This window comes from Hippocampus bargibanti, linkage group LG19 (assembly GCF_051943395.1).
Source record: "Hippocampus bargibanti isolate YZ-2025 linkage group LG19, ASM5194339v1, whole genome shotgun sequence".
Lineage (NCBI taxonomy): Eukaryota > Metazoa > Chordata > Actinopteri > Syngnathiformes > Syngnathidae > Hippocampus > Hippocampus bargibanti.
The window spans coordinates 12057680-12117841 of record NC_142752.1 but is presented as its reverse complement, the minus strand read 5'-3'; the positions used below and the strand labels follow the sequence as shown (position 1 = coordinate 12117841).

The window sequence follows — 60162 nt, the reverse complement described above, 5'->3', positions numbered from 1 at the left end:
TTATTATTATTAATTATTTTAGAGCGCCTTTCAAAATATAAATAAAAATATTTGTTTTCAACTTTTTATGCTGAAATCGATTCCTTTGCATTGCATTCGTGGGATTTTCCTTATTGCATTGGATTGCGATTTATTTATTTATTTATTTATATTTTTCAATTATTTGTTTAAAGTATGCTGTAATCAAAGTCAGTAAAACCAAAACAGATGTCCGCAGCAGTTGTGACAGAGTGCATCAGTATCTTTTTCATAGTGCAAAGACTTGTTACGCCTCACACCTCGGAACTGACCATTCGGAGAGCAAAGATGGAACGCTATGCCCCTTTATCCCGCCCTTCATTGTTGGATCGACCAATGGGAAGCCAGCCAGCAACACCGGCGAAGAGCGACTTGGCAACAGTCTGCAGTGAGCTGCATCGTTGCTTCTCCTCCGCCGGCGGTTTCCTTATGCGAGAAACTGGCGAGGAGGCAATACAACCAATATGACGCCGAATTTGCGAAGGAGATAGCCGAGAGGGAGGTGTCGGGTAGGCCGCTGATGTCGAGAAAGGCTGACAAGAGGTAATGTATTTCCCCTATTGAGAGGTAATTGTGGCCCGCGGTAAAACAAGATAAGTATAACCGAGGGAGTCAAACCAAGAATGTCCGCCAGGGATTTTCAAAGCTCAATTACTCACTGCTAGGTTTTGATGCCTCGAGTTCATTGATAGTTCAATATTATTGAATCATTGATTTTTATTGATTTTGTTCTTTAGCAATTTGGTTTGCCCGATAATCATCCCATCGCATATTTTTAGTCTATGAAAGACTTTACTCTGAAATCATGTGTACGCTATTGCCGGTTTGTGGAAGTCATGTAAGCGCGATTTTGACAACAGTTGGAAGTAAAGGGATGAAGTTACAAAGGCTCACATCACCAAAACAAGACAAAGCAAAACGGGAAAGCGCCTGAGGTTATTTAATGTATTTTAATTGGATTTAATTTTGCATTTTTGCATCTCTTAAAAGCAGTTTTGATTATCACGTCTTTTCCGACGTGTTTTTCGTGACGCCGGTGCACGATTTGTTTTTTGAATTGATGACGTTTAGGAGGGGGGGACACAACAAAATCAGTCATTTTTCGATTATGCTACAAAAATGCGACACGTTTACTGAATGTCTGCTGTTGATCAGACTACTTAAAACGAAAGACAGAACCAACTATGTATCAGAGTTCGAGTGACCAGACGTCGCTTTCTGGGGAGACCTTTGACGTCATCGTCACAGTTGGAGTGTTGGGCCATTTGTCAAGCCCCATTTCTATTTTTAAACAGTTTAGGTCAGGGGGGCTCATAGTTATAAAAACTACCAAGTCAAAATGATCTACCCACGACAAAAATGCAAAACATAATTATTTTCAAATGTTTTAAGGATTCTTTGTATGTACAATACGTTTGTGGTGGTTCTTAATTTGGTTCTCAAATTTGTACAGATGACGGCTGAAGAAACCTTATCGTTGTATGTACAATGTATGTTGATGTACCTTGCATAACTGAATAAGCCAATATTGCACAACACACATAATAACTAAATATACATAACATAATAAACTATATAGACTATTAACATTTTTTGTAATTACCTGAGTTTACTTTGATGACTTGCACTGAATTGAATCAGCCAGGGATGCAGAGTCCGTACAGTAGCTGCTGACAGCCAGCCTCAAGCACATTTCCAAATGTTCATCATTCATGGTGGAACGGTATTTGGACTTAATGATCTTCATGGAGGAAAAGGCTGACTCACATAAATCAGTGGAGCCGTATAATGCAGTCAAGGAGGTAGCACATTTCCTCATGTTGGAGTACTTTTCCTGTGTGAGTAAGTTACAGAACTGTCCATGAGCCCTGGACTTCAGCAGTGAGAACACTCACAATCTCCGATGTCTTTCCACATTTGCTGGGTTAAATCCTCTGCCATGGCTTCACAGCGCAGACACCTGCAGAGCTTTGATTGAAGATAATATCTCTGCCTTATTTTTAAGTCTCTGAACAAGGAGTCAGCTGCTTCAACGAATGCTTCTTTTACCATCTCTCCGTCTTGGAAGGACTTATTGTTTTTAACGATGGCGTGACTCACCCGGAACAATGCTTCGGTTGGCGGCTTTCGCTTTTGAAGTATGTTGAGTGAAAAATGACTGCTGTCCGGACAACTGGGATTTTAGTTCGTCCACCGTTCTCTTTCTCAGCTGGCTTTTCGGCGGGAAGTCAATGTCGTATTTTCCATGAACAGTCCGAAAATGCCACTCCACATTTTCCCATTACGTATGAAAGTAATATGTTTTACCCCCTTACTTTATCCAGGTTTCTCACTCATTTTGATCACCATATGTTTTAGCAAGGGCTTAAAATTTGAGGTAATTCGCTGACTAGCTTGTAAATTTTGCTGCGTTTAGCGCCGTTGTTTACGCATGCACGGCGACCTAAAGGTAAAAATTCAGTTGTCATCTGAATGGTTGCCCTGTATGTCAATCAAGTGACAGGACGTTTGATAGGCTGACAAATGTTTTTTTTACTGTCACGCTGCGATCGACCAGTACTACCTCCGCGATCGACCGGTAGATCGCGATCAACGTAATGAGCACCCCTGGTTTAGGTCTTTTGACAGTCAGTTCTCAAGCTATTTGACGAGTTTACTTCTTTTTCTATAGATTAGAGCTCCTAGTAAGTGCGCCATCTGAAATGTGTTTGTTATGTTTTGGATATTTACCTTTACCTTTGCTTTTGCTGGGTTTCTCAGCATGTTCTCAGCAAAGCAAGGCACATCCAGGAGAATGTTCCCGTAGCGGGACTCGTCCGTCATCCTCTTCCTTGTCCTCCCCATGACCGGTCCTGACCCCCCGAACCGGGTGGCAGCCCAGTCGGCCAAGCTGAGCCGGCACGGACGCTCCAAGAGCTCCAGTTCCCACTGCCTGTTGCGTCGGGCTGCCCATGAGGATTCAAGTGAAGGCAGCAGCCCCAACCGTGAGGAAGAGGAGAAGGATGGAGGACTACTCTTCCACGTCAACCGCGCCGGCTTCCCCATTGAGGGGACCACCTGGGAGAGAATGTGGGCCCACGTGATCGCCGTACACCCCGAGGGCCAAGAGATGGTGGATGCCATACGCAATGCTGCTTACCTGCCTAAGGTAAGATTGTCCGTCAACCCTATTTTTTTTTACATACAATACAAAAAATATCCACTATACTCAGACTGCAAATACAACACGTTCTGTGAGTTCTCACTGTGATTTGCGATCACCTTGCCTCGCCAATGAAAAGCGGATTTGACCAATATATATATATATATATATATATATATACATACACACAGTGAGACCTCAACTTACGAACTTAATTGGTTCCCAGACAGAGTGTGTAAGACGAAAAGTGTGTATCTCAAATAAAAAAATCCCATAGAAAACCACTAAAATGGGAATAATCCATTCCTGGGTTTCCATAAAACTAAATAAACCTTAAAACTACACACAACATACCTTATTCTATGTATAATAAATGTGCTATTGTATTGTAATGAATGAAATACACTGCATTGTATCATAAAGTCACTTTATTTACATTTGTGATGGTCATTTATGGCTTGATGGAATGGCGTTGGAGGTCAAAGGGAATTGCTGTTTAGAAAGAGAGGCGCATTACACGAGGACTGTAATTAAAGAAATAAACTGTGCTGTAAAATAAAGTTTTATTTACCTTTTTGATGTTGATGGTCGTTGATGGCTTATGGAAGGAGAGTCACCTTCCATAAGGACTGTTGGTAACTTAACCTCTGGTGGTGTTCGATCGTGTGCTTCCGCCGAAGATCACTCCGCCAGCCGTGGTGGGTGTGTATTATGAAAATAGTGCTTATTATAAGGTTTAATTTTCATAAATTTGACGTTTGTAAGACGAAAAGTTTGTAAGATAAGGTGTTTGTAAGTTGAGGTCTCACTGTATATATATATATGGCGGCTTGACATCCTCTTTGCAACCCCAAGAGGAGGGGGGGGCTTAAACATTAAAGAGAGACAGACGACAGTTAGAGAGTTTCAACTTTGATAGTTCAAAGGCAGAGTGTAGACTGCAAGGTTAAAATATCCCATCAATCAGGCTCCACAAACAACCCGCACAAGCCATCTGTACACTTGATTCAAAAAGCAATTCAGCGGAACAGAACACAATTGATGAGGAACTAGATAAAATTATCACAGAGAAAGCACCTACAAGGCATCATTCCTCAAGATGATGAAAGAAGAAGGCTACGTTCCTCATCAAGTGTTTAATGCTGAGGAAACCGGCCATATAACAGCTACAGACCGGTGGCGCTGACGTCTCACCTGATGAAGACGCTGGAGAGACTCGTCCTCGCCCACCTGCGACCGCTGGCAAGCTCATCGCTGGACCCGCTGCAGTTTGCCTACCAGCCCAGCATCGGTGTGGAGGATGCCATCATCTACCTCCTCCATACGGTGTTGCTGCACCTGGAGAATGCTGGGAGCACGGTGAGGATCACATTCTTCGATTTCTCCAGTGCCTTCAACACCATCCAGCCAAGTCTACTGGGGGACAAGCTGTAGCATGCCGGAGTCGACCATCACCTCACATCCTGGATTACAGATTACCTCACAAACAGGCCACAGTACGTGAGAGTAAAGAACTGTGAGTCGGGCAGGCTTCTCTGCAGCACCGGAGCGCCGCAGGGAACAGTCCTGGCTCCATTCCTCTTCACCCTCTACACCTCGGACTTCAATTACAACACCCCAACCTGCCACCTTCAGAAGTTCTCTGACGATTCAGCTATTGTCGGCCTCATTACAGAGGGAGACGATAGGGAGTACAGGGGACTGACAAAGGACTTTGTGGACTGGTGCCAGCAGAATCACCTCCAGATCAACACCGGCAAAACCAAGGAGCTGGTGGTGGACTTCTGCAGGAAACAATCCTCACCTGCACCATTGAACATCCAGGGTTCGGACATTGAGAGGGTGACCTCCTACAAGTACCTGGGTGTTACTCTCAGCAATAAACTGGACTGGACAACAAACACGGATGCCCTAATCAAAAAGGGACAGAGTCGCCTCTTCCTCCTCAGGAAACTGAGGTCTTTGGAGTTCAGGGGTCACTCCTAAAGACTTTCTATGACTCTGTGGTGGCATCAGCCATCCACTATGGCATTGTCTGCTGGTCAGGCAGCATCACCACCCGGGACAGAAAAAGACTGGAGCGCTTTGTCAAGCGGGCCAGTTCTGTCGTGGGCTGCTCGCTGGACTCTCTAGAGGAGGTGGGCAACAGACGGACGCTAGCTAAACTAAAAGCTATGACGGACAGCCCCTCCCACCCCCTCCTGCCCATCCTGACAGCTCTGGGTAGCTCCTTTAGCCAGAGACTATTACACCCGCGCTGCAAGAAGGAGAGGTACCGCCGCTCGTTCCTACCGACTGCTGTCAGGCTTCACAATTCCCAATGATCACATGTGAAAAAAAAACGAAAAAAAAAACTGGACACTTGTAAATATGGGTTGTTGCAATATATCTAAATGCATTTCTTGATTCTGCACTATGTACAGTCTTGTTTATAGAACGGTTTTTGCGCATCTACATTTGCACGGTATACAGTTGACATTTTTATTTTGTTATGCTTAGAATATCTTGTTTTCTATCCTTTCACTCCCACCCCAACCCCATCCTTCTTCAATTGCTGCTGTGGACTGCAAATTTCCCCATTGCGGGACGAATAAAGGTATTCTGATTCTGATTCATTCCATTCCGTCAAGCCATCAACGACCATCACAAAGATAAATAAAACAATTTTTTTATACAGTACAGTTTATTTCTTTAGTTATAATACCATAGCACATTTATTATACATAAACTAAGGTATATTTTGTATAGTTTTAAGGCTTAAAAAATTAGAAAGTAGAAAATTATGTTTTATGGGGACCTGGGAACAGATTATTCTCATTTTAATGGTTTACTATGGGAAATTAATTTTTGGGATTCACACTTTTCGCCGGGCACACTCTGTCTGGGAACCAATTAAATTCGTAATCCTGGATGTGCCTTGCTTCGCTCCTGTGCCCGCTTTCAAACCTTCGCGGTGGTGATGGTTTTCTCCCGCTCGCGTCGCCTGCCTGGCCTGAATTACACAAAGAAAATAATCCCTCAAATACAATCTGGCCATCAGATAATCTCCAAACACCAGCAGGACTTTGAATGGATGTGGCACGGACACCGGGCCCGCTTGATACAGTGTGATCCTCGTCCCGCTTTCTGTTTTCCGTTCAGAGAGGCGGGATTAAGAGGAGGAAAACGGCGGTCAAAACAGGAAGGGAGACAATTTAATTGTGGGACTGATACAGCTGGCCTGGCAGGATGCGTGACTCAACACCCGCGGCGTCATTTACTGCAGGTTTTCACGTGCAAAAGAGAAAAAAAAAGGGAAATGAGAGGCCAGGGGAAAAATGCATCTCTCTGTTTGTGTAAACACTTTCTGAATTGCCAGAAATAAAAACCACGGGATTTGGAGCTTCTCGTTGGATCGATCATGTGACATGAGACGACATGAAACAATAACTAACGGCTCTCGTTTCTCTCCCTTGGCAGCATCACGTCCCCCCGCTGCCCACCTTCAAGCCGGCAATGTCGGTGCCAGACTGGCTTGTGGCGGTCCAGAATTTCATGAAGGCTCTTCAGTATCCTTATTTGCTGTGTGTGTGTGTGTTTGTATGACTTGTGAGGACCACTAACATTTTATACCATATGTAGTGAGGACCTTTTGGCCGGTCCTCACAAGTTTTTCATTCTAAAGGCTCATATATATATATATATATATATATATATATATATATATATATATATATATATATATATATATATATATATATTTTTTATGTGTATTTTCATTTCACTTGGATACACCCACTTTTTTCTCACTGTGTGTGTTTATGTGTGTGTGTGCGTGGTTAATGAGAGGAAAAGGTTCATGCCACAAAAAGTAAAATGATATTTTAATCAAATTCACCACAGGGATGAGGATTATGAATGCCCATTCAGAAACCTCACTCCTGCTGTTATTTCTCTTTCAAGTCCACTTTTTATTGCTTTGTTTTTGAAGAAGTTGAAGTGGGAAATGGGGTGACATTTAGTGTTCAAATGTAACACTAGTTCTTCTCTAAATTTATCAGCAACGGTGGTTTCACTCCTAATCTGGAGTTATCCGGACCTCACAAAGCCATTGAAACAGGAATCTGTGTGTGTGTGTGTTAGGAGGATGGAGGGGAGTGCCAGAAGGTCCAATCGGTCCCACGTTCCACTCTTTCACATCAGGCGAACGCTTCTTAACTGCTTCCGCCAGATATAACCACACGGGTACGCAGTTCTTCGAGATCAAGAAGAACCGGCCTCTCTGCGGGTTAGTCACATTTCCCATTGTCGGTGGCGAGGGATGCGGGGGTGGTGTTAAACATATCAACATGTCATATGGTGCAAGGTTAAAAAGTTAAAAGTCAAGTTTCCTGACTGCTATGATGCATTCAAAGTGCATCGGGAACTTGAAGAATCCACCTGGGAAAAGGAGATTCAGATAAAAGAATTTCACATGAAATAAAATGTGTTAATTTGTTTGTTTTGTTTCTTTTAATAAAAAGATTTGAATTGTTATCATATTGTCAAAGATGGTAATACATTTGTTTATTTTTTATTTTTGATAACGTTTTGCAGATTAATGGAGACTGCGCGGGAGATGGTCCGAGAATCTCTGCCAATCAAATGTCTGGAAGCCGTCATCCTAGGAATGTATCCTTTTTGACGGCTTTGGCGCTTTTGCCTCACCCTAATTGGACACCTGACTCCCAAATGAACCCAGATTCCCCTTTCTTCATCAAAACAAGCTGCCCCCTAATTAACACAAACACCCATGCACACAAATGCAGAAATGGGTCGGAGGTCACATGTTTTATGTGCATGTGAAATCTATCTGAGAAGTTGCTGCACTTGAACACGCCATGTCAATCCCGCCATCCTCTGCTGTTCTTACCCAACCTTGTTGCTAAGCAACAAGAGCTCACTTCAAAGTTCCCCACTATAATCCCCCCACTCCCCTATACTGGCACACGTAACTTTGTTGTCTTATATTTGCAAAGGTTGAGTTGTAATTACCCCGCTTTAGAAGGAAGCAGAGCTGAGAATGGATTCTTAATAATAATAATAATAATAATAATAATAATAATCAGAATCATCTTTATTGCCAAGTATGTAGAACACACAAGGAATTTGTTTCCGGTCGAACACGCTGCACTAGTATCGTCAGCAAAAAAATTGCAATAATAATAATAATAATAATAATAATAATAATACATTTCATTTATAAGCGCCTTTCAAAACTCAAGGTCACTTTACAGTCACAGGATAAGTTTTTCTGTGGGTGAGCAGCGGTAGCCACACGCGCCAGCGTTCTCTCAACCCGGAAGTAACTCAAATAGATAGAAAGCTAGCTAGATAGCTAATAGACAGCTAGCAAGCGAATAGGTAACTAGCTAACTAGTATGTTTCCTGACTCAAATAGCTAGCTAGCTATATTGCTAATAGAGACATTGGAGCTTTCACTATGATTAATTTATTTGCATGGCTGTAGACACCAGTTAAAAACTAATAATAATAATAATAATTAGACAGATAGACAAATAGATAAAATACATTCAGTAAGTAAACAAATTAATACATAAATAAATAAACACGAGAAAGGGATAAAAATTGTACTATAATACTGTCAGAGATGTTCGATTGGACACTGTGGACAAAGACTCGAACCCAGAAAGATTGTCTTTACTGGCGGCAGGAGACGCAGCCATTCATGACAGACGCCTGAATTCTGCAGCCTTCTGCCAAGCTATTTGTTGACAGTATATGCAAATTTAAAGCACAACCGACACCATTTTTTTGTTTCCTAACTGACATCAGAAAAAACCTTTTATAGCATCTAAAATACCCAAAAATGTGACGCAGGCTGATATTTTTAGTCAAATGCAAAACACCAATAAAAATGAGTTAGTGTCCCAAAACTACTTCAAAATGACCCCGGAAATGGTGAGTGTCAGAAGGTCCCGCCCCCTTGTTCGTGACGTCACGCCAGGACGTCTTTGCCTTGCTGTAGAATCAAAATAATGGCGTCAGATTCGGAGAAGATGCTTTCTTGTTACTCATCCAGTTATGAATATGATTCAAATAGTTCTGAAGAGGAAAGCATAAATGTTTGCAATTGATTAAAGAAGTCCTTCCAGATCAATTCGAGCCATCAGGACTCCAATGTAGCGTCCCAGAAAATGCACAAGATGGCAAGCTCACAGCCCATTAGAAATGGGCTGATTTGTCTGTTGGGAATTTGTGTCAACTAGTATCAAATAGTAGTCTCGGTGCAACACACAACGATTCACCACTGCGTTATTTATGTGTTTTCATTCTAATTTTGCCATCAACACGGATCAACACGATGTTTTCAGACCAAACAAAGTACCCAAAATGCATTGTGTGTCGCTTTCTCGGTCAGGGGCGTTCCAGACGCGACGTCACATCTGGAATTGTCACCAACTCGAAAACAAGACTTCCTGAATATTCAGTGCGGGTCTTAAAACGTAAAATATAGCTATATGTGCTGGAATCTTTGTAAAATACGCTCAGTAGAAGTTATTCCAAGTGATTTTACAAATTATGGACACAACTTGTCCGGAGGCATCAGTTGTCCTTTAAGTGATACATTAGTAAAACATAACAGCATGAAACTTTTAAATATGATAACTTCTTATTCTGTCTAATCTCTATCAAGTACAGACAATACTAACTGAACAAAATCTTCTCCAACGGCATCCTTCAACCAATCAAGGATGGTGTGAGCTTTCCCATATTTTACACTGATTGCTAAAGTACGCGACAGGAAGTATCCTAGTTGCCTTTTCCTGCTGGTAAGGATGGAAGAGAACCCGACTGAAAATCCCTATGAGGAGGACAAGATGTGATCCATGTGAGTTGCGGTTTTGAGGTGGAACGGTCCAGATAAGGTCTCCATTTTCAGGCCATGACGGGGTACATTTACAGTACAAAATACTCACTTCATGACTTCCAATACATCTCTTTTTAATAGTAAACTGATTTTTCTTTTGCTACTCCTTGATAACTTATAGACGTGTGATTTTACAGTAGCATCAAATATATCTAACTAATTAGAACATACAAACACTGTTGGATAGCGCGTGGGTCGCTTTGCTTGATCTGCACCGCACTCTGCAGGCATGACAAATAACACACAATGGACTGTTGTTTGAGTTCTTTCATTATGTTCAATAAGGACATTCTTTGGTAGTACTTGGATTGCATTCGCAACATTCTTGAATCTATTCCGAACCCTCAAGGCAGACATATTTGCATCACATTTTGAACAATGTGAACCACGCCTGTTCCCCAAAAAAATAAACAAATAAAAAAATAACTCAGTGCACAAATGCACAAGCGGATTTACTTTAATGTGACTGTCACTAAAATAAAAGAAAAAGCATGTGTGCGCACATGCACAGACGCATTTTTGTTCCATCCCTGATGGTCCAATACAGTTGGATTCAGTCTCCCTTCTGTCAGTGGAGGCTCTGTCTCACTGTCTGCCTTGACGTTATACGGCTTTATTGTGCTAGATTAGGATATAATTCAATCCCCCCCACACCCCACACTTCATTTTCAATTATTGACTCAAGGTAATGGAACACAGGTGTGAAGTAAGAGTCACTGTCTGGGGCTTCTGTTGAGGGGTTACTCGGTTGTCTGCTGTCAGATTAATCAACTGAACCGAGGTACATAATTAGCTGTTGTGTGAAATTGATTTGGAACACTTATACATATAGAATAGAAGGTTTTAAAAAAGGTTAATATGGTGCAGTCTGATCAGGGCTATCATGTTGCTCAGGAAAAAAGGGAAAATGCCCTAAAAACACTAAAGAGTCCATGTTTCTTTACAGTGGCCTCTTTATACTGCTTACGTTTAGAGGGGGGTAAAGCAGTCACCGACATCGTATTTGTTGTGTAATATTTGCATTTTCAACCGTAAAATTAATTTTGAAAAAAAAATCCGAGACAGGCCCCAGCGAGAATTGAACTCGCGACCCCTGGTTTACAAGACCAGTGCTCTAACCACTGAGCTATGAGGCCCTATGCCATTCACTGCGCCACATTACCCTTATTAAGCATGACCAGACAAAACGGATTCTATTTTGGTCCTGAGATTAACGTGATGCCCCACGACCGAATCATATTTTAAGTGTGGTTATTGTGCTGTGTCACTGTATTATGACGAGCCCGCGGGTTGCTAGTATAAACGGCCATTCATCATTCACGACACGGATTTTAAAAATGTTCACTTCAGTTGCTTTAAAACCATTGCATGTTGATTACGATAAAAAAATCAAGAAGGATGAAAAATATCTTTCCAGCTGGCACGAATGTGCTTTATTCGCAACACCGACAACGGCCGATGACGTCATTCAAACCAGACCCAGATGGCGAGCTTGATCCCGCGATTACTGGAAAACGCGCGAGAATTGTACTAGATTCAAAATAAAACTAACATATACAACTAGATTGATGACACTCAAAAAAGTCACAAATACTGAGGCTGTCAATTTTGTTATTTCGCAAAGTTCTCTACACAAGTACAAATTGAGAATAAAAATAAAGAAAGCTCATACAATGAACGAGTCAACTCAAAACAGTCAAGAAATCGCTAAAATACAGTCAAAAGCCAAGAATAAAATTGTGATTTAAGATGAATTTTAGAGTTGGAGAGGAGGTCTTAATCATGTTTTAGCCCAAAGGATTTCCATCACAGGTGAGCAGTATTTACAATGGTTTCTGGTCTGCTTGACAAGTCATTTTATTGAAAATCTGTCAAATGTGTTGCTTAAATGTGTTGTCTTGGGGTTGACATGCATTGGCAGCATTTGAGAATTTGGCCTCCCTACGCTGGACTTTGTCTGTATGCAGCAATGGCAATTTGATATTAAAGTCCAATCCTTACAGAGCTGCGTTCAGCTACTTGACCAACGGCCTGACGTCGCTGGAGCGCTTCCCCATCAGCTTCAAGACGCAGTTCTCGGGCCATTGCTTCCACCACGTGGTCCTGGGCGTCTACTGCAATGGACGCTATGGTTCGCTGGGCATGAGCCGACGCTCAGACCTTATGGACAAGCCACTCAACCACCGCACGCTTGGTGAGCTTGTGGATCAGTTTGAGAGCTCCTACAAACGATACCAGCACAGCCTCAAGAAGGTACAGCCTATATGGCATGTCTATAATTTGTCAACTTTTCCATTTTGTGCTTTATCAGTGTTTGAAGTAACATCTGCCCTGAGGCCCGGGGCGTACAACTTTTACCTCGGGCGTACAACTTTCAAAGCGTCTCGGCCTGGGTGGCCGACAACTTCTTTAAGGATTTTTTTTTTTTTTTCAATCAAACATTTGTTTTATTCAATAAAGCAAAAGCTACAAGCAAACCGCTACAAGCCACGTGGACTCCTCTTTCTAACCTTTCAAAACTTTCAAGTACACTTTTCAGTCACTGTATAGTCCGAAGCACAAAACAGGCTTCTGATTGGCTGCCGTGCCGAGTATGCAAATTGCCAAACGAACGCTTGAGAGTTTTGAAAGCCGCTTAGAAAGAGGAGGTCACGTGGATTTGAGCAGACAACGCAACGCAAACAATGCATTGTGCACCATGATGACAAACGACAACTGGAGCAAAATCTTCAGCAAGGGATATTTACCATAAATTAAGAAAGGGAGCATTTGTGGTAGGTACTTCCTCAATTTAAAAAATCCTTCATACTTCACAACAATGTTTTTTTTTTTTTTTTTTTTTGCGATTAGTCGTCTTATTGTGTCTCAAGTTGTGAAAAATGGGGCAGGCAACTTTTCAGAGTTGTCTGCCCGGGTGTCCGCTAACTTTTTGTCATGAGTTTCAGACACTGGCTTTATGATGAAAATTTAAAAAATCTGTGTTTTGGGTGTGCAGGTGAAGATCGGCCTGTACGTCCCTCACGACCCTCACGTGTACCAGGCCATTGAGTGGAAGTACCTGGTCCTCAACGCCACCAAGATGGCCGCTCCGGAGATGAGGCGTGAGCTGGAGAAACACGGGCGAGACATGAGGATGAAGGTACGCATGCACACGCCTGCATGCTAGGTTTTGCGGGATGACTGACCTACTTAAGTGATGACATGCAGCCAACTCCATGCAGCGTATTTTGACACCCACACCCGGTCATGCACACACTTACCCAGCACAAGCACGACAGCGTCAGCTGTGTGTCGCTTTCCTATGCTTGCCGCTCAGTCCCGAATACTTTTTTTTTAACCCTTTGAGGGACAGCGGTGACTCCAGTGGACAGCATATCACGTTATCAAGGTTACATGATTTGTGCATGAAAGGGTTAAATATACACCAGGGTTTACGTGTCCTTGTTGTGTTGGATTTTCCTTACCCATGCCATGTTGGGATTGGCTGAGGGTAGTATTAATTTGTGTTTGCGCCATAAAACATTTAAGTACACAAACATAAATGAAGAAAAAAAACACGCACATTCCTGCAGACATACACACACACACACACACATTGTCACACATAAGGTCTTACAAAATTGAGGCATCACATTATCATTCATCATGTTGATGATTCTCATAGCCTTTTCTGGATGGAACTGTTTAACAAAAGCCTGCACATCAACTGCTGAATGGCCTTCTTGTGCTTGTCCTCTTGAAGGCAAATCAAATTCTCTGTGTTGATGACCTCATTATGGTCAGCAACAAGCTCCTCGATGTCATCTGCATTCACTTCAAGTCCCGTAGGTGCTGGCAGAGATTTTGTTACAAAAAAAGGCGCGAGTCAGATGATTCCATGGACCCGTAATAAAACGCGACAAAAGAAGGCGGGCCGGGGCGAATAAAATGGCACACTCGCGATCGGAAACCGGAAAGCAACAAACTTACGTGATTGCGTCTAACAATCACCTCGTGCAAAGCAAACTGTTGGATTTGCCAGCACAAGACACAGCGATACGCTTTCGTCGTAATCATGTCACTGGTGAGGTGACAGTGACTCGTTGAAATGAAATTGAAGTGTCGCGAGCGGCGGCCCCGCCCCAGCTGTCAACTCGCACGTGACAATTTAGCGTGACTATTGACACGCTGTTCCGTTGTGTGTGAAAACACTCGCTCTGATTGGCTTACCATGACATGACATGACTTCGATCGCATCTTGACAGTGTGCGTTCAAGTGTAGCAACACAGAAACGTTGGCAAGTGTTTGTCCCTGCTCATTCAGTTAGACAATGCTTTCCAAACAGCCTAGAGTCATAAGACGTCGTGCGCTATTCTTGAACCTGAACGCACCCCAAGTCTTGGATGACAAATAAACAGAGCAGGGTAGACGTGTACGGCTGGTAGTTTCTTCAATTTATTCGTAGTAACGCACCACATTTGAACTGAGGCTGAACACGAGCCTGTGGTGTTTATTTTCCGGTCCCATAATAGTAAAATTATCTGCAAAAAGCTCCTCGAAGGCGATGGACGTGTGAATTCAGAAAGGGGATGTGGAAAGTAGCGCCGGCTGGAACGCTGTTCGGTCGTGTGCTTCCGCTTAAGATCACTCCGCCAGATCCGAAGGTCGTGTGCTTTGGTGTTCCAGCCGTGGTGGGTGTGTATTATGAAAATAGTGCTTATTATAAGGTTTAATTTTCATAAATTTGACGTTCGTAAGACGAAAAGTTCATAAGATAAGGTGTTCGTAAGTTGAGGTCTCACTGTATGTATGTATGTATGTATGTATGTATGTATGTATGTATGTATGTATGTATGTATGTATGTATGTATGTATGTACACATACACACATACATCTGTCCTGCGCCGAACTGCATTAAAAGGGGGGGAGGCAACACGTAAATGGGGGATCTTTGATATGGCATGTAATTTTATCATTGGGTTCATGGATTGCGTATCTAGCATGCTTTTTGTACAGTAGTGAAGTGAAAAATAAACTTGTGTATAAAATAAAAACGTCTTTACACTTAATGACTATTTCCTTTCAAAAATGAAACCAATGCAAAATCCTCACGTTGTTCTATTCACACGAAACCACGAACGCCAGCATGTACAAATATATGAAAAACAGTGATCGTTGCAAGCGATAAAGATATCTGAATGGAACACAATTAAATACATGGATGAAAAACCAAAATTGCAATGTTTACATTTCTTACGTTGATGAAGTATTCTGCTGCATGTCAAACTCTTTCGCGATGCAGGATTTGCTTGTTGGATTGTCCACTACAGCCACAATTGCCTTGTACGTTGTTCGGATATCACAATTCTTATGTTTCCCCATGGTTGAAATAGTGTTGAACAACAGTACTGTATATAAGCTCTGCTACACCTTTTTTATTGTGCTCGCGTCGACAGACCAAAACACGGAAGTTGGTTACGTGACTGGGGCTTGGGAGGACCCGACAACGAGGTTTGAGAGAGTGCCTGAATAGAATGGCAGAGCTGTGGCGTAACAGCAGCTCCTGTTTGTATCTGTATGTGATAACTGCTACGTTTGTTATTAATAAGACCGACCCACTATAGCAGCGACTGTGCGCAACATTTGCCATGCATTACGTGACTGGGGGATCTTTAATACAGTATGGCATGTACAGTAATTTTCAAAATCATAACGCCTCAGCAGACAAAACAATAAACATTGTTGCAAAAAACGATTGTATTCATATACAGTACAGTAAAGTGTACATGTACATAACACTGCAACAGGGAAACTGCAACGCTTACATCTTATTAAGCAATTAAAAAAATAGGCAATCTTCTTCTGCTTCCCATTTTCACCTTTTAACACAAACGATTCAATCTTGTTTAACATTACAAAAAAAACAGATTCATTTTCTCTGGATTCTAAGTAAGATCGTGTCCGTAGCACCTTGCAACTTTTGTGTCTTTGTTGCAATAGGTGTGTATTCAGTTGGTTCTTCATCCTCATCATCCTCGTCATTATGGGAATCTTCTGGGACATACTTGGCTTTGATTTCGTGTTGGATTCTCCTCAACAGCCACGATTGCCTTGTATTTCGTTCCGAGGTCACAATTCTTTTGTTTTGCTATGGTTGAAGACGGTAGCAAAACGGTGTCTGCTACACTGCAAGACACGTAACAAGCTGGTGCCAAGTCACGTAACCAAGTCACGTGACTAAGTCACATGACCACGTCATGTGACCAAGTGAACCAACGGAGCGACCGATACAGATTTCGATAATGGTAGTACTGTATAGAAACCCTAAGCAAATATCGATTTACCTTAAGTATTTTTGTATCGATATAAACATAGCAAAATGGCCGGCGGGAGATGAAAAAGAGCACCGTAGTAACCGGATTATCGTAATAACCATGAATCGTACTTCTTCTTTTCCTTTCGGCTTTTCCCCTCAGGGGTCGCCACAGCGAATCAATGTCCTCCATCAATCCCGGTTTTGTGCATCCTCTTCTCGCACACCAGCTACCTTCATGTCCTCTTTGACCACATCCATAAACCTCCTCTTCGGTCTTCCTCTCAGTCTCCTGCCTGGCAGTTCAAGGCTCAGCATCCTTTTCCCGATATAGTCACTCTCTCTCCTCAGGACATGTCCAAACCATGTCAGTCTGGCCTCTCTGACTTTCTCTGCAAAGCCTCTAACATGAGTTGTCCCTCTAATGTACTCATTCCTGATCCTATCCAACATGGTCACTCCCAAAGAAAACCTCAACATCTTCAGCTCTGCTACCTCCAGCTCTGCTTCCTGTCTTTTCTTCAGTGGCACTGTCTCCAGTCCAAACATCATGGCTGATCTCAGCACGGTTTTATACACTTTTCCTTTCATCCTAGCTGAAACCCTTCTATCACACATCACACCTGACATTTTTCTCCAGCCGCTGCAGCCGGCCTGGACACGCTTCTTCACCTCTTTTCCACACTCTCCATTGCTCTGGACAGTTGACCCCAAGTACTTAAAATCCTCCACCTTCTTTATCTCTTCTCCCTGTAGCATCACTCTTGCACTTGGATCCCTCTCATTCACACACATATATTCGGTCTTGCTGCGACTGATCTTCATTCCTCTCCTTTCCAGGGCATATCTCCACATCTCTAGTTTCTCCGCCATCTGCAAACATCATGGTCCAAGGAGATTCTTGTCTAACATCGTCTGTCAGTCTGTCCATCACCATAGCAAACCAGAAGGGGCTCAGAGCTGACCCCTGGTGGAGTTCCACCTCCACCTTGAATTCCTCAGTCTGCTGTCTACTCTCGTCCGTCCTCTCACTGTCCCACTTCTTCTTTGCTAACCTCTTTCTCTGTATACATTCCTGCACCTCCCCATTCCACCACCAAGTCTCCTGATCTACCTTTCTTCCACTCGATACACCAAGTACTTTCCGACCCGTGTCTCTGATTATGTTCGCTGTAGTTTGCCAGTCATCTGGAAGGACCTCTTGCCCACCCAGTGCTTGTCTTACCTCCTTCCTAAATGTCATGCAACACTCTTCCTTTTTCAACTTCCACCATTTTGTCCTCACTTCAGCCTTTGGTTTCTTCATCTTCCTCACTGCCAGCGTCATCCTACACACCACCAACCTATGCTGTCTGGCTACACTCTCACCAACCATACTTTGCAGTCACTGATTTCCTTTAGATGGCGCCGTTGACACAAAATGTAGTCTACCTGTGTACTTCTGCCTCCACTCTTATAGGTCACCCTATTTTCCTGTCTCTTCTGAAAGAAAGTATTCACAATAGCCATTTGCATTCTCTTATCAAAGTCAACCACCATCTGTCCTTCTGCGTTCCTCATCTGGAGTCCAAACCTGCCCATCACCTCCTCATCATCTTTATTTCCTGCGCCAACATGTCCATTGAAGTCTCCACCAATTACAACCCTCTCACTTCTCGAGATGTTCTGTATGACTTCATCAAAGTCCAACCAAAATGTCTCCTTCTCCGCCAGCTCACATCCTACTTGTGGGGCATACCCACAAACAACATTTAACATCACACCTTCAATTTCTAGCTTCAGACTCATCATTCTATCTGATACTCTTTTTACTTCTAAGACATTCCTAACAAACTCCTCTTTTAAGATAACCCCAACTCCATTTCTCTTTTTGTCTTCACCATGATCAACAAGAACAACTTAAACCCTGACCCTAAGCTTCTAGCCTTGCTCCCTGGACACACAGTATGTCTACCTTCTTTCTCTGCATCATGTCAACCAGCTCTCTACCTTTACCTGTCATTGTTCCTACATTCAAAGTTCCTCCTCTTAGTTCTATACTCTTGGCGTTCCATTTCTCTCTTTTCCTCCGGGCACACCATCCTCCTCTCCTTCTTCGACCAACAGTAGTCCATTTTCCACTGGCACCCTGAAGGTCAACAGTACCAATGACGGCCGTTGTTAACCCGGGCCTCGACCGATCCGGTATGGGATTCAGAGGTTTGATTCGCATATTTGTTTTGGCAATTTTTTTACGTCGGATGCCCTTCCTGACACAACCCTCTGTATTTATCCGGGCTTGGGACCGGCACAATAAGACACTGGCTTGTGCCCCCTTGTGGCTACATTAACCGTGAATCGTACTAAACAGAACATAAAAAGACTAGAAATGTGCACGGGAAATGAAAATAGTATTGTAATAAGCAGTATCATCAATATAACCGATATCGATATAACGAGACTTTACTGTGCATACATTCATACGTACATACATACGTACATACATACATACATACATACATACATACATACATACATACATACATATGTGAAAGTAAAACAGAACACCTTTTAATGTGACGACTTTGCTCTATTGACATGTGGCATTGGTTTTATTCAATTGTGAAATTTGTCACATTAAGTAATCGTACTCTCACTTGAGTAAACTATGGATTGGATCGGATTATCCTTTATTAGTCCCGCTGTGGACACATTTCAATATCACAGCAGCAAAGTGATGAAAGTCAGAGGAAAGTAGAAAAAAATACCGGACCTGCTGTAAAAGCAGCCTTTCTAGTGGCACCATCTTGAAGTCAAAACGACAAAAAATAACTTAATAACAAATGATGTGACACAAGACAAAAGACAGCCAGTCATTCAATCTGTGGCTACTCAAAGCCATGCACGCACCGGATGACCTACTAATTAAAACCGACAACGGTGATTCACAGCTGTTCACGCTGTGCCAGGAAAAGCCGTCATGCATCCCTGTTAAGTCGGCACTTTTTTTGTCACCTGCTGACTCCTTAATACCCACACGCGCACACTAACACACACACAAGTGCTACTTTTGTGTGCTTTGATCGACCTTGCCGGACAGCAAGCGGTCACTGTGACTTTATGGGTTTCAGATCTTGAAATCGTCAAGCGCTCAGTCTCCCATCAAGGAGCGAAGTCGCGGCAAATCACTGTCACCGCGCCGCCACCGGCAGGGCGTCAGCCCGCAGCGAGGACTGGGGCGACGCAGAGACAAGTCGTAAGTAGGCCACGGTGTCGTGCAAAATAAAATGTGCGTGTGTGTGTGTGTAAATGTGAACGTCAGCTGTGTGGCAGAAAGGAAACACGAGCTGACTTCGACAACAGCTGCCAGTCATAGACAACATGGCACCACCTCGCATCACTATGTTCATGTGTGTGTGTTTTTGTGTGTAGTAAGTACGGTAATTCGAGAAGTGCAAAGCCATGGAAGAGTGGACCAGGACATCTGTGTTATGACAACACAACAAAATACGAAAACAAAAACAAACAATGACAGCAATGTCAAAAAATTCACAATGAAATTGTCATTGCTTTGTTTGCATGCATAAATGTTGTCAGTACACACTCCCCACCTTACGAACGATATACGTTCCGAGCGGTCGTTTGTAAAGTGAATTTGTTCGTAAGTTGCTTCAGTGCTATATTTTGTATGTCGATGAGAAGGTTTCTTCAGCCGTCATCTGTACTTCTTTGAAGGTGTCGGACGTTTCGCTTCTTATCCAAGAGACTTCGTCAGCGAACTAAAATTTACTGGTAGTTACGGCCCTATATATATATATATATATATATATATATATATATATATATATATATATATATATATATATATATATATATATATATATATATATATATATATATATCCCTACGGCACAGACGTGGCGGTGCCAGACTCTGCTATGATAGGTCCTGCTTTCAGGTTGGTGGGAGCAGAGGACTATTCCCTGAGACTACCCTGATTACTTCTATTGTCCTGCCTGATTATGGGTTCTATGACTGGCCTATGGGTTCTATGACTGGCCTGATTGCCCCATTTGCTCTGGTATCACCTCATCAGCATAACTAAGCCTATGTTGCCCGGGAAGTCTGTTGTACAAACGATCCAAATTGAACCTCAGCCCACCATGGCGATTTAGTGAAGGGTTTTGCTGTTTTATGAAAATAGCTTCTTTTACTCCCCTTTCAAACCATCTATTTTCTTTCACTAAGATTTTAACCTCACTGTCGTCAAATGAGTGGTTGCTAGCTTTTAGATAAATATGTACTGCCGATTGAGACCCACTAGTATTAACCCTGCGATATTGATAGTCTTTTTTTGAGCATTTGTTGAGTCTCCCCAATGTATTGCTCTTTACAATTTTCATTTTTACAATGTATTGAATAAACTACATTATTTTTGTTTTTCATTTGGCAGCCTATCTTTTGGATGCACTATTTTTTGCCTTAAAGTGTTTATCCGTTTGAAATAAGTAGGAATTTTGTGTTGCCAAAGGACTGGTTGTAGTTTTTCAGAAACCGCAGCAATGTAAAGTACTGCTACTCCTCTGCTTTTAGTATCTTCAGAATTTTTGGTTTCATTATGAAGATTTTTGGTTTCATTCTGAAGATATCTCTGTCCAAACATCTTTTGACATACTGGACCAGCAAAATGTTCTTATGTACCGTTATTCATAACTCGAATGTTCGTAAGTTGGGGAGTGTCGATATGATCAAGTTTTCAGGAAAATAAAATTGTTTCATATTTTGTCCAGGCCGGCGTGCGTGGGGACGAAATCTCCTGAATTGAGCACACTGACTGACGGATACCAGATCCGAATTTGACTTGTGGTTCCTTTCCGGACGGTCTTCCCTTGTTGGCCTTCAGCAACGACGTCAACTGTAGCCTACCTCCTTAGAATCTGCCCACTTTGCATGCAACCAAAGGCAAGTTTATGCAAAGTGTTGAATCACGGGAAACCTGCAGACGGGCTCATCTTGGCGCCAGCACAAATCTCCACGGCGACGACGTGGCCAAGAATCAATTGCAGAACCAGTTAAAGGACAACCGACGCCATTTTTTTGTTTCCTAACTGACATAAGAAAAATGTTTTATAGCATCTAATATACCCAAAACACTTGGGCTGATTATTTTTAGTCAAATGCAAAATACCAATAAAAATGACTTAAAGTGTCCCAAAACTGCCACAAAATGAACTCGGAACTGGGCAGATTCAGAACGTCCCGCCCGCTTGTTTGTGACGTCACTATTGGTCACACACTGCCTTGCTCCAGAATCAAAACAATGGCTTCAGAGAGTTCCGATTCGGAGAAGATGCTTTCTTGTTCCTCATCCAGTTATGAATATGATTCAAATCGTTCTGAAGAGGAAAGCATAAATGTTTGCAATCGATTAAAGAAGTCCTTCCGTATAAATTCGAGCCATCTGGACTCCAATGTAGCGCCCAGAAAATGCACAAGATGGTGCCCAAGCTCCATTGGAAATGGGCTGATTTGTCTGCTGGGAATTTGTGTCAACTAGTATCAAATAGTAGTCTTGGTGCAACACACAATGATTCACCATCACGTTTTTTATGTGTTTTCATTCTAATTTTGCCATCAACACGGATCAACACGAAGTTTTAAGACCAAACAAAGTACCCAAAATGCATTGTGTGTCGCTTTCTTGGTCAGGGGCGTTCCTTCAGTGACGTCACGTACGGACTCGTCACCAACTCAAAAACAAGACTTCCTGAATATTCAGCGCGAGTCTTAAAATGTAAAATATAGCTATATGCGGTGGAATCTTTGTAAAATGCGCTCAGTAGAAGTGATTTGAAGTGATTTTACAAATTATGGACACAACTTGTCCGGGGGCGTGGGTTGCCCTTTAAGAGGAGCTGATGGATTTCAAATTCACCCAGACAATTGAAACGTCTTTGACTTTCAGTTCTGTAATGTCAACTTTTTCACTTATTTCATTTATTTTTTTATCCCAATGAAGGCTGTTTGTCAAGTGACCTTGAGAGTTTTGAAAGGCACTTATAAATGAAATGTATTATTACTATTATTATTATTATAAACACACACACACACACACACACATGAGAAAAAAACTATACAAAAGAGCAAATGAACAAGTGGGGTGTTTTGTATTTCATACATGCATAAAAAAACAATACGTTCATCTTAAAAAAAGTTTGTGTATTTCAAGTTAAAAAAAACACGTGACCCCACTGGAATGTGCTTGCTTGATTTTGTGTAGCCGTGGAAAGCCCCCCCCCCCCCCCCCCACACACAACCTACCGTCGCAACAAATGTGATGTCATCTGACTGACTGTTACCATGTTTTCAGCAATCAATAAAAAATGTTGCTTTTTGTGTGTGTGTGCGTGCGTGCGTGTGTGCGTGGAGGGATTGACGAGTCACTTTATTTCTTACACTCAGAAATTCTCCCAGCAGTTATTTGAGATGGTCAGGAAGCCTTTGACTTAGGACACTGTTTGTGATTGCGCTTGCAGTTTTGCGAAAGTGGTTGAATGTGTCAAAACGACCCTGAAAGCCCTTTGGAAGGCAGGAAAAAAAGCAAGGATGGCACACGTTGCCTTGACAGCATGTCAGCTCGACTTTACAGATGATAATAGGCTTTACTGCCTTCTGTGTGTGTGTGTGTGTGTGTGTGTGTGTGTGTGTGTGTGTGTGTGTGTGTGTGTGTGTGTGTGCGCTGGATTTGCAGAAATAATCCTTCATATTTCAGGGTTGCAGTACTGGAAAGATCAACAAGCTGCAGGCACCCCATGAAGATGATGATAAGGACGATGTGTACGTGCACCGTGTATTTGAAATGTGCAGTTGGCCATCCTCAAGTTAGGGTTTCAAAGTCATCTTGTTTTTAATCCTTTCAGGTTACTAGAGTGGACGATTTATGATAATATCAAGCCGTGGATTTCATCGCTAGGCCTTCAGTAGTGCTACGTCTGAATCAATCCAGACTGAAAAAAAGTGGTGTGATTTACTAAAAAAGCAAGTCCACTAAAGGGTAGAATTAGCCAGAAAATAACTCCCATTTTTCTTAATGATGTCCATCTTTTCTTGAAAAGTCCGTCCGGAAAATGGGTTTAACAGTATATCTGCAACCAAATCCATTTTTTTCTCCTACTTCAGCCATTGTGGATTGACAAAACCGCTATTAAATGAACATAATATATTTGCTTATGCCAGTGTCTGAAACTCATGACAAAAAGTTAGCGGACACCAGGGCAGACAACTCTGAAAAGTTGCCTGCCTGGCCATAAAGTTGCCTGCCCCATTTTTCACAACTTGAAACACAATAAGATGACTAATCGCAAAAAAACAACATTGTTGCGAAGTATAACAGGTTTTTTTAAATTAAGGAAGTACCTACCACAAATGCTTCCTTGCTTAATTTATGGTAAATATCCCTTGCTGAAGATTTTGCTCCAGTTGTCGTCATGGTGCACAATGCAATGTTTGTGTTACGTTGTCTGCTTAAAGCCACGTGTACTCTGCTTTCTAAGCCAAACGAACGTTTGTTTGGCAATTTGCATACTTGCCAAATGAACGTTCATTGGACCATTTTCATACTCAGCACGGCAGCCAATCAGAAGCCTATTTCGTGCTTTGGACTATACCGTGACTGTAAAGTGTACTTGAGACTTTTGAAAGACGCTTAGAAAGAGGAGTCCACGTGGCTTGTAGCGGTTTGTGTGTAGCTTTTGCTTTATTGTATAAAACAAACATTTGATTGGACAAAAAACCTTTTTTTTTTTTTTTCTTGAAGTTGTCGGCCACCCGGGCCGAGACGTTTTGAAAGTTGTACGCCCGATGTAAAAGTTATACGCCTCCGGGCAGACATTATTTCAAACACTGCTTATGCATCTCGCTGCCGATACAGTGTGCTTGTTCTGGCCAGTATGCTCTTTTCACTAGCGACTTGTGATAAAAGCAATTTTCGCAAAACTATGATTGGTTAGTGATTAGTTGGGTTGCCAACTCAAAATCTGATTGGTTAGAGGAGGGGTCGGGAACCGATGGCTCACGAGCCATATATGCCTCCTTTGATGGTTGCATCTGGCTCGCCGATAATACTAAATAATGTACATATTCTCGCTTTTTCGCTGTTCATTTCCTGTTTGGGCGGCTGTTGGCGGAAAGCGCAATTTTGATTGGATGATACTGACCTCGGTTGGCGGAAAGCGCAATTTTGATTGGATAATACTGGCCGTTGTTGACACAGGTGTATGCCCCCTTTAAATAATCCCAATGAGTAATAAAATGAAGACTAATATCGTACACTTCAGGTCGAATAAACCGAAGGATTGGCCTTTGTGGAGAGAAATGATTCTGATTCTAATTTGCAATGTTTGCAATGAAACAATACTATTGATGAAACAGCCGAATAGTGGCACTTTCACAAGCCCCGTGCTAACATTAGCATCAATATACGAGAGACAGCAGAAAGCAAGTGTGGAAGCTAATGAGCCGTGTGCAGTTTAGCTAGCAGTAACTTCGCGTATGGACTCAGCAAGTTAACTTTCATTCCGATCGTTTGGCTGGCTTTTTAGCAATCATGAGGAAGCGAAAACCATGTTAATTGTGAGTTCTATCACAAAGTTGTTTTAAATAATACATTCTGACATTTTGTTGAAAAGTGGCTGTGCCTGTGTGTTTGCTTGCGTGCGCGTGTGTGTGTGTGTGGCTCTCACTGAAATACTTTTGGAAATATACTTTTATAGGTCTCTTTGTCAAAAAGGCTCCTGAGCCCAGCGTTAGAGCAACAGTTTGATCGACACATTTGATGCGACAGGGTCTGCAGAACAAATTGTGAAGGCATCCGGGTAGTTTTCTGACCCTGGTAACAAAGATGGCTGAATTGTGATAGGTTAAATGCTTAAATAGGAAAACCCACACCTGGAAGCAGCGCAAAAGGGGAAAGTAATGAAAGGAAGCTGAAAGACAATTTGAAAGTATTTCATAAGAATTCATGGATAAAATATAATTAACATCAGTCTGTGATTCAGATATTTTAGGCCAGCAGAGAAGGCCTTGCAGGCCTTGACTATACGCCACTGATCATGATATATTTTATCATTATTGGTTTTGAAATTATGAAATCTGGTTGTGATTCCAAATTAAGATTATTATTTTTCTTTTATTTTTCTTCTCTGCTATTTATGAATCTGAGTATCAGGTTTCGTCAGGAAGCCTAGAAAAGATACAATCATAACACATAGAGACAATATGATAATGAGAGGTGGGGAGTTACGCCTCCATGTAACTCTAAAAATAAAGAAATTAAAATGTCATCTGACGGCTGTGGCTGGAAAAAAAAAATTGGGAGTGACCACCACTACCCACCATTGTCTTAGATCTGAGCTTTGATATGATGGCAGCATCACAGATACTTGAGACAACAGTTCCTCTTTTGATGTTAAACATGTCCACTAAAGGGGTCCAAAAATGGAGGGGGGTGAAGGGGCAACTAAAACAGTGATTGTAACCATAGTAGGCAGGAAATATTGTTTGGAAACATTTTTGTGAAGTACGCAATCGTTTTCCGTGGGATTTTTCAAGCTATGCATTTTATGATGACATATTACACGTTTCCTTCCATGCTGGTTCTTGAAATTTCCGAATACGACGAGAAACGGGGAAAAATTTGAAGTTTACGCTTGTTTTGCTAACACTACAGTTTATAAAGGTGAGTAAGTTGTATTTTTATAACTCATAGAAGTGGTAGAACATATATTTTCCTCCATAACTGCCAAGTTTCAAGCAAAAGGAAGCATTTGCATATGTATTTCTAGAGCTCGCAATTTTCTTTCCTAGTATTCAGTGACAGACATTTTTGATTTCTGATGAAAATCTGCCTGCATTCGATCGTTGATATTTGCTAATTTATATGTTGAACCTTCTCTTGTGTTTTCCATCCTTGTTTAGAATTTCAAAAGCTTTCCAATGGTACCTTACTCGTTAAGATCTGCTAAAAATTAAGAAAGTTATGATAGTTTAAACTGTAATAAAGAACTCGGTCACAGATTGTCATTTTTTAACTGTAATTACAGGCAGAAAAAAAACCCTCACATTTTGACAATTAAAAAATCCACTATTTACTTATTTGTCATAGAACAATAATCTATACATCATTTGAAAGCTATTTAAATGCACTTTAATATGGTATTAGAAAATGTGTGGTGATTTATTATTGAAAACATTTGTCGCATCCCTAATAACAGCATACGTCATTGTTTCTTTTTGTTTGAATGAATCCAAATAACCGAGGGACTAAAAAAGAAAAAAAACAACAACACAACAATAACGATATCTACAGAGAATTTTGAACTAGTACAGTCTCATAACAGTTTGGTTTTCATTTCTTATTTCTCCAACGAAAATTGACAATGGCACGGGACAGGAATGTAAGAACGTCTCGTCTATGTATTTATTGATAGTGGCCAGAAGATGGCGACACCGTGACGACTAAACACGATACAAACTACGGTCATCATTCGTTTTTCGTGGTTAATGGGGACCAGGACCACCCACGATAGACAAAAAAATCCGCGCAGTCGAGTTATATAATAATAATAACACAGATGATAGGACAGCGGGGAGTGCTGGGCGGGGATGAGAAAATGCAGTGTAAACCATGAGATATTGTGCTGTCATTGGGGGACATCAGCGCTGGGAACCAATCAAGCTACAGCAATTTTGTAATTTCTGAACGTTTTTCTTCCCTGAAAAAAAATCCACGATGCACTGAAATCGCGATAAGTGAACCGCGACATAGCGAGGGATCACTGTGTTGTGCAAATACTGTATTTTAATAATAATAATAATAATAATAATACATTTCATTTTAAGCGCCTTTCAAAGCTCGCAAACACTTTACAGTCATAGACAAGCATAGGTACAATAATAAATAAAATTAATAAAATTAATAAAATTAATAAAATGACTCCTCAAACCCCCCATTGTGTAAAGAAAAGCCCTTTTATTAAGAGAATAATGATTTCATTTGCCTTTTTAGTGCGGTAAGAAAATTAAACACACACACACACACATCCATAGCTTGGTTGAAAGTGTCCATTTTTTGTCACTTTGAGACTTCCATTTGCCATTTTCACCGCAGCTTGTCAAGTACTATTGTACAATTTCTGTAGTACAAGTCAGTGACATGCAGTCAGGGGAGGCAGGTGAGGCTGTGCCTCACCTGTCATGGAAATATCAAATGAAAAAATAAATTAAAGTTATATTTAATTAGTGATGTGTACTTTAAAGTTATTTTCCATTTAACTTCACCATTTTTGGATTTTTTTTCTAAATCGCTGAATTTTAACATTTACCGTTCAAATACTAAGTAGAGACGAGCGGTGAGGCAGCAGCCGGCTGAGCCTCATCGTGGATTGCGCAATGACTATGCTAACTGTGCTGGTTTGCTCTGCAGTGAGACCGCATTGCTGTCCCTCTGCATATCGCTATTAAAGTGTTCAAACACTTTTAGTATATGAAGTAAAATTCTACAGTTTAGCTGGTGTATATAATGTAGAGCCACTTTACATTATATACTGTACTAGTGTTTATTTTATTTTATTTTAATCAAAACTGTGCATGGGTGAGGCACACAGTTCTCCTGCCTCATGACAGGGGTCGCTGGTGATTACAGAGATTCTTCATGCGCCTCCTCGGCTGCAGAATAATAGAATTAGTGAGAGCAAGCTACAGTAAACAGTTAGCAAGTCAAGTGCAACCATCCAGTCATTTTTTCGTGTTGCTTGGCCTTATTTTCAGAATGGAGGATTACATATCTAAATTGAAAGAAATAGAGACTTTTAAAACTGAAGAAAGATAAGGAAGGCCTCTACAAAGAACGTATCGATGCCTTTCTTCAGACGGAGCGGCGCATGGACTTCATTTATAAGTAAAGGTAACATGATAAGGTTTTTTTAATTATTTTTTTCTATGCTACAGTTTATATGAAGAATGCTGACATGACATTTTAAACAAAACACGTTAACTGTTGCCAATCAAATGGTGAATAAACTACTCTGTAGAGTTCATATGTTTGTAAATCTGACTGTGATGACGTCAGTGCCTCACCAGCCATGAACCTCACCGCACGTCACTGCTACAAGTACAGTACAAGCAAAAATTTTGTGTAGATTTGGAAAATTTTGTACAGTATGTAGTTTTGTCCAACTCTTGATGCAGATTATTGCCAATTCATTCACTTAAAAAAAATCACAACTGTTCCCCTACCAGTTGATACACAAACATGTACAGTACATACAAACCTTTATTTCGAAAAGTGAGGCATTAGTTTCTGTGATTTTCTAGTCAGAGGGGTCACAATCTAATTGGACTGCTTGGTTAGTAGTGCAGAGGTCCTGAGTGGAGTTTGCATGTTCTCCTGCGTGGGTTTGCTTCGGGTTCTCCGGTTTCCTCCCACATTCCAAAAACGTGCATGGCAGGCCAATTGAACACTCTAAATTCTCCCTAGGTGTGAGAGTGACTGGTTGTTTGTCTAAGTGTGCCCTGCGATTGGCTGGCAACCAATTCAGGGTGTCCCCCGCCAAGTGACCGAAGACAGCTGGGATAGGCTCCAGCAACCTCCGCGACCCTAATGAGGATAAAGTGGTATGGAAAATGGATGGATGGTTAGCATCCTCAGGGCGGGCGAAATTCATAGGTTTTGTATTCAGTCTTCTCTATTCTATATGAGGAATGATATGTAGTTAGCATGCAAGCTACCTAGCATTTAAAAGACAACCGACACCTCCGGACAAGTTGTGTCCATAATTTGTAAAATCACTTCAAATGACTTATACTGAGCGTATTTTACAAAGATTCCACCGCATATAGCTATATTTTACGTTTTAAGACTCACGTTGAATATTCATGAAGTCTTGTTTTCGAGTTGATGACGATGCCTGACATGACATCACATCTGGAACGCCCCTGACCGAGAAAGAGACACACAATGCATTTTGGGTACTTTTTTTCGTTTGAAAACAGTGTTAACGCAAAATTAGAAGGAAAACTACATAAAACACGGGATGGTCAATCGTTGTGTGTTGCAGCCAATTGCAGGAACACGCATAAAGAAGGTGTAAGTTTACACAAATCGCCAGCGGACAAATCAGCCATTTCCACCGGGTCATTTGTTACTCTGTAGCTCTGTCGGAGCTTTCTCTCTCGTCTCAACATTTGATTTGGCGGTCTCCTTTGTGTGTGTGCGTAAAACCCACCCCTGTCTTCTACCATGGATTTTAACCAATCACGGGTGGCGTTACAGCTCTGATACGCTGCTTCATAAACTGGACGAAATGCAGCTTGTGCGCCTTTTTGAGCATTTTCTGGGCTGCTACAACACAGTCCAGATCTTCACCAGTTTCATCGCTTGCAGATGGCTCATATTGATATGGAAGGACTTCTTTAATCGATTGCAAACATTTATGCTTTCCTCTTCAGAACTATTTGAATCATATTCATAACTGGATGAGTAACAAGAAAGCATCTTCTCCGAATCTGAATTCTCTGAAGCCATTGTTTTTATCCTGGCGTGACATCACAAACAAGGCAGCGGGACTTTCTTAATCTCCCCAGTTTTGAGCTCATTTGTGGCAGTTTTGGGACACTAAGTCATTTTTATTTGTGTTTTGCATTTGACTAAAAATATCAGCCTGCGTTTTTGGGTATTTTAGATGCTGTAAAACGTTTTTCTGATGTCAGTTAGGAAACAAAAAATGGTGTCGGTTGTCCTTTAAAGTTTTATTTTCAGTGGCCTGCCTCTCACCCAAAATTGACTCCTCATTCCAACATATAATAATAATGACATTTGAACTAAAGTCCTTTGCTCGCATGTCAGCATCATGAGCGCTTGCCAACTATCCATCGGAAGTGAGCAAGCAGCGGGAGGTGGTCTGACGAATGGCGAGCATTGGGCAGGGAGTCCCCTTCCTCTATTTCGGGCTGGCCCACCAACGACAGCCTGCCAAGCAGCTCAAGGCCCCGCTGGCCGGGAAGCGACTCTGCGCGCAGGTCAAGGATACACGCGTGTGACAGTTTATGTCAATGTGATGAAAGCAGGCCTGGCTGTTTGCAAGTGGGCGAACGTACCGTGCGGCGTGTACAGGATGTAGTCCACCATCATGGAGCAGCGTGAGTGGCACGTTGTGATGGCGAGTCGCCCATCAGGTGGCAAGCGAGGCATGTAGCACGAGCGCAGCGGCACACCATGCTCCAGATCCCAACTGTGCGCACACACACACACACACACACACACACACACACACACACACACACACACACACACATTTTGGTGAAATAAACACTGCAGAATCGTTTTTTAATAACTTTGAAAGTTGCCAATTGTATTTTTTTATATATATTTTTATCTGAATGTTCCTACTTAGAAAAAATAACACACACAATTTGGCAAAATATACACCTTTTCAGAATCCTTTTTAATAACTTTTTGAAGGTGGCCAACTTTATTAATTTTTATATAATCGTATATTTTTCTCAGATTGATTCTACTTAGTAAAAAAAATACACACAAATATTTTTTCAATATATATTGACATTTCTACCTACCTACCCACCTACCTAGAGAGGGAGAGAGACAGAGAGAGGGACAGAGAGAGACAGAGAGAGAGAGAGAGAGAGAGAGAGAGAGAGAGAGAGAGAGAGAGAGAGAGAGAGAGAGAGAGAGAGAGAGAGAGAGAGAGAGAGAGAGAGAGAGAGAGAGAGAGACAAGGACAGAGCGTGAGAGATAGCGAGATAGATAGAGATAGATAGAGAAAGGGGGAGAGAGATTGAGAGTTCGAGAAATAGATCGATAGAGATCGAGAAATAGATCGATACATGGACGGACGGACGGACACAGACAGACAGACAGACAGAGAGAGAGAGAGAGAGAGAGAGAGAGAGAGAGAGAGAGAGAGAGAGAGAGAGAGAGAGAGAGAGAGAGAGAGAGAGAGAGAGAGAGAGAGAGAAACTTACTTTTTATACACATTTAGAATTCTTAAGAAATGTCTCAGCACTTTCCATTTGAGAATTAAATGATTAAAGCATAAAAACCTGTTCAAAACTTTCTCGGCGGCCTTCATTTGGGTGCATGCTTGTCCAGCGGCCTTTTGTTGGGAAACTTCTTCCACAGTCAGCTCGGAGATTTCTCGTTCAACTGCGTGCATACGACAATTCGTCGGGAGAGTTAAGTGAGAGAGTGGTTGGATTTGCAGGGGGCGGGCGGCCGGGTTGAGGCAAACCGACCGGCGGCAGCACCGTCCAAGTTTGAGGGCGGGCCGGGGACCCGGGGGCTCTCATACTGGCAACGCTGGTTGATGCCCAAAGCGGGAGACCAGATGCGACTCTCCAACAGACGCTGGCCACCAGAGCCATACTCCTGACCGGACACCTGCGAACACACACGCACACATTCCTGTTTCAATGGTTTTGTGAGGTCTGGATAACTCCAGATAAAGGAGTGAGGACCACCATTGCTGATAAGTTTAGAAAAGAAGTTGTGTTACATTTGAACATTAAATGTCATCCCATTTGCCACTTCAACTTCTTTAGAAACAAAGAAATAAAAAGTGGACTTATAACTGAAATAACAGCAGGAGTGATGTTTCTGAATGGGTCCATTCAAAGTCCTCACCCCTGTAGTGAATTTGGTGACAATCGTTAGACTTTTTGTGGTATGAACTTTTTCCTCTCATTAACCACGCACACACACACATAAACACACACAGTGAGTAAAAAGTGTGTGTATCCAAGTGAAATGAAAATACACACCAAAAAAATCATTTTGGGTGAATTAGTCAGGACCTTTCTGAAACTTTAACAGATGCATATATAGACCATCTAGAAGCCTTTAGAATGAAAAAGATATGTAATGAAGATATGTTTGACGATATGTAACTTTTTCTAAATATGACTTTTCTGGAAGAATGTTTATTTCCCTCCCAAATATTCAGGATAAAAAAAAAAAAACGATGTTTACATTTTTACTTGTACTTAATTATATACCATCCATTCTTAATAATCACGTGAATGAAAAAAAATGGAATTAATGAATTATGGCAAATAAAAATGAAATAATAATAATAATAATAATAATTTTGTACTGTATATAGCACAGCCAACTTATGTTGATGCAAGACAGCTACACATATCAATATGCTTTTCTTATATCATCCGACTTACGACCGAGTTCCGTCCCGACCAAACGGTCATCAGTCGAAATCCATTCAAAATGTTGAATAGAGACTCGGAGGCTAAATGACACACAAACGCCACCCCTCTGGTGCCATCACACGGTCGATTGCTGTGCAAAAGTGAGATGCTGGCTGGCTGGCCAAAATTGTGGTAAGCGTTGCCGGGCGTAGAATTACAATTTTAAAAATAGGGTCTGGGGGTCGTGGTCGTAAGTACGGGTGGTCGCAAGTCGAGCCAGTCGTAAGTCGGATGTTACCTGTAGTCGCACTATGTAGTTTTTTTTTTTATCTTTTCACCCCCCTACTCCCTTGCACTGTAATGTAGTTTTTGCTTTTTTTTCCCTTTCAAATTGCTGCTATGGACTGCAAATGTCCCCATTGTAAGACAATTAATTAAAGGCTTTCTGATCCTGATTCCATCAAAAATACAAATATAAATGCACCCAAAAAAAGAAAAAATATTTGAGGGCAAAAATCTATTTTGAATTTTCCTTCAACAGTTATGATGATTGTTTGATGATGAAATTGTTGGCACCATGCTGATGGGAAGCTGGCGGTAGTCAAGTCGTCCTTTGATGAGGAAGCTGAGGAGCGGACTCCATGGCGTGGAGTTCAAGTCCCCGCACAGAAGCACAGGATGGGCAGTGCCATTCGGGAGACGGGCCAAGCGGTCAATCTCGGCCAATAGGATGGCCAGCTGGGCCAACTTGACGTCACCCCGCCGCGGGTTGTACAGCAAGTGCGTGTTGGCCACGCACACAATGTCGTCGTCATCCACGCCGGGACCCGCCGGTCGCAGCAGGACCACCAATCCCACGTTGTCGCGGTTCAGGAGGGTGTCGCCAGGCCGGAAGTACTCGATGGGGTTTGATGCGACCAGGCACAGTTTTGAGGTCTTGAAGGCCACGACGCAGCCGTCTGGCTTCTTGCCCGTGCGCTTCTTGTATACACACTCGTAACCTAAAAACACACAACCAGAAAAAAACACAACAAAATGTATTTCCGAATTGTCACATTGAGAAACGTGAGTCTTTCTGAAAGGCACAAACGACAAAAAATAAATCAAATACAGTGAAACCTTGGCTTACAAACTTAATTGGTTCCCAGACAGAGTAAGGCGAAAAAGAATCATGAAACACTGGACATGATGTTATTCTGTACGTTTGTGCCAATGGATGGTCCTCACATGAGATTTAGCCTTGATGTTGAGAGTGGTGTGGGAGGTGTGCCTCAGGGATGGGAAGGTTGTGAATTTGGGACACATCATCAGAAGTGCTACAAAGAATCATTGGGTGTTTCGGCCTTTCATCACTTGACACCCTCATCTATGGTGGCCAGCGACAGGTTGATCACGCCCACGCTTGTGTCCCATGCCCAATCAGAAGTTGAGAAGCTGGTGGGGGGGGGGGGGGTCTTAGGTTGCTGACCTATGAGCCCAACGAGGGTCCTTCCTCTTCATCCAGATCTTCTTTCTTTTGTTCTTTTGACTTCAAGACGGCGCCGCGAGAGTGGCTGCCTTTCCAGCAGCACCTGTGTTTTGCATTTCTACTTTCATTTCTTTCATAACTTTGCTGCTGTGAAATGTAAATTTCTCCACTGCGAGACTAATAAAGGCAAATCAAATCCAATCCAATCAATCCAATCCAGATCAAGTGGCTGTTTCTTTCTGCCGCTTCGGAGAGTGATCTAACTGTGTGCCGCAGAGCCTGTCCATGGATACCCAGGTCTTTTAGCAGTTTGATGGTGGAGGAAGCCACAAACCCTCTGCAACCAACTTCAATGGGATAGACCCTGGCTTTCCATCCTCGCTGTTACGCATCCACTGCGAGTTCTGAGTAGCGCAGCTTCTTGCGCTCATCAGAATCAGAATCAGAATCAGAATCATCTTTATTGCCAAGTATGTAGGACACACAAGGAATTTGTTTCCGGTAGAACACGCTGCACTAGTATCGTTGTCAAAAAAACTGCTAAGTGGCACTATACAGTTCCATTTTGGCTACTGTTGAAAGAGTTCAAAGAGTTAATGGCTTGGGGGAAGAAGCTGTTTAAATGTCTGCTGGAAAAGGTTTCTTCAGCCGCCATCTGTACTTCTATGAAGGTGTCGAACATTTAGCTCCTCATCCAAAGAGCTTCGTCAGCGAACGAAAGTTGTGTATGTCACTCCTACGCCTTCAGTCGTGATATCAGCGCAGAGGTCTGGCATATATATATAGGGCCAGAGTTACCGGCACAATTTTAGTTCACTTATGAAGCTCTTCGGATGAGGAGCAAAACATCAGACACCTTCAAAGAAGTACAGATGACGGCTTAAGTAACCTTTTCATCGATGGACCACTGCTGTACGACTGAGTTCAATAGGGGGGATGTCATGTGGGATGAGTAGTTTTTCATGCATTTTTGTGTCCTGGTGGACCTTTTCCAGATGCTTTTCAAGTTCCTGCTTTGAGGTTTTCAGGATTCCTTGTTCTTATGAAGTTTCCTCCCAAAAATATGTGTATCCCAAAAATTATTTTCCCATAGGAGACCATTAAAATGAGAATAATCCGTTCCCAGGTACCCATAAAACAAACTTCTACTTTCAAATTTTCTAAGCCTTAAAACTACACTAAATATACCTTATTGTATGTAATAAATGTCCCATTGTATTATAATTAAAGAAATAAACTGTACTACATAATAAAGTCGTTTTATTGACCTTTGTGATGGTCGTTGATGACTTGATGGAATGGAGTGGCCGGTTTCCTCAGCATTAAACACTTGAGGATGAGGAACGTAGCTTTCTTCTTTCACCATCTTGAGGAATGATCCCTTGTTGGTGCTTTCTCTGTGATAATTTTACATTGTTCCTCATCAATTGTGTTCTGTTTATCTGGGTTGATAGCTTTTGGCATCAAGTGTACAGATGGCTTGTGCGGGTTATTTGTGGAGCCTGATTGATGGGAATTAACCTTGCAGTATATACTCTGCATTTAATGTAGCCACAAGGGGGCACAAGCCAGTGTCTTGTTGTGCCGGTCCCAAGCCCGGATAAATACAGAGGGTTGTGTCAGGAAAGGCATCCGACGTAAACATTTTTGCCAAAACAAATATGCAAATCAAACCTATAAATCCCATACCGGATCGGTCGAGGCCCGGGTTAACAACGGCCGTCATTGGTACTGTTGACCTTCAGGGTGCCAGTGGAAAATGGACTACTGTTGGTCGAAGGAGAGGAGGGATGTGTGCCCGGAGGAAAAGAGAGAAATGGAACGCCAAGAGTATAGAACTAAGAGGAGGAACTTTGAATGTAGGAACAATGATAGGTAAAGGTAGAGAGCTGGTTGACATGATGCAGAGAAGGAAGGTAGACATACTGTGTGTCCAGGGAGCAAGGCTAGAAACTTAGGGTCAGGGTTTAAGTTGTTCTTGTTGATCATGGTGAAGACAAAAAGAGAAATGGAGTTGGGGTTATCTTAAAAGAGGAGTTTGTTAGGAATGTCTTAGAAGTAAAAAGAGTATCAGATAGAATGATGAGTCTGAAGCTAGAAATTGAAGGCGTGATGTTCAATGTTGTTTGTGGGTATGCCCCGCAAGTAGGATGTGAGCTGGCGGAGAAGGAGAAATTTTGGTTGTACTTTGATGAAGTCATACCGAACATCCCGAGAAGTGAGAGGGTTGTAATTGGTGGAGACTTCAATGGACATGTTGGGGCGGGAAACAAAGATGATGAGGAGGTGATGGGCAGGTTTGCACTCCAGATGAGGAACGCTGAAGGACAGATGGTGGTTAACTTTGCTAAGAGAATGGAAATGGCTATTGTGAATACTTTCTTTCAGAAGAGACAGGAACATCGGGTGACCTATAAGAGTGGAGGCAGAAGTACACAGGTAGACTACACTTTGTCAACGGCGCCATATAAAGGAAATCAGTGACTGCAAAGTAGTTGTTGTGTAAAAAAGGAAATCACATGTTAAACTTGGCTTTACATGCAGTAGAGACTTGAAAGGGTTAATCCGATCAGCCGTGGGTGTGGCTGTGGAGTTAAATGCTGTCTGAACCAGGTGGCTCTCGTTAGCCAAGGGAGACACGCCGCCGGTGAGTCCACATGTTGCATTTCCATGTCTACCTTTCTGTTGATTTAAACTAAAATAATGTCAAAGTAGTGATTGAAATGATTGTGAATGAGTTGCATTCATATCCTGTGTTTCTATTTGTAGGTTTATGACCTACTTCACTGCTCGTCTACCAAACACAAAGAACCAATGTATTCAAAACTCAATCAACAATAAATAACGAGAGTGAGTTGAGTTGTATCAGTGTGTCTCTCTGGCATCCCTTTCGGTGGGAAAACGTGGAAACGTAAATTGACCTAACAGTCATAAACCGCCGCTCACTGCACTGGACTGGTGCAGCAGCAGCTTGCTCACCTGAAAGGCACAGCCAACCCAGCCCTGGCCGACCTAATACTCCAGTAACTGACTGGAGCCGACCTGGAACTGCTGGTTAAGCTTAACCCCAAGCAACCAACTGTGTGACCCGGTACAGTAGTCTGTAACTGGGTTTCAGACCTCAAAAACAAATCCAATCAATTCGTCTTTTGAAATTCCAGTTGATCTGGGGCAAAGGAGCCAATTGCACCAATAAAGTGGAACAAAGCCCCTCAACGAGGTCCCCACTGGTCAAACAGTCGGCTCTCCAGTCAACAGAAACTGCAGTGGAGATCGACAGGCTGACCGCTGAGTGCGAGGCAAAGTTCCTTGAGGTGAAACGAGCCACACAAGAAGCCTTTTGGATTGGATATGGCAATGACATGTTCTCTGCCCAGTCTAAAATCGCTGAGTCTGCAGTTACTCAGGCTGAGGCGGACGAAGTCAGCCCTCAGCAACCAATCAAGGACCGCAGGCTGAGGAATAAAGGCCTACACAGAGAAGTCGCCGAACTCAGTGACATGTTGGGGGAATGGAAGGAGTTGATTCCTGCCTCTAAGGTAGTGGGTCTAAGAATATGCTACCGAACGCTGAGTAAGAGGCTCCTGGCTTTGTCAGATAAGCTGGAAGAGGAGGAAAAGGAGGAGCCAAGTGGTGCAACACTGGCCTCCAACTTCGGAGCGGGAATGTCCAGCACAGACACCCTTTCTCTCCCAGAAGAGCCTGCGGAACCAAAGCCTGAACACAACAGCAAGAAAGCGCTAACCTCCAACCTTGGAATGGGAATGTCCAACACAACCACCCAGCCTTTCTCACCACAACTCAGCCCCAGAACTGTGCAGCGAGGAGCATTTGATTTCAAGCCTCAAATCAGCCTTGAAAGGGCGCGGCTACCCACTTTCTCCGGTGACATGAGGGACTACTACAGGTGGAAGGCCGAATGGGTGGACCTGCAGCAACTAGGCAACCCACAGGGAGCAGAAGCTGTGAGAAAGTTTCACCTACTAAGCAGCCTGCATGAGAAGGTAAAAAGGGAACTTGTTCTCTCCAGCTGTGGTTCCGCAGATGACGTGTTCAGACTGCTGGATACCAAGTATGGGAACAAGCAGAAGATTGTCTGGCTAATCACAAATGAAGTCCAGGCTCTTCCCTCTCTTAAAGGCAACAACCCCAGGAAAACCATTGAACTGATCCAGGCTGTGGAAAGAGCGCTTTGCAGCCTTCAGATCCTTGGAGAAGAGGATGCCGTCAAGAATCGGGTGGTCTGCCAGTCTCTGGAGAGCAAGCTTCCCAGCACACTGAAAAAGGAGTGGATTGTGCACAGAACTAACCCTGCTAGCGGATTCTCTCCATCGAACCACTTTGACTGCCTCCTGGACTTTCTAAAGAAACAGGAAGCAATCCTGGAAGAATTGGACCAATTAGAGCCCACCTCCTTAGAAAAAGATGCAGTGGAGAAAAGTTCACCAGTCGTGAAAGTGAACAAAGCCTCCACTAAATCTGCTGCTGGTCAAAAGGACGATCCGACTAACTGCACTGTGTGTGGCAACAACGCGCATGCTGGCAGGCTATTTGTGTGCAAAACCTTCAAGGAACAAGACCTTGCTGGAAAAAAGGCTCATCTGAAGAAGATTGGGTCATGCTTCAAATGCTTGCGGCCTCACACCAAGGATGGCAAAGGTTGTACCTCCAAATTCCTCTGCACAAAACCAGTCTGTCGGGAAGCAGGGGTTTCGGACCACAACTATCTCCTCTGTCCCGAGCCACCATCACCAAAAAGAAACAAGTGTGAGAATCAAAGCAGCGAACAAGATGTAGAAAAGAGAATTGGCTTGACTAAGAGGCAGGAGGAGTTTCTGGCGGAACTCACACCAGAACAAAGAGAAAAGTGCAAGAAGGTATTCTCGAACAAAGTCTCATCAACTGTATGCACCAATGCTGGAGATGGACTGAAGGAATACCCAGTAGTGATGATGCTGCTGAAAGCAACAACAAACTCAGGCTGTCTAATGGCACCCTCATCGACCTCACTTCTGATACAAACTACATTACTTATGAAGCAGCCAACCGCCTTGGTCTGTCAGGTGAGAACATTAAGCTGATCATCCATGGGGTTGGGGGCATGAGTAAGACAGTTGTGACAAAGAGATATTCCCTCCGCCTGAGGGTGAAAACCTCCAAGGGAAAAGTGGATGAACATAAGATTCTCAGCTATGGACTAAACATTGCTGAGGTGAACCAGCCTGTCTCACCCAGGCAATTGCAAAAATTATTCCCTGACGTTGCCGCTGATGAATTAGTACGGCCAAAGAAAATAGACCTCCTGATCAGTCACCGCGAGGGTCGACTTGTTCCCCAGCCAACCAAGATTGTGGGGGACCTCGTGCTCTGGGATGGCCCACTGGGCAAGACTGTTGGAGGAACCCACCCCAACCTGAATGAGGGTATCGACCTGGCTGTGTACCGCTCGGACACTCACTTTGCAAGGACTATGAGGTCTGCCTCGAAGGCATGTAAAGAGACAGTCTTTGTCCAAGCAGCGGAGGAGAGAGCACTTGCCCAGAGCCTCACAGCTACAAACAAGGAGGTCCTCGAATGGTTCAAGTGGGACAGCATTGGAGCAGCCTGTAGTCCCTTATGTGGTGGCTGCAAGTGCGGCAAGTGTTCCCCAGGAGGGAAGGAAATGACTCTCAGGGAAGAAAAGGACCTGGAGAAGATAAAGGATTGCCTCACTTACGTGTTGGCTGACACGCACAGTGATTCTCCCCACTGGGACGCAGCGTATCCTTGGAAGGGTGACCTAGCAACACTGCCAGAAAACCGTCAAGCAGTTGAAGCGACCTTCTTCACTGAAAGACGTCTGGAGAAGGAACCTGTCTGGAAAGCCGCATACAAAGAACAAATTCATGAAATGGTTGCCAGAGGAGCTGCTGTCAAACTCTCTAATGAGGAAATCAATAGCTGGACCGGACCAACATGGTATGTAAGTCATCTAGTTGCACCTAATCCTCACTCCACGTCAACCCCTGTGAGAATAGTGTGGAACAGCAGCCAAGAGTTCCGAGGGATGAGTCTCAACGATCTCCTGTACAAGGGTCCCGATGTTCTCAACCCAATACGGGGAGTGCTTCTGAGGTTCAGGAGTGGACAACACGCTGCACTGGGAGATGTGAAAAAAATGTATAACTCAGTGTGGCTGAAGGAAAAGGAAGTCCACCTACACCGCTTCCTCTGGAGAGACCACCCAGAAGATAAAATAGAGTTTTTTGCAGTTGTCAGGGTAAACATCGGTGACAAACCAGCTGGTTGTATTGCCCAAGTCGCCATGAGGGAAACCGCCAACCTTCCCCAGTTCGCTGACATGGTTGAAGAGCGCCGCGCTCTAATTGAGGATAGCTACGTGGATGACATCTTGACATCGCATGATGACCTTGAAACCCTGCAAAAAATCACCAGGGGGGTGGAGGCTATTCTGACAGCGGGGGGTTTCTTCCTCAAGCCATGGGTCCTGTCACACCAAAGTGGGAGGAGTAGTGCACCTGCTGACATCAGGGCCAAAACAACAACTCCCAGGACCTTCGTGCTGCCAAACCAAATGAAGGATGAGGAGAACAAAGCGCTGGGCGTTGGCTACGAACCAGAGACAGACATACTTCGGGTGACAACCTCCATCAACTTCTCCAAGAAAAGAGAGAAAATGAGAACAGGGCTCAATCTGAGAGAGGAGCTGGTCAGGGAAGGCACACCAACCCCCCTGACAAGGCGGATGCTGCTAAGCCAAATTGCAGGGTTCTACGACCCAATTGGTCTCGCCTCACCAGCTAAGCAAAAGGGAGTCATGCTGGTACGGGAGTCCCTTCAAGAAGCTGGCAAAGACAACCCAGGCAAAGACACGTGGGATATCCCTCTCTCACTAAGACTTCGAGAAGCCGCAATAACACTCTTTGAGGAATACGTAAGGCTTGGCCAAGTCACGTTCGAGAGGAGTCTCACACCACCTGGAGCTCTAGGCCCACCAATGGGCATTACGTTTTCGGATGGGAGCGAATCCTCATATGGAGCAGTGCTTTACCTTCGGTGGACAACCCCAAATGGAGTCGTTATAAAGTTGGTGGAATCCAAAGCTAAACTCATCTCCTGGACCAAAAGGGGATGTTATCAAGGCAGAACTTTGTGGCGCGGTCTTTGCTACCCGAATAAAGAAATACTTCGAGAAGCACTGCCACATTAGAGTAAAGCGCTGGATCCACTTCGTCGACAGCCAAACGATCCTGGCAGCTATCCAAAAGGACAGCTATGGCTATCAAACGTTTTTCGCTAATCGAATTGGCGAGATTCAGAAAGATGGTCAAGTGGACGATTGGAGGTGGATCAAAGGCAGCCAAAATATCGCTGACATCCTCACTAGGGGAGCGAACCCCGAGGAACTAAATTAAGGGTCCAAGTGGCAGAAAGGCCCTGAGTTCCTACAGTGGCCAGAAGCAGACTGGCCCATGAAGATGGCCAGTGAAATAATACCTTCAGCTGCTGAAAATGTTGGAAAGCTACAAAGGAAAGGGTTTTCCGCAGCAGTCACCAGGGCCCTGTCAAAACAAAAGGGAAAGACTGGCCCTTGCGCGTCTGACATCAGAACAGATCCCAAAGAGGAAATTGCCCTCCAAAACCCAGTGTCTCCAGTTGCCCCAGGTTCATCACAAGCACTTGGCAAACAAAGAACCTGAAGCATTGGGCTGGTGCACCTTGTGGAGCCTCAGCGATTCAGTTCCCTGTCAAAACTATGTGGAACCATAGCCTGGACCCGAAGAGCCGCAGAGACCTGGCTGAGAAGTAAACGCCGGACACCTGATAGGCTAAAGTGGGAGGCAAACGGCTTCATACTGACTGCCGAGGGAAGGGCAGAAGCCTTCCAAGATCTGGCCCTCGTTGCTCAAGATGGAGTTAAGTTCCCAGACACTGCATTGGATTGTTTGGTGGTCCACAAGGATAAAAACACAGGAATTTTACTCTGTGGAGGCAGAATCCAGGCCTGGGGAGAAAACGGGACAGCCGTTCCACTAATCCCTTTCCATGCATGGTTAGCAACTCTGTTGGCAAGAGAAGCTCATGAAAAGAACCACGAAGGCATTGCTACCACACTGTTGCACACAAGGAAGAAGGCATGGATAGTGCAAGGTCGAAGAACTGTCAAGAAAATTATAAATAACTGTGTTGCCTGCCGCAAAATGAAGGTGAGAATGTGCCAGCAGATTATGAGCGATTTGCCACCAGAGCGCTCACAGCGTGCCAATCCATTCGAATATACCACGCTTGACCTCTTTGGTCCTTTCGAAATCACGGATGCCATCAAGAAAAGAACCAGAAAGAAGGTCTGGGGCATAGTGTTCTGCTGCATGGCATCAAGAGCAGTTCATGCAGACCTTGTTGAAGACCAATCATCTGAAAGCTTCCTCCAAGCTTACTCTCGTTTCGTAGCCCTGAGAGGCCATCCAAAAAGACTCTGGTCTGACCGACGAATAAATTTCCTTGGAGCTAAACCTGCCTTGAACGAACTGTACAAGCGCCTGGCCAGCCTGCAGGAAGCTTCCATTCAGAACAAAGCTGCAGAGAATGGAACAGAGTGGTCATGGGAGTTCCACCCGGCTGACGCACCTCACCGCAACGGAGCTGCTGAAGCTCTTAAAGAGAGCCCTCATGAGCCTTGGTGGGACAGTAGGCTCATTCACCTGGAGCGAACTCCAAACTCTCTTTTATCAGGCAGCTAACCTAACAAATGAAAGACCAATTGATGCGAGGGCGCAATTACAAGAGGATTCAGTTGAGTACATCACACCCAACAGTCTACTCGGACGGACCGGACAAGGAGGCGATACAGGAGAAATCGACTTGTGTATCCATCCCTGGCGTCGGCTCAGAGCCATTCAGATCAGCGTGGACATGTTCTGGTCAAAATGGCGTGAACTTGCTGGACCAAACCTATTTGTGCGGCCAAGATGGCACCACACAAAGAGGAACATTGAAGCCGGTGACATTGTGTGGATCGCTGACCAGAACGCTCTACGAGGGCAATTCCGGCTTGGACGGATCCAGGCCGTATACCCAGACAAGAAAGGACATGTTCAAACAGCAGATGTGAGGATTTGTGCCGACCTGCATGCCCCACTGGCAGTCAGGCAACGCAGGAAGGACTTGCCGCTGCAAACAACCGTAATCTTACGGAGAGACGTCAGGAGATTGGTGGTCCTCCTCCCCGTTGAAGACCAGCATGGCCCAGCTAGGCCTGACACTGGTTTCCTTGACTGACATCACTCTAGTTCTGCAGGCACTGCCCCAACGTCATTGCCCTCACACCTCCAGGGCTGGTAGGTGCAAGCCTAGCGCTGCCACCAAGTCCCACACTTGCACATACACGAAGTAAGAAGATGAAAACATGCACATAACCATACCCTGACAGTACACTCGCTCTGTCAAGGTAGGCGCCCGAACATTGACATTGACATCATCTCCTTCGTGTGCAGTAAATAAGAATGGACTTTTATCTGATGTGAAAAAAAAAAAATGTAATATGATTTAATGTTGGGTGACCTCTCTGATTCATCAGTCGGTCAAGTGGGAGGTGTTGTGTAAAAAAGGAAATCACATGTTAAACTTGGCTTTACATGCAGTAGAGACTTGAAAGGGTTAATCCGATCAGCCGGTGAGTGGGTGTGGCTGTGGAGTTAAATGCTGTCTGAACCAGGTGGCTCTTGTTAGCCAAGGGAGACACGCCGCCGGTGAGTCCACATGTTGCATTTCCATGTCTACCTTTCTGTTGATTTAAACTAAAATAATGTCAAAGTAGTGATTGAAATGATTGTGAATGAGTTGCATTCATATCCTGTGTTTCTATTTGTAGGTTTATGACCTACTTCACTGCTCGTCTACCAAACAAAAAGAACCAATGTATTCAAAACTCAATCAACAATAAATAACGAGAGTGAGTTGAGTTGTATCAGTGTGTCTCTCTGGCATCCCTTTCGGTGGGAAAACGTGGAAACGTAAATTGACCGAACAGTAGTGGTTGGTGAGAGTGTAGCCATACAGCATAGGTTGGTGGTGTGTAGGATGGCGCTGGCAGTGAGGAAGATGAAGAACCCAAAGGCTGAGGCGACGACAAAATGGTGGAAGTTGAAAAAGGAAGAGTGTTGCATGACATTTAGAAAGGAGGTGGGAAGCACTGGGTGTGCAAGAGGTCCTTCCAGATGACTGGAAAACTACAGCGAACATATTCAGAGACACAGGTCGGAAAGTACAGTAAAGTCTCGTTATATCGATATTCAAGGGAGTCCGAAAAAATATCGATATAACCGGGACTATCGATATATCCGACCCTGTTTGCATGTAATTTTCTCCGTGCGTGCATAGAAATAGTATCGATATAACCGGGACTATCTATATCCGATATCGATATAACGAGACTTTACTGTACTTGGTGTATCGAGTGGAACAAAGGTAGATAAGGAGACTTGGTGGTGGAATGGGGAGGTGCAGGAGTGTATACAGAGAAAGAGGTTAGCAAAGAAGAAGTGGGACACTAAGAGGACGGACGAGAGTAGACAGCAGTACAAGGAGATGCAGCGCACGGTTAAAGTAAAGGTGACAAAGGCCAAACAAGAGGCCTATGATGACTTGTATGCTCGGCTGGAGAGCAAGGAAGGCGAGACTGATCTTTACAGGCTGGCGAGACAGAGAGACAAAGATGGTCAGGACCTGCAGCAGGTTCGGGTGATTAAGGATAGAGATGGTAATGTATTAACAGGTGCCAGTAGTGTGATGGCAAAATGGAAAGAGTACTTTGAAGAATTGATGAATGAGGAAAATGAGAAGGAACAAAGAGTAGAAGACGTGACTGTTGTGGACCAAGATGCAGCAAGCATTAGCAAGGATGAAGTGAGGAAGGCGCTGAAGAGGATGAAGGGGGGAAAGGCACTCGGGCCTAATGATTTACCAATCGAGGTATGGAAGTGTCTTGGAGAGGTGGCGGTGGTGTTCGTGACTGGGTTATTTAACAAGATCTTAGATGGTGAAGACTGAGATGGTTTGGACATGTCCTGAGGAGAGAGAACGACTATATCGGGAGAAGGATGCTGAATCTTGAACTGCCAGGCAGGAGACCGAGAGGAAGACCGAAGACGAGGTTTATGGATGTGGTCAAAGAGGACATGAAGGTCGCTGGTGTGAGAGAGGAGGATGCACAAAACCGGGATGGATGGAGGACATTGATTCACTGTGGCGACCCCTGAAGGGAAAAGCCGAAAGGAAAAGAAGTCTATACTCTGCATTTGAACTATCAAAGTTGAAACGAGTCCAAATTTCACTGTTTTCTATCCATTTTGTCACTCTCTCTCACTGTCATCTGCCTGTCTCTTTAATGTTTAAACCACCTCCCCTCACTGCTGCGTGCTTGACAAATCACATGGCTTTAACCGAAGACTGGGGGCGGGGAATAGAGGACAAAAAAATTGTCGGCTGCCATATTCTTGTTGGGCGAACGGGCTCGTTTGCGAACGACACATCATTTATTGTGGTGCTACGTGTATCCCGAAAAATAGTTTGTATGCCAAGGTAAAAGATTCATAAATTCAACGTTTGTAAAGCGAAAAGTCCATAAGCCAAGGGGTTCGTAAACCGAGGTATCACAGTAGTAACATTTGACCAAAAAGTTTTTAAAAAATGGAAAAAATTAACAACAAATAAATAACTCAAAAAAAATCTGCAAGTATGCATGCCCCTGTCCAATAATGCAGTATGTTTTATGTCTGCGTTCAACAGCGATACAGCACTACGGGTGCTGTATCTGACACTGCAGGCTTGAAACGCGGTGCGTCATATGGTCGTGAAATTACGGTACTTTTTGCAAACGGAAAAAGTACAGGTAACATCCGACTTATGACCGGGTTCCGTTCCGACAAGATGATCATAAGTCAAACGGTTGTAAATCAAAATGCATTCAAAATGGCCGACGCAAGGTTAAAATGACAGGATAGTATACAATGTCAATTTTATTGAATACAATTATGTACCAAACTATTTACACATCATTTATAAATCTTATAACTTTTAGTGTCATTTTTATCATTTTATATTCCGTATTATTGATTTTTATTACTGTGTCTGGGCACACGCGTTCTGCTGACCCAAATACAAACGGCTTCCCACGCATGCGTATGTGTTTGTTAAGAAACAGTTATTTTGTATACTCATTTTGTGCAACGCTGTAATATTCTCTGTTAAGATAAATGAGGCATAATGTTGAATGTCGAGCGGATCTGGCAACGCAGCCACAACGCTACATATGGTCCTTTGACAGCGATAAAAAAAATTGTTCTTATGCAATGCTGAGAGAAGCGGTTTCTCCCTGTGCTCCGGCAAATAAACATCCTACTTGTTCGATCTAAACAAGAAGGACCATCTTGAGGCTTTAGTCTACCAAATGCATCACAAACACTGCAGATCTCGACAGCGTTGCCGCGCTGCCACCGTAGCGCTGCCTGGTGTAGAATTAAAAAATAAATAAATAAATAAAGGGTCTGGCGGCCGTGGTCATTAAGTACGGGTGGTCGTAACTCGCGCCGGTCGTAAGTCGGATGTTACCTGTACCTTGTGCGTCTAGCGCTGGCCGTATTTGATTTTCAAAGTGGTCCCCCTGAACTTCCTGCAGACACAGCACCTGAGAGGAATAGTAATAATAATAATATTAATAATAATAGTAACAGTAATAATAATAGTAATAATAATATGAATAATAATAATAATAGTACTAGTAATAGAAATAGTAATAGTAATAGTAATAGTAATATAGTAATAATGGTAATAATAATAATAATAATAATAATAATAATAATAATAATAATAATAATAATACGAAGGAGAAGGAGAAGAAGAATACATTTAATTTACAAGCGCCTTTGAAAGCACCCAAGGACACTTTACAATTAGAACAATAAACACCAGAACAATAAAACCATGAATAAAATGTGAAATTATAAACGAGCTGATTAAACTAAATATGAGCACAGAGGTCAAACATCACAATGAGCACAGAGGTCAAACATCATATGGGGTTAACCTCAGCGCAATATGGCGGCCTTACATCAGCATCGTAGTGTTGCAGCTCAGCCAGCAGATTGCGCAGCCGGTGTGACCAGTGCAAGGCAGCGGGCGAGCAGTGCTGGTACAAGTAGGCGTTGGACTGCAGCAGCTCCTGCGACAGGATGTTGTATGACATCACCGACAAGTCCAACGTTCTACGACCGCTGTGTGGTGCAATTGTAGTGGCCCAGGCTGGTGACCTTTCCCACCATCTGGGCAGCAGCGACTCCCAACCTTTATTCCGTAGAGGCACAAATTTGACATGCAAAGAAAATATTTCCTGGCATTTGAAGTGGTCATTGCATCTTTTTGCTAGAAATTCCACAAAGTCTCAAACTTCATGCGCTCACCTTGCATTGGAGCTTGGAGGTCATATAATTTGGTTTGGGGTGAAGGTGGTTCAGCAACATCCTTGGATGACGTTCCCAGCATTTTCTTGTCTACACAGCGCAGCTCTGATTTGGACCCTTGACTTTGTGATGTTTTATGCCTGACTGAGTCCTTGCACTCGTTGATGTCCCTCATAGTCCTTGCCATGTGCTTGCTTTTAAAATCTCCGCTCAAACCTTTTCCAGGCCAGTTAGTGTCTCTTGGGGGAGAGCCACATCTTAAGCCGGGGCCTTTTCCCCCTCCTCCATCTCCTCCTCTTCTGTTTGCATCCATGTCTTTGACAATCGTCTTCTCCTCCTTACTCCTTCTACGTTTGGAAGGAGGTTCGTGGTCCATCATGAGGGTGGGGAAGGTGGACACCAAGCGAGGACTTATGAGGCAGACGAGGGCCAGCCGGCAGACGGACAGATGTCGGGGAAAGAGACCACCGCCAGCGCCCCTCAAATGGCCAAGAAACATAATGCGGCTGGGACCAAAAAGAAAATTCATTGTCACTGCATGGAAAACATTTTTCCCATAAATGGAAATATCACACAAGATCTCTAAAAATAACAATTCATCTGGAACAATGCGACTGATTCGTCTTGTTTCAAGGACGCCCGAGAAATGATTCAAAAAAATGCACAACGAAGAAGAAAGTTAAACAAGAATTGGGGTGATCGCTACTCGAAGTCGAATGCAAGTCACGCTTAGTTTCAATTGTGTCTTTTTCAGTACTCACGTCGTTTCTTGGTCAGTGACGGAGACATAACTCGTTTCTGAAGCACTGTTTTCATCAAAATTACTGGGATTTATTGTGAAGATAATCAAGATGTAATGCCAGGTTTGGTTGGGACAACAGACTGTCCATGACATTAGACGTCATTGTTACGTCGAAAAAGGCGCCAGGAACCACTGATACATTTAGAACTTCGGGAAATGCACAATTTTAGAGATTTGTGTTCAAATATTTGCATGAAAATAACATTTTTGTTTATGTAGAGTATATATAAATATTTAGATTATTAACCAAACCGTTTTGTTTACCAGGAGTAAATGGGCGGCACAACTGGTGAATATTTTTTTTCTTCCCGAAAGACATTGAATGCGGCACCAGAAGTCCACCCTTCATTCCGGTTGTGTGCTTGTGAGTTGTGATGGGAATTCCGGCTCTTTTCGGAGAGACGGTTCTTTTGGCTCGGCTCACGAAAGAGATCCGGCTCTATGGCTCCCAAATGGCTCCTCAGTTGTTGTTTTTTTTTTTTTGCTTAAATTAACTAACTACGAAAAATCCTGTAAAATTATGTAAAAAAACGAATTACTTATGTAAAAAATAGACTATATCAAATATTTTATATGGTTTGATTTATATGCGCACAGAGAGCATCCACTTTCACTTTCCCTGTGGTTCCTCTTGTCTTATGATCATCAATCCATCCATTTTCCGTACCGCTTATTCCTCATTAGGGTCGCGGGGGGTGCTGGAGCCTATCTCAGCTGTCTTCGGGCACGAGGCGGAGGACACCCTGAATTGGTTGCCAGCCAATCGTAGGGCACACAAAGACGTACAACAATCACTCTCACACTCACACGTAGGGCCAATTTGGAGTGGCCAATCTGCCTGCCATGCATGTTTTTTGAGTGTGGGAGGAAACCGGAGGACCTGGAGAAAACCCACGCGGGCCTGGGGAGAACATGCAAACTCCACACCGGGAGGCCGGACCGGGACGCGAACCGGCGACCTCTGCACTGTAAAGCCGGTGCGCTAAGCAGTCGACTACGGGACCGCCGTCTAATGATCAGCTGTCACTAATTTGCTTTTCATATTAATAATAATAATAATTAATAATAACAGCATAACAGCACCAAATCCAGCAGACATTTAAACAGCTTCTTCCCCCAAGCCATTAACTCTTTGAACTGTATAGGCCACTTAGCAGTTTTTTTTTTTTGACAACGATACTAGTGCAGCGTGTTCTACCGGAAACAAATTCCTTGTGTGTTCTACATACTTGGCAATAAAGATGATTCTGATTCTGATTCTGATAATCTGATAACATTTGTCCACCTGTCTACCCTAACGTTCCCTCTCTCCCCTTCTCCTCACTGCTACGTGTGTGTATAATTCTCCCCTTCCTCAGATATCAGATATCGACCAATCACGTGTGGCTTTAACCGAAGAATGGGCGCGGGGAATAGAGGACGAAGAAGTCGGCTCCCATTTCCGGCTCCTTGTTAGGAACCAGCTCATTTCGTTCAGTGAAGGGATCCGGCTTTAAAAACCAACTCGTTCGCAAACGACACATCACTACTTGTGTGGGTCGTAAATGGACCACTCGTGTTTTGGTGCTTCGTTCTCGCGTCTCAACTGAAATATATATTTTTCAATCTAGTGTAACGATTTTGTGGAGTGACATTGGCATGGTAGCGCTTCAAATAGCATTTTTTTAATCGTGGTTATATTTTGTTATCGCCACCTAAAAAAACAAACGTTTTGAAAGATATGACTTACGACGTGGCGTGTGTCTGCCAGTTACGAGCAAGCGAGCAAGTCACCGTTGCAAGCCGACATGTTAGCTTTCCTGCAGGGCTGTGTTAAACTGCCGTTTTTTATTATGTAAACTGGCACGATGAAAACCTGGATCGATTTTCCCGAGAGGGGTCCGTGACGCCCCCGTTGGTGGCCCATAGCCGGCGAGCCTCTCAACTAAGCATAAGGCTGTTCATTCTTAGCAACTTTACCAGCCTTTATTCAAATACATTATGACAATACGTTTTGACGTAATAAGGAAACGTTACAACCCCTCCAAAAGATTTCCACCACTCCATAAAACAAATAAATAAACAAACCTTCGAATCAAACATGCGAATCAAGCCTCTGAAGATGCTGATTCGCTGTGGTGACGCCTTCAAGGGCAACCGACGTCACTTTTTAGTTTTTTAACTGACACCAGAAAAACGTTTTATAGCATCTAAAATACCCAAAACACGCAGTATGATATTTTTAGTCAAATGCAAAACACCAATAAAAATGACCTATAAATAAAAAATTGAGCTGCGAATTGGGCATTTTCAGAAAGTCCCGCCCCCAGTTCGTGACGTCACGCCGATACGTCTTGCATTGCTGGAGAATGAAAACAATGGCTTCAGATTCGGATAATATGCTTTCTCGTTACACATCCAGTTATGAATATGATTTAAATAGTTCTGAAGAGGAAAGCATACATGTTTGCCGTCGATTAAAGAAGTCCTTCCGTGTCATTTTGAGGCATCTGGACTGCAATGTAACATCCCACAAAAGAGGCAGAAAAATGGCAACCAGCTCCTGTGAGGAATGAATCAGCCCGTTTCCACAGGCTGATACATTCCTTGCATGGAGCTTGGACTCTCTCTGCTGGCGGCTTTTGGGTGTAACACAAGGGTTTCAGAAAAAAACAGTACAGGAAAATACATTGATGGAAAGACGCTACAATGCGTCTTTTTTACTGTCAGGAGGCGGTCCTTTTCTGACGTCACGTGAGGACTCGTCACCAACTCAAAAACAAGACTTCCTGAATGTTCAGCACGAGTCTTAAAACGTAAAATATACAGTGAAGTCTCGTTATATCGATATCGGTTATATCGATAGTACCGCTTATTACGATACTATTTTCATTTCCCTTGCACATTTCTAGTCTTTTTATGTATAATTAGTACCGTTTAGTACGATACCCGGTTATTACGATAATCCGGTTATTACGGTGCTCCTTTTCATCCCCCGCCGGCCATTTTTGTTGTTTATATCGATATATCCGTCGCGCCATTGGTCAACTTGGTCACGTGTCTTGTTACGTGAGCCGCCATCGGTCGCGCCATTGGTTGACTTGGTCACATGAGCCGCCATCGGTCGCGCTATTGGTCGACTTGGCCGTGTGACTTTGTCACGTGACACGCCATCGGTCGCGCCATTGGTCAACTTGGTCACGTGTCTTGGTTACGTGTCACGTCATCAGTCGCGCCATTGGTCGACTTGGTCAGGTGACTTGGTTACGTGCCCAGCACCCGTGTAGCAGAGCCATTTTCATTTTCAGACGCTGGCTCGTGTGTAGCAGACGAGATTGAAGTGTTTGTGTTAAAAGGTAAAAATGGGAAGCAGAAGAAGATTGATGACTTTTTTAAATTGTATACATAATACAGTAAGATGTAAGCGTTGCAGTTTCCCTGTTGTGTTATGTACATGCCCACTGTAATGTATATGAATGCAATCGTTTTTTGCAACAATGTTTCTTGTTTTGTCTGCTGAAGCGCGATGATTTTGAAAATTATTAACATTCCATACTGTGTATTAAAGGACAGCCGATGTCACTTTTTATTCAAATGCAAATAAAAATGACTTCACGCCAAGACGTCTTGCATTGCTTGTGAATCCAAACAATGGTTTCAGATTCGGATAATATGCTTTCTTGTTACACATCCAGTTATGAATATGTTTTAAATACACTGTAGTTCTGAAGATTAAAGCATACATGTTTACAATCATTAAAGATTATATGTGCCATTTTGAGGCAACATTGGGGGAACATCTCTCACCCAAAAAAAAGGGAGCTAATGGCCAGCTCCGTTTCTTATATGGCGCTTGGCTGCCCTCTTTTGGCGGCTTTTGTTTAATGCAGTTCGGCGCAGGATCGGATATATCGATAGTCCTGGTTATATCGATATTTTTTCGGACTCCCTTGAATATCGATATAACGAGACTTTACTGTAGCTATATGCGGTGGAATCTTATTAAAATACGCCCAGTAGGAGTCATTTGAAGCCATTTTACAAATTATGGACACAACTTGTCCGGAGACGTCGGTTGTCCTTTAAGGGGAAAAACCGAAAGGAAAAGAAGAAGAAATAATAAGTAAATAAATAAATAAATACATACATACATACATACATACATACATACATACATACATACATACATACATACATACATACATACATACATACATACATACATACATACATACATACAGACAGACAGACAGACAGACAGACAGATGGACGATGATATAGATAGATAGATAGATAGATAGATAGATAGATAGATAGATAGATAGATAGATAGATAGATAGATAGATAGATAGATAGATAGATAGATAGATAGATAGATAGATAGATAGATAGATAGATAGATAGATAAATAAATAAATGGGATCCGTTGTTCTACTTGAAGTCTTTTTGATATCTTCTTTTTCAAGTTGTATGCATGCGTCAGTGCCCAAACCTGAATTGCACGCTTACATTGTTCAAACACACGTACCCACACACGCACTCACGCGCGCACACACGTACACGCCCACACACACACACACACGCGCAAACACACACGCACACACACACACACACGCACACTCACACACAAACACGTACACGCGCACACACGGAGGCACGTACACGCACACACACGGAGGCACATACACGTACGCACAAGTCAACTTGAAGGCAAGCTGTCAGAGGAGTCCAGGATGGACCTCAAGTCGCAGGTAAGAATCACAAATATTTAGATTTTAAACATAAATTAAAGCTAAACCTCTAATATATGATAACTCATATAATGTCATCATTATATGAGTCGTTTTTGAACCTTTTTCAGAGATGAATGAAGATCTATTATTTTGGATTGGATTAGATTAGCCTTTATTAGTCTTTCAGGGGATACATTTACGTTTCACAGCAGCAAAGTGATAAAAGTATGAGAAAAGGAAAGGAAGAAGTAGAAAAACTTATGTTCTTTCCGGTGATTGGAAAGTGTCCTTGAGAATTTTGGAAGGTGCTTATAAATGAAATGTATTATTATTATTAGAAAAACAAAATATTGAACCTGCTATAAAGGCAGCCACTCTCCCTGTGCCATGTTGAAGTCAAAACAACAACAAAAAAATATTTTTTTTCCACTGGCACCACAGGGATGAGGGATCACAGTTCCATATTCCTGTTTTTTTCTTCTTAAACGAATCCCACACAAAAAAAGCTACACTTTCAGGAATTCACAGCATTGTTAAAGAACACGAAACACAATTGTGACTTGAACATAGTTTTATCATTTCCCACCAGTGTTGTAATGCAGTGCAACCTGCTTGAACACTGGTTGAGGTGTGTCGCATGCATCATTTACCTTCTTCTGTTGTTGTTATTACAAAGATTGAGGAGATCTCGTCATTGGCCAAATTCGGAGACTTGATTGAGTTCTCGTACCCAATCGGCTACTCCCATTGGGCTGTGTACGACGACGACAAGCATGTGATCCACTTTGCTGTGGCAGGTAAGCAGAGAAATCCATCTAACTTTTTTTAAATCAAAAGAGTACATGTATCATAACAGCATATCTGTAGATCGCTTTCATCAAACAAGTCAAAGGTCTCTGGTTGGTCTGACTCACACTACTAGGCCAATTGATCACAGCCATTCTGTGGCATCTCTTCATTAGAACCGTTATTGTTGGCAGAAGCTTGAATATGACAAACAAGCTGGATCGGAACATGTTGCACACCTACTGAAAATATTAACAAAAGTATTCCTTGGTGCTATCGATGAAAATGTTTCTTCAGCTGTCATCTGTACTTCTTTAAAGATGTTTCAATCCTCATCCAAAAAGCTTCAGCGAACCAAAGTTGTACTGGTAGTTCTGGCCCTAAAATGGTTGCATGGTTTGAGGCATCCACAGCAAACTGAATTAACATGATATGAATCGATGAAAAGGTTTCTTCAGCCGTCATCTGTACGGACATTTCACTTCTTATCCAAGAGGCTTCATCAGTGAACTAAAAATTTTCAAAACATCTCAGGAGAACACTCACAAACGGTGGTTACCGTCAGTGGTATTTTAACAAATGTGAAAAGGAAAGAATAGGGAATGAAACCAAAAAAGGAGAGGAGTAGCAGTATATACCTTACATTGCAGGGGTTTCTGAAAAACTACAAGTCCTTTGGCAACACGAAATTCCTACTTATTTCAAACCGATAAACACCTTAAAGCAAAAATTACTGCATCCAAAAGATAGGCTGCCAAATGAAAAACAAAGTAATGTAGTTTATTGAATACATTGTAAAAATTGAGATTGTAAAGAGCAATACGTTGGGGAGACTAAACAAATTCTTAAAAAAGGACTATCAACATCGCAGGGATAATACGAGGGGCCTCAATCTGCAGTACATATGCACCTAAAATCTCGCAACCACTCATTTGACGACAGTGAGGTTAAAATCTGAGTGAAAGAAAATAGATGGTTTGAAAGGGGAGTAAAAGAAGCTATTTTCATAAAACAGCAAAACCCTTCATTAAATCGCCGTGGTGGGGTGAGGTTTAATTTGGATCGTTATTACAACAGACTTTTTAGACCACATAGGCTTAGTAATGCTGATGAGGTTATACTAGGGCAAATGGGGCAATCAGGCCAGACCCCATCAGGCAGGACAATCAAGGTAATCAGTCAGGACAATAGCAGTAATCAGTGTAGCCTCAGGGAATAATCCTCTGCTTCCCCCCAACCTGAGAGCAGGGACCTATCATAGCAGAGGTCTGGCACCGGCACCTCTGGACACTAGGGATATATATATAGGGCCAAAGCTACCAGCTAAAATTTTTAGTTCGCTGACGAAGCCTCTTGGATAAGAAGCAAAACGTCCCACATCTTCAAAGAAGTACGATGACGGCTGAAGAAACCTTTTCATCGATGGACCACTCCTTTATGACTGAGTGTCACGGTTTGCGAGGTGGTGATGGCGGGTTCGGATCCCAAAAAGCAGGCAGGAGGGAGCAGGAGGTTGTTTGACAAATTGTATTAAAATAAAGTCAGCAGGAACAAAATGTAAAACATCAAAATGATCTGAATGGAAAAAATACAAAGTAGCAAAAGAAGACCAAAAGTAAAAGCCCGCCAAGGTTAAACAAACACGTACACGATGCATGCTGCAACCAAACAAACAATGAATCGGCACCGGATGATCGTGCCAGGTGTCCTTTTAAGTGTTATTGATTATAACGACCAGCACCTGCGAGGCTGCCGGCAGGGCTGACGTCGCTACCCGCTGGTCGCCATTCTGATCGGGACGACCAGCACCTGTGCAGGCGGGGCCGACAGCGCCCCCCGTTGGTCGCCAACCAGATCATGACACTGAGAGCTTACACAGACATGATACTAATGCACCAATGAGTGTTCTTGTCCTCTAAAGGTTTTTAAACTTTTTGCATGTTGCACAGATGAGGGCCACCTCATGTACAACGTCCGCACTTCGCTCCAAACCGTGTTCCCCCTTTGCGGCGATTTGCTGCTGGGCGCCACTTGCATTCGTCGAGTGCCACTGGCCGAGGTCACCGTTCCCAATGGTGTTCACATCCTGATCAGCAACAACCGCCATGCTTTCAAGCCATCCTCACCCGAGGAGATGAGGCGACGACGCGATGCTCTGGAGGATCAGGAGCTCACATACAATCTCTTCTGGCTTAACTGCGAACACTTTGCCACATACGTGCGCTATGGGAAAGCCGTCTGCAACCAGGTATTGCCTCGCCGGTCCACTTTTCGTTCAGCTAAATAGATAAACCACATTCAAAAGTTGAGCTAACATTGCATCCACATTGCAGAGAAGTGACAATAAGCATTAGCTCCATAAAATGCCCATTAGCTTTCTTGTGCTTCGGATACTACGAACAGGCTTCATATTAGCAGCTAGCATTAGCCTTTCTGCCAATGATTGAATGCTTGCGAAAGTCTGAACCAATGTCAATATTCTTGACTTCGGATTTTTAACCTAGTTATTCATTATTGTGTTGGATTCGATTGGATTGGATTATCCTTAAAAGGACAACCGACGCCCCCGGACAAGTTGGGTCCATAATTTGTAAAATCGGTTCAAATGACCTCTACTGAGTGTATTTCACAAAGATTCCACGGCATATAGCTATATTTTCCGTTTGAAGACTCGCGTTGAATATTTGGGAAGTCTTGTTTTCCAGTTGATGACGATTCCTGACGTGACGTCACGTCTGGAACGCCCCTGACCGAGAAAGCGACACACAATGCATTTTGGGCACTTTGTTTGGTCTGAAAACTTCATGTTGATCCGTGTTGATGGCGATTTTAGAAGAAAAACACATAAATCACGCGATGGTGAATCATTGTGTGTTGCGCCAAGACTACTACTTGATACTAGCCGACACAAATTCCCAGCAGACAAACCAGCCCATTTCCAACGAAGCTTGGGCACCATCTTGTGCATTTTCTGGGACGCTATATTGCAGTCCAGACGCCTCAAAATGACATGGAAGGACTTCTTGAATCGACGGCAAACATGTATGCTTTCCTCTTCAGAACTATTTGAATCATATTCATAACTGGATGAGTAACAAGAAAGCATATTCTCCGAATCTGAAGCCATTGTTTTGATGCTCGAGCAAGACAAGACGTCCTGCCGTGATCTCACGAACAAGGGGGCGGGACCTTCTGAAACTCGTCACTTCCAAGGTCATTTTGAAGTAGTTTTGGGGCACTTTAAGTCATTTTTATTGGTGTTTTGTATTTGACTAAAAATTTCAGTCTGCGTGTTTTGGGTATTTTAAATGCTACAAAACGTTTTTCTGATGTCAGTTAGGAAACAAAAAAATGGTGTCGGTTGTCCTTTAATGGTCTCGCAGTGGAGAAATTTACATATTTACACATGTGGAGCAGATTAACTCATTGACTGCCATTCACGAATTTATTCGGGAATTGCAAATATGACGTAGACCACCATTCCTGAATTTGTTCGGGTTTTGTTTTTTTCTTGTTTGGGTGCAGATAAAGCTCTGGGAGGCAGCATTTCCTTTTTTCCATGTTAGCGCTTTGTTCCAGCGTCAGCTGTTCTTCAATCATTATTTAAACCAATATGTATGTATTGCATTGTATTTTGGACAGCCACCCTCATTTCAAACTCAGATAACTCCAGGCACATATAATTTATGAATTATTTCTTTTTTTTCTGATGTAAGAAGAGAGTCTAAGGTTTCTTACGCTGCATTGAACGCTTATGTCGTCCAATATTCTGTGGGTCCTGGAATTTGAGTGACAACGACAAAAACCCTGGAACTGGAGTGGACACATTTTTGCACGTCTGGCAGTGAACGAGTTAAACATTTATACGCTTCCCCAAAATTCATAACGGCCCTCCAAGGGAAACCATAACGACAATGTTAAAAAATGAGTTTGACATCTCTGCTGTAGATTGTTGCAGTCCGTCAAAAAATAACATTCCGACTAAAGCAACCTGGAGCTAGCTGTGTTAGCGAAGCTTCTACACGCTTGCGATTAACATGGAGATGAATAATTTGGCTTCATCTCAGGTAAATCGTGATATCAAACCACTGATATGTTTTCCCTTCACTTCCACGTCCACAGATTCCGACCAAACCCAAAAATGTCGAGACCATGTCAGCCACCAGAACCTTCAAGGAAATTGTTGACACCAGATCCCCAAAGAAAGACCCTTGCTAGCCTCACACACACACACGACCACACACGCACAAACCCACGCACGCACAAACACACACCTACACGTACAAACACACATGTTAAGAATTTTATAAATACATAAGAGTAAACACGATTTTTAAAAATAATTTCACAAATTAAAACAGAGGGGCAGTGACACATACATTACTGATTAAAAAAAGATCACTCAAATCAATCTATTGTATTTTGTACAGCCACCCTCATTTCAAGGTCATATAACTACAGACCTATATAACTTGGGAATTAACTCTTTTTTTCTGATGAAAGAAGAGAGTTTAAGGTTTCGTATGTTGCATTGAAGGTTTATGTAGTCCTAAAACTGAATATTCTGTGGGTCCTGGAATTTGAGTGAAAAATGACAAAAACCCTGGCACTGGAGTGGACACACTCATTTTTACTATCTATTTGCTATGTATTAGCTATCTGGTGATCTATTAGCTGGCTGTCTAGTAGCTGGTGAGCTATTAGCTGGCTAGCTATCTAGGTGGCTATCTAGCTAGCCATCTATTAGCTATTTGCTAGGTAACTAACTTTCTATCCATTTAAGTGGGTTGAGTGAGAGCTGGTGCGTGTGGCTGCCGCTGCTCACCCACAAAGAAACTTATCCTGTGAGTGTAAAGTGACCTTGAGGGCTTTGAAAGGGGCTTAGAAATGAAATGAATTATTATTATTATTATTATTATTATTATTATTATTATTATTATTATTATTATTATTATTATTATTATTATTACTAGTAGTAGTAGTATTACTTTGTGTGTATGTGTGCCACTTGCTTCTACTTTTTAATGATCATTACTAGGACAACAGTGGACACTAGGACAACAGTGAAACATGTGATGTTTTGGCTCATTTGGCCTTGATGGACTTTCAGGCTCTTTTTTTTTACGTTGACTGCCACTGAAGTGTTTGCATAATAAAGTGCCCTCTGTACTCAGTTAACATGGGCTCATGTCACATAAATGCTGAAAAGGGTTTTGATGGAATTCATCTTGGTTTCACTTTGCTACTTCGGAAAAAAAGTGTTTTTTTTTGGAGAGGACTGGGTACATGTTCCATATGTACTAAATACAGTGATACCCTGGCTTACAAACTTAATTGGTTCCCAGACAGAGTGTATAAGGGGAAAAGTGTGTATCCCAAAAAATAATTTCCCATATGAAACCATTAAAACGAGAATAACCTGTTCCCCGGTCCCCATAAAACATAATTTTCTACTTTCTAATTTTATAACCCTTAAAACTACACAAAATATACCTTCTTTTATGTATAATAAATGTGCTATAGTGTCATAATTAAATAAATAAACTGTACTGTATAATAAAGTCGTTTTATTGACCTTTGTGATGGTCGTTGATGGCTTGAACGAGTGGAGTGGCCGGTTTCCTCAGCATTTAACACTTGATGAGGAACATCACCTTCTTCTTTCACCATCTTGAGAAATGATACCTTGTAGGTGCTTTCTCTGTGATAATTTTATCTAGTTCCTCATCAATTGTGTTCTGTTCCGCTGAGTTGCTTTTTGAATCAAGTGTACAGATGGCTTGTACGGGTTGTTTGTGGAGCCTGAATGATGGGATATTTTAACCTTGCAGTCTACACTCTGCCTTTGAACTATCAAAGTTGAAACTCTCTAACTGTCGTCTGTCTCTCTTTAATGTTTAACCCCCCCCCCCCCCCACCTTCACTGCTGCGTTCTTGACCAATCACGTGGCTTTAACCGAAGACTGGGGGCGGGGAATAGAGGAATAAAAACAGTCGGCTGCCAATTTGTTGTGAGAAGAACGGGCTCGTTTGTGAATGACATATCACTCATTGAGGCAGCTCCGTGTGTATCTCGAAAAAAGTTCAGATGCCAAGGTAAAATTTTTATAAATTTAACGTTCGTAAACCAAAAAGTTCGTAAGCCAAGGGGTTCGTAAACCGAGGTATTTTCAATGTTCGTTGTTTCGACTTGAGGTGTCGGAACAAGATTGTCATGCAGTCCAACCTGCTTGAAAAAAACGTGTCCAACTGGCTCTGACGTGGCACTGTGTCACCCTGTTCTTGCATTATTGTTGTTGGTAATGACTGGACAACCCACAGTTGGCTAAATCAACATAGCCCTTTAAGAACATTTTGGGGCAAATGACAGATGATAGG

The 60162-nt window shown here is 42.8% G+C and overlaps 3 protein-coding genes and 1 non-coding gene across 6 annotated transcripts; 2 read left to right on the top strand and 2 right to left on the bottom strand.

Annotated features, from left to right (window-relative positions):
• The first annotated feature begins 384 nt into the window (after positions 1-384).
• Positions 385-21432, top strand: vash2 (vasohibin 2). 2 transcript variants are annotated; one of them, XM_089022160.1, is made up of 9 exons: positions 385-561; positions 2779-3166; positions 6620-6708; positions 7371-7427; positions 7736-7810; positions 12086-12323; positions 13066-13209; positions 19475-19599; positions 21134-21432. In XM_089022160.1, the coding sequence occupies exons 2-9, from the start codon at positions 2861-2863 to the stop codon at positions 21201-21203; spliced, it is 1104 nt and encodes a 367-aa protein (XP_088878286.1). In that variant the 5' UTR covers positions 385-561; positions 2779-2860; the 3' UTR covers positions 21204-21432. The 2 variants fall into 2 exon arrangements, with proteins under 2 accessions (XP_088878286.1, XP_088878287.1); XM_089022161.1 differs by lacking the exon at positions 385-561 and adding an exon at positions 882-953.
• On the bottom strand, positions 11134-11206 carry trnat-ugu (transfer RNA threonine (anticodon UGU)). Its single transcript has one exon. It is a non-coding gene; the product is annotated as a tRNA-Thr (tRNA).
• Positions 21433-27352: 5920 nt separating the features above from the next.
• On the bottom strand, positions 27353-48377 carry angel2 (angel homolog 2 (Drosophila)). 2 transcript variants are annotated; one of them, XM_089022309.1, is made up of 9 exons: positions 48245-48377; positions 47484-47989; positions 47135-47367; positions 46636-46711; positions 33135-33559; positions 31653-31797; positions 31461-31563; positions 30498-30631; positions 27353-30409 (listed from the first exon to the last, which is right to left on the bottom strand). In XM_089022309.1, the coding sequence occupies exons 2-9, from the start codon at positions 47980-47982 to the stop codon at positions 30249-30251; spliced, it is 1776 nt and encodes a 591-aa protein (XP_088878435.1). In that variant the 5' UTR covers positions 47983-47989; positions 48245-48377; the 3' UTR covers positions 27353-30248. The 2 variants fall into 2 exon arrangements, with proteins under 2 accessions (XP_088878435.1, XP_088878436.1); XM_089022310.1 differs by having other exon boundaries at positions 46642-46711.
• A 4494-nt stretch (positions 48378-52871) lies between these two features.
• On the top strand, positions 52872-58195 carry LOC148884043 (phospholipase A and acyltransferase 1-like). Its single transcript, XM_089022376.1, has 4 exons — positions 52872-53016; positions 53675-53795; positions 55734-56032; positions 57907-58195. The coding sequence occupies exons 1-4, from the start codon at positions 52999-53001 to the stop codon at positions 58000-58002; spliced, it is 534 nt and encodes a 177-aa protein (XP_088878502.1). The 5' UTR covers positions 52872-52998; the 3' UTR covers positions 58003-58195.
• Positions 58196-60162: the final 1967 nt, after the last annotated feature.

Bases quoted from the DNA above. Each gene is read 5' to 3' on its own strand.
- LOC148884043 (XM_089022376.1), top strand. The intron at 53,796-55,733 runs GTAAGCAGAGAA...CATGTTGCACAG, and splicing joins GATCCACTTTGCTGTGGCAG to ATGAGGGCCACCTCATGTAC. The intron at 56,033-57,906 runs GTATTGCCTCGC...CCACGTCCACAG, and splicing joins GGAAAGCCGTCTGCAACCAG to ATTCCGACCAAACCCAAAAA.
- vash2 (XM_089022160.1), top strand. From the start codon at position 2,861: ATGACCGGTCCTGACCCCCCGAACCGGGTGGCAGCCCAGTCGGCCAAG. The intron at 12,324-13,065 runs GTACAGCCTATA...TTGGGTGTGCAG, and splicing joins ACCAGCACAGCCTCAAGAAG to GTGAAGATCGGCCTGTACGT. The intron at 19,600-21,133 runs GTAAGTAGGCCA...TATTTTGTCCAG, and splicing joins GGGCGACGCAGAGACAAGTC to GCCGGCGTGCGTGGGGACGA.
- angel2 (XM_089022309.1), bottom strand. From the start codon at position 47,982: ATGTTTCTTGGCCATTTGAGGGGCGCTGGCGGTGGTCTCTTTCCCCGA. The intron at 47,368-47,483 runs GTGAGCGCATGA...TACGGAATAAAG, and splicing joins CCTCCAAGCTCCAATGCAAG to GTTGGGAGTCGCTGCTGCCC. The intron at 30,632-31,460 runs GTTTTTATGCTT...GTGTGCGCACAG, and splicing joins GCCGAGAAAGTTTTGAACAG to TTGGGATCTGGAGCATGGTG.